The 72089-nt window shown below is 36.8% G+C and overlaps 1 protein-coding gene across 2 annotated transcripts; it reads right to left on the reverse strand.

Moving 5' to 3' along the window:
* Positions 1–3471: 3471 nt before the first annotated feature.
* On the reverse strand, positions 3472–59325 carry SP3 (Sp3 transcription factor). Of its 2 annotated transcripts, XM_023622016.2 has the most exons (8): positions 59177–59319; positions 58400–58548; positions 57803–57925; positions 48249–49608; positions 18245–18328; positions 13737–13926; positions 8178–8374; positions 3472–5201 (listed from the first exon to the last, which is right to left on the reverse strand). In XM_023622016.2, exons 1-8 carry the CDS (start codon positions 59181–59183, stop codon positions 4885–4887), a joined length of 2427 nt encoding a protein of 808 aa, XP_023477784.1. In that variant the 5' UTR covers positions 59184–59319; the 3' UTR covers positions 3472–4884. The 2 variants fall into 2 exon arrangements, with proteins under 2 accessions (XP_023477784.1, XP_023477785.1); XM_023622017.2 differs by lacking the exon at positions 18245–18328 and having other exon boundaries at positions 59177–59325.
* Positions 59326–72089: the final 12764 nt, after the last annotated feature.

Here is a 72089-nt window from a genome sequence, read left to right on the forward strand (position 1 = left end):
AAACACTGGTCCCTTCACTACAGAAAAATGCAATCTCCAGAGTTAATAACAAGTGTGTGGTGGGGGTGGGGTGGGGGGGATTGAGTCTCTACTATAAGCTAGGTACTATGCTAAATGCTTACATTTTAATCCTCACAACAATCCTATGAGGGTCACTACTGTTGGTTATCTCCTTGATATGGATGATGAAAATCACACTTCTAGTATGTAGCTTAATGTGGATTTCTAACAGAAGCAAGGGATTTCAAAGTGGGGAGTGGGGAAAGGTTGAAGGAAATAGAGACCCCTTATTCAACACATTGACACCAAAAACTGTATCTTAAATACACAATAAAAAATGGTAAGAATCACGTTACATGACAGTATATCATGCAGTTTTTAAACTTCAACTCCAATTTTGTTACGCATTTTCAAAGGAAACAATGGTTATCTCTGGGTAGCTTAGAGGTCATTTAAATTCTTTTATACTCTTATTTTCTTAGTATTTATCAAAGTGACATACTTTTATAATCAGAGAAACTTTTCCAACAATTTCCTCATGATGACTCAGTCGCGCATCTGCCCATCTTTCCTCTCTTCACCAAACTTAATCGTCTACGCTTGCTGTCTCCACGGCCTCTTCTCCTGTGCTCTGGACCTATCTTTTACCCAAATAATCTCATTAACTGCTTACAAAGATCAGTAGAGACATCTTTATTGCCAAAATCAATAGCTTTTTCTTTTCATCCAACTTAACCGTTCTACTGCATTTGACGTTCGTCACCATCTTGACACTTTCTATGGTTTCTATGGCCGCTTCCTTGATGGCTCCTCTTCCTCCACCAGTTCCTGAGTGTGGCTGTTTTCCAAGGCTCAGGCCTTAGCTCAAAGAGATCCTCAGGAAGTGTTTGAACACTCCGGACTTGAATGAATTTAACGTGCATTTTTCTAAGACGACCTATGATCCCAAAAAGGTTAGGAATCACTGACAAAGATTAAATTCTGAACTTTCTGCAATTTAACAAACCCTCCTCCAAAAACTTTCCACTCCATCTCTCACATAATCCCCTATCATCCATAAGAAATCACACTGTACTTGTTAACACTGTTCACTCGGCCTGACTTTCCCCAACTTCTCCACGCAGAATTCTCTCTTTTCTAAGTTACTAGAACACTGTATCTACCACTAGCATATATTTATCACAATCTACTTGATTATATACAAATCTATCTGAACAAGGCATGGGGCCAAATCAATGTATCTTTGTGTCTCCATCCCTAAATAAAGGAGGTGATTTCACTAAAATATCAAATCTTGTTCCCAAGATATCAACCAATTTGTTTTGTTCTCATTATCAGACAACAAAAGACTTACTACTCATTCAGGGCAGAAAGTTTTAAACATACTATTTAGTGAAACAAACAGTTTTTACATTGAAAACAATTCTTACCAACTTAATTAAAACAGAAAAACAAATTGTCTAACAGGTAACATGACCAACATGTTAATTTATATATTTCAAAATCAAATGTTATTAGCCCCAAATTTCAAACAATATTGAATACAATAAAATTTTTAATAAAATAAAATTGTGGGATCATGAGCAGTCAGTATTAGGATCTGAATTACAATTAAGATACTCAGGGGATGGCTCTATTCAAGGAGTGTTTATCAAAGCCATTTGAGATGTTACAAAATACATATATACTCTCCACCTCCAGAAATATAGATTTAGTAGGCAAGGATGAAGCCAGGCCTGTGGACATTTTAAAATACTCCCAGCATTTTCTGATGAGTAACACTGACTAAGAACTATTTTCTACAAAATACGTTTGACATGCCTTCAACTTATATGTACATATATTTTTATTACTAAAGCATTTTCATGATTTTGAAATATCTTAAGCATTTTTACTATTTAGCCCAAAGTTACTTACAGAGCATCGTTTTGCAATAGGCGTACTTTTAAAGCTTTATGTGCTTTTTGATTAATTGAATTACTTCTCAAAGTCATTACGTCTCAATTACAGAAAACAAAATTTTCTTAAGTGATATTTCCTTTAAATTGAGGTATACAGAGTATAGACATCTAGTCCACTGGATGAGAATGTTCTGATAAATAAGAATTATTTGTACGTAAATATACTAAATATGCACTAAGTCTAGCCTTCGAAAAAGTAAAGCAATTGATGAAAACACCTATTAAAGAGTATACTTACACTAAGAAATGTTATATTCATACACAATACTAATAGATTTTATAATTAGAAAAAAATGGCTGCAGGGTAATTCTTCAAATATGAAGTTTCCAGGGTCTCTTCAACATTTTTTAATGCAAAAATAGGAAGATTCAAGTTAACAAGGCTGACGTTGAACTAACTTTGATTTCTTTCTTTGGCTGAAGATCCAAAGATCACTGGTATATTCCTGGTGGGCACTCAAAAAATCTAACAACTTACTTAAGTAATCTTCAAGACTACTTACTTTCTTCATTGCATTCATGCTCTAAGAACTGATAAAATATGCTTAGAAGCTCATGGACCAAAAACCCTCTATAAACTTACTATGAAATTTCAATATTATCTAAAAACATCTCTACTATCACACTCTAAAAAGTTGTTTAAACCTCTGATTTAATGGATATTTTGTCAAATGGGCAACCTCTTCACACATCCTAAATAATAAAAACAATTCTAAAAATTATCTAAAGGAGTTTGAAGATTCAAATTCTAATCCTTGTAACTTCAAAATTGTATATTCCATTGATTAGCTTCTATAATTCCAAGTAACACTTCCTGTACCACATCACAAGCTTAAGTCTCACATTTAGAAAAACTGTGTTTCTATGTGTATCTACAGTTGTCCTATGCATTCAAAGATATTATTGACAGTGTCAGACTGGGTCTGGAAAACAGACAATGGAAATCTTTACTCCCACTGTACACATGTGGAAAGTAATTGGATTTCTAATTTAAAAAGTCATATCAATATTCTGTTAATTTTCCCTTTCCTCCTATCCAGCCTTTATCATAATTAGAGATATATAAATTCAAAACATAACCTTTTCAAATAACTCTTGACACGGCTGCCACAGCTTGTCTTATGTTATTATTTCCAAGAATCTTCATGTAAATTCAAGTTTTTGATAAATCAAAATATTCTGCAGTGTCTTAACAAGGGGACAAAAAAGAAAAAAGAGGTTTGCAAAATAAGATTCTGCATTGACAAAATTGATAAGAATCAATGTGGGCTAAGAGTTAAAAGAATTTTTTCAAAACCTGTATATAAGCAGCTCATTCTTAGGTGAAAAATTCATAATCTGTTAGTGCCTCTACTCTTCCTTTTTTAAGTAAATATACCTGTTTACAGTAATTTCAGTGTCTGAAATCAAGAATCTGCAAACCGAAGGTAAGTTGAAGAAAAACGAACCACACGGATTTTCTTACCCGATTACCACTGCAATATTTTAAATGCATAGGAATACAACAAACTCAAAAGAAAAAAAAATAGTGTTTTATTAACTACCACACTGTTATAATACACTTTAAACGTACAATAAGGTAGCCTTTAAATTTGAGGTGGTCTTAAGAACAACAAATGAACAGGATTCCAAATTTCTGAAGTAGGTGAACTGCTGCGTACGGGCACACACCGTACAGCTCTCACAAGACCAGCGATGAAACTTTACTTTGTACATTTTTTAATAATTGAAAATATAAACAATAATTAAAAAATAAAAAGAAAATACAGCGTAATAAAAAACATACATTTCTCAATTAAATGTACTGGATACATATAAATTTTAAGGGAAGAAGCAAAAAAGGAAAATGGTTGATATTTAAGTGCAGACTGACTACCTAGACAAAAAAAAAAAGACTTAAAAAAATATCATAAAACTTCTAGTTTTCTATGACTAATATCCATATGGTTGGAGTATCGTCACTATGGAAGTGATTTTGTTATGTTTGCATATGTTATACTTTACTGGTAATTTACATGATGGCTTTTAAGGCCCTGGCAGACATATGGTTTTTGGAAACGAGATTGGATAAAAAAAAAAAAATCACTGCTAAGACGCAATACACCTTATTTTTTGGTCCTCCAATATTCAAGAAAAGGGATAATTCACTATAACATTTTCTTACCACCCAAATGCCTCAACCTATACATTTTAAACTTTTTTAAACATTGGTTATATTGCCCAACTTCATTATTGAAAGAATTATTAACAAGACATTATTTTGGCAAATTAAATCTTAAACATGGCTTTTCAACAGGATTTAAAAGGTGACTATCCCTAGAGTTCCATGTTAAAATGTAGTTTTCAAAATCTTACAAGAGTAATGCTTAAAATATTGTACATAGTTAACCTAATTAAAATAATTAGCTTCAAAATGACAAATTGATAAGCTAAGTAAAGCCTACACTATGTAACATTTGCCTGGAAACTTGATTTGTCAGTTATGCATAATAAAAATTCCAGTCATCAAGAAAATTACAAAAATTTTTTTTATCATAACATGATTTCTTTCACCCACCAACTTTTTTATCTTACAATAGATAAATACCAACATGTTCTCATTTTTACACTAAACCACACAGGATTGATGCATTTGGTTAGACTACCATTCGCATTGTTAAATTCAATTTTCTCTTTATATAACTTGGTAAAATTTCATTTCTTCTAGATTCCAAAAGTACCTACAAAACCCATGCAATTTTACCATTTTTAATATACTATGGAATATCATACAAAGTAAGGCATTTCAGTGTCATGTATAACCAAGTTACTGTCAATCCAAAAATTTTTGCACATCAATAAAAAGATATCTAAGAACTTAGGAACAATATTCTTCTCACTACTGTATAAAAATAACCACAATGAATAAGTATTTGTGTAATATTTACTCCATTGTCTCGTTTCCGGAAACTGTGACAAGCTGTAAAGGTATTTCAGTGTTGGTAAGGATATCTTGATTGCTGGTGGTGGTAGTATTAACAGTTCCTATCCCTGAAACAGAACCTTGTTGAATATTTGCAAGGATAAGTGTTGTTCCTCCTGCAGTAATCAAAGTATCATCTCGTGCAGCTTCCACAGATGCCAGCACTGTACTGCTAGAGTGAATACCTTTTTTATTCTGATGTGTTTTAATATGTTTGGCAAGGTGGTCACTTCTCATAAAGCGTTTTGAACATTCTGGACAAACAAATTTCTTCTCACCTGTTAAGAAAAAAATTAAATTACTTACTTTTTAAAATTCAACCTTAATAGACTGATCATTCCCTGAGAAAGAAAATAACCCAACACTGACAGTACAGGGAGCAGAGTTCAATAAAAATTGTATTAGTTTCATGAGCTGCTTCCCCCTGCAAGATCTCTCTCACAGACTATTTTTCCTCAAAATACATGTCATCTTTACTTTTTGATGAGAAACAACCAACTTATTAAATTACAGACTGATATTCAGATAAGACTGTAATGCCTCAACTATGCTAATAATTTGTTTTGAAACATGTTACAAGATACTAGCTAAAAAATAACCATCGGTAACACATTCTTTAAAGTACACTGTTTTAAGTTATATTTAAGATATTAACATGTCATATACACGATACTAAAGCTTCAACTCTTAAATCTCAATTCAAATAACCAGAGTACTTTTAAAGCAAAGATGCAAGCTTGAGGTTCAATAAGATTGAGTAACCCCAAGAATAATGGAGATGGCTAGCTGAATTGATTTCAGCTAGAATAATCAAGAGCAAGTCTAATATATCATGACAAAAAAGTTAATAAAACCCTGAGGTGAGGTCTAAGTTTATTTTCCAGCATGAATAAAATACTTTTTTAAAATACAAAGGACAGATGGAACTTCTATTATGAAGACCAACTGTGTAAGAGGATTATTGGAAGAAAAGGCAAAAGGTCAACCGAAAAGGAATCCAGAGAGAAATCAAACAATAAACAAATCTAATATTTTCTTCAAAATATCTTACCTATCTCTTGTGCCAGCACCTCTACTCTAAGTAGGTCCTCATCAGACCTCATACCTGAACATACTGCAATGACATTCTAGTCTTTCCTTCTCTAATCCAACAAATCAATGCTGGACAAATCTTCCTTAGATTCCAAATTTTACTGCGGTACAAAACTTCACCATCGTACTAAGTGGTAGGGGAATGCAAGAGTAATTTGCAGATAACTAAACAGTTTAGATTCTCTACTGCCTAACTTACAGGGACCTCTATAATGTGGCTCAACCCTACTTAACAGAAATGTGTTATATAAAATCTCATCCTCACTCAAGTCAAATGGTCTCCCACCTCTTCTATTCACAGTATTGTTTTTTTCTGAGAAAGTATTTCCCAAAGATACTCTTGGAACACTAGTCCTGAGAGATACTCCATGGCAAAAGGCACAGTGATCAAAAGAGGTTGGGAAATACTACACACACCACACACTCCCCTCCCCTGCCCCAACTTAGAGATGCACGATGCTCATTAACATTCAACTAAAGGTCCTAAGAGGTGCTGCCTTGAAGGTACCTGTAGTAACCCTCTTTTAACCCAGTGTTTCCCACATTTATTTAATCAGACCTTTTTTATCCTTTTACATTACTCCTTTTTATATACTGATCAAATTCCACTAAAGAAAATTCTGTTACAGGGCCATCTTAAGGTCTACTATCCCAGCCCACTGCCCAACAATGCCTTACTATCCCAAGTAATAATAATCTCTGCTTCTGAGCATACTTCATCTACTTTCTTATATTGTTTGTTGCAAACAAGTTAATCTCACGTGTCTACCTATCTGATAAGTGAGACAGAAACTAAAACAAGTAGATGGAAATCCTACCATTTGCAACAACATGGATGGACCCTGAAGGCATTAGGCTAAACGAAATAAGTCAGACAGAGAAAGACAAATATGGTATGATCTCTCATATGTGGAATCTTTAAAAAATAAAAAACTCAGAAACAGAGATCAGATTTGTGGTTACCAGAGGCAAAGGGTGGGGGGAGTGAGAAGTGGAGGAAGGTGATCAACAACACAAATTTCCAGTTATAAGATAAATAAGCAGTGGGGATGTAATGAACAACATGACGACTATAGCTAACACTGCCATGGGGTATACAGTTGTCAAGAGAGTTAAGAGCTTTTATCACAGGAGAAAATTTTTTTCCTTTTTTTCTTTTTATTGTGAGAAGAAGGATGTTGGCTGAACCTACTGTGTAATCATTTCACAATAGATGTAAATCAAACCATCATGCTGTATGCCTTAAACTTATAATGTATGTCAATTATTTCTCAATAAAACTGGGAAAAAACCAAACCAGTAGAGCATCTAATATGCATACTACTACATACTTCAGAGGCTATTTTATATATTTAAAGCTAATGTAGGAGGTGTGAAAGAAGAGTCGGAGACAGCTTATCTGCTTAATCTAACAGAGAACTTGGACTTGAGTCCAGAGCTAGGGGACTTCAAAATCCATATTGTTCTCCATTTCACTATACTTCTTTCTTCCTTCTAGGCTCTCTAGGGACTGTGTGTATTTTTCACTTCTTCAGTGCTGGGAAGAGACTGACAAACACCTTGATTATTTCATGGTAGCAGGAGAAAACTACCTCTAAGTTATACTAAGTTAGGATTCAGTTTGGGTTATTCCTAGGTCCGTTTCATGTAACAACCACACAATGCTTTGTAAAAACAATTAAATGAGTCTTGACATCAATGGAGCCTTGGTTACTCCTCAATGAAAAGTCTTTTGCTTACCTCACAGATATTAAAACAAGAGAAAAGGTGAAATACCTGAATTTATCAGACGAAAAGGAATTATACTTTATTGTAGTGTTAAGGAGGAGGAAGAAAGAATAAGACAGGTCAAGAGGAAAAGCAGACAACTAATTTAAAACCTTAACATAACAAACAATAATAGCATAAAGGGGCTTAAGACATTCAACAACATCAAAACAAAACAAAAAGGTTAACCAAAGTCTATATGAAAATATTATTTTACAAAATACTGGCTTGTTGGAATGAGTGTTTTTAAACTGGTGTTACTGAAGATAAAAAATTTGACATAATTGGTCATATTTTAAAGATTCAGTTCAGTAAGTTATACTACAAAAGAAAATTTCAAGGTAGTATGTAGCCCTGTAATTCATTTTTGTCTGTTAAAAGTAAATATTAGTAACCTGTATGTGTTCTTCTGTGCCTCTGTAATTCATCACTTCGAGTAAATCTTTTACCACAGAGCAACCAGTTACAAACAAAAGGACGCTCCCCAGAATGCCAACGCAGATGAGCTCTCAGATGTGAGGTCTTCCCATAGACTTTACCACATCCTGGTATATGACAAATGTGTTGCTTCTTTTTCCCAAGATTGGTACCTCTAAAAAACATACACAGAATAATATATACTTACATGAAAATATTCACATGGACATTACCACTTATATCATACACCCCCTCCTTGAATTTCAAACAGAAGAAATTATCACCATGAGGTCAATCATAAACCAAGACCATTTAAACACAAATTAAATAAAAATTTATATATCTCAAACATGTATTTTATACATTAATTTTACTCCAGAATTAATGTGATTACTGTCCAAATGTAAATATGCTCAAGAATTATAAAATTTAAAAGGACACTTCATACATAAAGAATGTATAATAAAGCTATTTATTATTCTGTCAGAACCATTAACAAATTCTATGCATAGGCCCAATCCAATTAAGTTAGCTGTATAGAAAACCATTTAAATGGTCTATTCAAAGTCATGATGTCAGCTAATTTAAAAAGTAAATAAACCAAGAATGAATGCATAACTAATCACAGGTACAATTAAAAGGTAGATAGGCACCTTAAGCAGACTTTAAATTAACATCATTTAAACAGATTTATTCATATATTTGCATGGCCACACTCTGACTTAGAGAAAATCAAGGAAAAAAACTAGACAAAGCTATTGTCTTAGCTCCCTTAAGCACTGTATGAAATAAATACAAATGAAAATTATCTTTACCCTTAAAATCCCCTCCATATTAACCATGCAAAGATACTCAAAATTATACATCACAGATAAAATACAGTTTCTCCACATCGCAAAATTTGACATTTGTTACATTTCAGTATTTGATACCAAGAACAGGGCTTGGGAGATACGTGCTTATTTGGTGAACATAGGTATCTTAGCATAAGCAAGAAGAAACCTTTTTTGATTCCAGAACTGACAGTCAAATAGTACTAAACACTACAGAAAATGTTATTACTCAAGCTTTAAAAAAAAACTAGGCTAGTAACTGAAGAAAAATAAATGAATTTATAAAAAAACATGACATTCTGGACTCATTGACTGTCAAAATTATATCATACAAACTTTGCAATATTTCTCTGAAATTTAAAAAAGGTACATTTAAGATCCCCCCAACTTCCCCTCCTCCCCCAATCTCACGGTCTAGGTACATACAACCTGTAAACCTTCCATAAACCTGCAAATCCTCCTGTATATAACACACCTATCGTTTTTCAAATTTTACTGGAAAAATGCATATTTCCCCACATTTATATTTTAATGTACTCACACTCAGTAGCATGTGAAATTGCCATAGGACAAACAGTGCTAAACGGTGCAGTGCTGGCTGTTAGATGCCATAGGTGTTCTGAACAGGGAGACATCAATGTGGGCTCCAGTAGTTAGAGAAGACTTCATGGAGGAGGTGGGTAGGATTTAGATAGAAAGGAGGGAAGGCATTCCAGGCAGAGGAATAGCATAAGTAAAGACAAGGAGGAGTCATGCTGTTGTCTCAAGGGCAAGGATGTCATAATCTAAAACAATTCTAGTTTCTGCTCCAGTCCACCCCCAATTTCTACAACTCTCTTCAAAGAGCTGAGTTGAGTGAAACAGGTTTTTCTGGCTCACCTGCAATGCCAAAGTCTTAACCAAAGGCAGTATTGTTTCCATTTAATTTAGCTTTTTAAATTTTATTCTTAAATAGCCCTAAGAAAAAGAGCAATGTTCGTGGCTATTGGTGTACAAACCAATTTTACATATTGTGTTCACCATAGCAATTTCACAGAGACCCCAATTCAGTTCACTCTTGTACTCTTGATTTCTTGCCTCTCTTCTAAGCTATCACTCAGGTGAATCAACGTGCTTTTTATAAACTCAAAAGTGCCCTTTTACTAATTTAGCAAAATCTAGCTCGAGAGCACTAACAAAGCACAAGATTACAACAAATTACAGCAACTCATCTGCATTCTCAAAGAACCAAGAAGTCAGGGGAAGATATTTTCAACTGAATTGTAAGGAAATGAGAAATATTCATTGTTTGAAAATGGGATAGAGGCACCTAAGAAAGAAAAAAAATTGAGACAGGGGCACACACAAATATGTTTTAATTTAAGGGAAAAGCCCAATACCCAGGTCCAAGTTTCTATTTAAAAAGGAAATTTTATTCAAGATAAGATCTAGCTATGCTAGATAGGAATTTATGGCATGTGATCTGAAAGAGGACTGAAATGAATTTCTCAAGAAAATTGAGATGATAAAAGATTTAGCCATAAGTTTTCTTCTTGATTTACAAAATTACACCACTAATAACTATCATATAACCCAGAAAAACTAACAATTTTAAGTTTCTATTCTTAATTGCTTAAAGTGTTCTCAACAATAATGCCAAAATACAGTGACACAGAATAAATAAAGCTAAATTCTGGGTAGACGGATTAAGAAAAGTAAGTCGAGTTTTTCTTTTGCTTAGGATGGGAGAAACAGGACACAAACTGAAATGCTGACAGAAGAGAAAACAGATTTTGCAAAATAATTTTTAAAATATGGAATGATATTTAATCCACACAAAACCTACATAACAATAATCCCTTTAGAATTTATCTTACTTTATTAAAATTACTGTTCTTCTACTAGAGTAAAAAGTTTCTGAAGGTTGGTTCTGCTTAATAAATATTGGTTAAATGCCCAAATGAATATAATTATTTTTATATTTAATTTTACACCTTGCTCAAAAAGGTAAACGAAGAAAATTTAGTTCTCTGAAGATGCCACTTTCACATATTTTTTTAAAGAGAATATGGCTGAGAAAAAAATGCCAATATTCTAAAATTTTTAAACTATCACCTATCTCACCTTTGCAGAACACTGTGGAATATTCTGGCTTTACTACTATATGTTATGCTCCTATTAATTAGATGCAGCAATTGTCAATGATACAATTATGCCTATCATATACACTAGTTGAACTGTGTTCAAATGAGCTCTAAGAAATACTACAGTTTTTTTCTGAAGAGCTTCAATTTTTATTGCTTAGAGTAAGTAAGGTATTAAAAAGTGAGCTCACAAAAATTCTAGAAAAAATAAAAGTATTTTTATAATCCTCAGGATAGGGGGAACTTAATAGTATGATAACAAAGCATCTCATAAAGACTAACCAACTAAAACTTCCGTGCTTAAAAAAAGTTTGCAAACTTTAAGTGATGGAACTCTTTACTTGTGTAACGAGGCATTTTGCAAACCACTGACAAAGTTGAAAGGAAATATAAAACTGGGGAAAAAATATCTGCATGTATGACAGAGTTAAACATATAAATTAACAGATTCACAAAAGAGAAAAGAAATTTTAAAATGGTAAAACATACAAAAAATGTTCAATCTCAAGAAGTAACAAAAAATATACTACGTAAAACAATATTGAGGTATTATTTTTCTTTCATCTGTGAGACTTTCAAAGGATTTAAAAAATAATAAAATCCACTGTTGGCAAGGGTGTGGGAAAACAGATACTCTCATACACCACTAGTGGGGCTACAAAACTGATAAACTGAAACAGCCTTTCCAGCAGATAATTCCTTTGATCTAACAATTCCACTACTGCCAACTCACACTGATGAAATAACCAGACAAATGTACAAAGATGTATGTGTAAGGATCAGAATGACAATAAATTCTTCCCCAAAATGTTAAATCCTTATACATCCATCCAACAGAATACTATACAGCGATAAAAAAATTGATGTAGACTATACAGACTTGGAAATACGATCACAAAAATTTTCAAATTAAGAAGAGTAAACATGTAAAACAGTGAGAATAAGATGATTCTACTTTAAAATACATGTGAAGCCTGGAAGGATATATTACAGTGGTTATCTTAAAGTGGGCTGGATTTTGGTATTCTTTTAATACTCTTCTATATTTATGAATTTTTATGAGCATGTATTAGTTTAATAACATAAATTTAAAAGATTTTCATTTTAAAGAAAAGAATAAATAAAACAGAGGGTAGACCTTAACCCTCAAATTAGATTTGATTTTCACCAACGATTTATCTTTAAAGTTCCTCTAAAAATGAGAGTAAATTTCAAAGTTATTGCCTAACCAGAATTTCACACTTAACCAAAACATTTCAAAGAATAAATAAAATTTCAAACAACTAATTACCAGTAAATACAAATATCTAAGGATCAGATGGAGAAGCAAATCCACTTGGGAGGCAGGACAGTATAGTGGTTAAGGTTCTGGAGTAAGAAACGGGGTCCAAATCCCAGCTGTGTGTGTTTGTAAGAGTCACTCAAGCTCTCTGTGCCTCACTTACAAAACTGTCTAGAACACAGTAAGCTCTCAATGTTAGTAGTTATTAGTCAATACTATTATTGCGAACGGCCAATGTGCAAATCAACTAATAAGAACAACACAAAGGCAAGGCTCTATTAGATCAAGCCCATTAACTATATTAACAGTATTTTTTGTCTATTTAAACCTTGCGTTTCTGAGAGAAGTACGTTAAGGCCTTTCACTATGACTGGGGACTTATTTGGCTAGTATGTCTTCAGAGTTCTATCAGTTTTTACTTTATATATTTCAAAGTTGTGGGGAAAAGGTACCTTGACTATTAACTCTTCTTGGTGAAAACTTTATATTACTAAGAAACATATCCCTACCTATCCATTTGATGATTTTCACTTTAATCCCACTTCATCTGAGATTAACATTGCTATCCAAGTTTTCTTTTTATTAACATTCACCTAATAAATCTTTTTCCACCCCTTTATCTTCAACATTCTTGTGCCAATTTATTTAAGATGTTCCTTATAATCAACATAAGGCTGCATTCTGTATCTTAAAAATATGATCTGAGTCTCAATTTCTTAATTATTAAGCTTAACCCATTAATATTTAATGTAACTACTGATCTGATTTGAGTTTATTGCTGTCATGTTATTCTGTCTTAATGTCATTTTTAAAAACAGTGAATTGAAATACTATAGTTCTGATTTTTTTAATTCTATCATTAAAGGCTTATTATTCATTTCTGTTGAAAATGGAAAATACTTATGCTTATCAACTATTTCTGAACTTCTTATTTTTATATAACTGCCATTCTAAGAATCAACTTTTTATGTTGAATCTCATTGCTGGTTTGCAAATAGGCTAATTTCTGATATGGGCCTGCAAAATGGCACCTGTTACAGTTTTTGTCTTTTTTTTTTAAGCAAACTAAGTAACTTTAGTTTTAAAAAATGCATTTAGATCCGAAAATTCAATTTCATGTATTTTGTTCTATTTTTCTGCCACACTCATACAGACACACACACACACACACACACAAAATGATCATGTAATAAATAATTTCCCATAATTAAGTGACATGACATGCAGTATTTCAAAAATTAGAGTGATGATATTAGCAGTCTTGAAAAAAAAATAAGAGTATGTTTCATGTATGCATACCTCCCACCACCTTCTTTACAGTTGGGACAGGTGCAAGCTACCCTCCGAAATCTTTTTCGTTCTTGTTGTTGGTCCCCTTCTTCATCTACCACCTGTACTCTTAAGTGTGTTAGATCATTGGTATTCAATGTAGAATCACCACTGAGCTGCCACTCTTCAGGATCAGGTTCTTCTTCCTTGATCCTAATATCTAAAGAAAAAAAACAAATACAGATGAGAAGCAGCCCACTGGCCCAAAAAATAGCATGAGATCTGAGCCTCTCTAAGGTAAAATGAATACTATGTAAAAGTCAAAAATTGTCTATTTGTGGAGCATAATCACCGCTCCTTGTTGTGACTTTCTTTCAAAGCAATGTATTTTACTCTAAATATCAGAGATTAAGCCAAAAAGGGAATAAAGCCATCAAGAGAGCTTGCTTTTTAAAAGACTCATTAAGAAAATCAAGTAATTTTTTTGAGCAAACTGAGTCATAAATAATCTGAAACTTCAATTATAATTTTTCAGTTAGTCAGTAAATCCAGTGGTCGATTCAGATTGGAACAGATTCTAATGCCTTTAACCTCTTTCACAACCTGTATCATTTACGACTATCCATAGGCACTATATGTGAATACAAAAGAAGGTGTCATTCACTTGAAACTGTTACTCACAAACTTAAGCTTTAAAGCCAATCATTACTAAAATATCTATGATGGCCACAACATCACTGTGGACAGAGGTACACAGGTATGAGAGACAGTTTCTATTTCCAAGAAGTTTTAAAAATAAATCAGACTGGGAAACAAAATGAGCATGCAATGGTGAAGAAGAGTGGATATGACAAGAAGTTATGTTGTTTTCTCAGCAGAACCAAACATCTTTATTTATATCGACAATGATACAACTTTATTTTCTGTGTGAAACTAAGAGGTTTTTTCATCTCAGAAATGGCTTTTTTTTTTTTTTTAAGGAAGACTGGCCCTGAGCTAACATTTGTTGCCAATCTTCCTCTGTCTTTGTTTCCTCCCCAAAACCCCAGAGCACATAGTTATATATCCTAGTTGCGAGTCATTCTAGCTCTTCTACATGGGATGCCACCACAGCATGGCTTAATGAGTGGTGCCCACAATCTGAACCAGCAAACCCTGGGGCACCGAAGAGGAGCACATGAACTTAACCACTTGACCACAGTGCCAGGCCCACAGCTTCTTTTTTAAAAAAATAATGTATGATTTAGAACAAACATTGAACATAACCATCTTTGGTAAAACATAAATTCCCATAAATTTTTATTTGATTTATGTGAACTAAAAATCTTAATGGAAATTTATTATTTTAGATCTGTATCAGTCAGTAATAATTGGGGCAAAAGTAGCCTAAACAATCAAATGTGCCTAATATCTCCTGAATTTATACCATACTAATGTACTGCACTAATAACCATCAGTCAGGAAAAATACCTCAAAGAGTGTAAAACTAGTTTATCAGAATAACCACAATCAAGAATCAGGGGGAAAAAATGAGGAAAGAGGGGACTCTAGCCTGGCCAACAGGGTAGATAGTGGTGCCATTCACTGAGACAGGAAATACCGGAGAAGGTCCAGAAAAAGAGGTTTGCGCTAGAGATTACAGAAGTTATCAGAAGATATACAGTGAGTCCATCCAAAGAAGGAGGTTAGATCACTCAAGGACTATGAGTAGAATGAGAAGAGAAAGTGGCCTATGATGAATGCAAACAGTTAAGGAACAGGCAGAAGAGGAGGAACCTGCAAAGGAAAGGAGTAGCCAGGAAAATGTGCTACATTAAAGAAAAGAAAGAATATGTTTCAAGTTCAACATCAAATACTGCAGATAAATCAAGAAAGAAACTAAGGAAGTGGGCAAGAAGCGAGAAAGTGTTTAATAACAAGTATAGATAAGCTTTTCAGGAAGTCTGGCTTGAGAGAGAGACGGCAACATGGCAGTAAAGTGGACCAAAGAAGAAAGTCAGGGAGAGGGAGTATTTTGTTTTGAAAGATAGCAAAGAGTTGAATATGTTTAAAATGCTTATGAGAAAGATCCATTACAGAGAGAGAGGTTGAAAACACAGGAGTGAAGTCCCTAAGAAGTCAGGAGGGGATGATAATCCACAGCACTTAGAGATTTAGCTGATGAAGCACAGCCATCTCTTCCTCTTCCTCTATTACATGAGGGAAGAAAAGATAACAGGCATTCATTCATCCAATAAATAGTTAGCTACTATATGCCCCGAACTGTGCTAGACCTCAGATACAGAGAGAATTTAATGGCTGGAAATTAAGGGGAAATTGGTTTCTGTTTCCTCAGAGAAAAGATCAAGTAAGAACTACATATGTATGAAATTCCTCCAGATACACATGAGAACCGACCTCTGTTCCTTTATAATCAGGTATCCACCCATATCATTATGACAAAACATTTAAGTTCCTGCACAAATATTGCACAGTACCAGCATTTACAAGTTAAATAAAAGACACAGCATAAGGATATATGTCCAGAGTTGGATAAATTTTTAAGCCCATACAATGAGAGATCTTATCAGATGTTTTTAAAGCTGCTCATATTACATTATTTGTGACAAGACAGCAGGAAAAAAGGAGGACAAAATAGTAATATCAAGAATGGATAAACAAGTCTAGAGAGACCAGAGAAAAATTTAAGACAACATACAGAACAAAAAAAGCAAATGATGAGAGAGGGCAACAACAAAATGCAACCTGACTGTGAGGATGAAGATATTATAGGACATTCCTGCTCCTACTGGACATTCCTGTTCCTATTCTCTCACTGGAACATACAACATATGTTTAAAGTGCATCATAGACAAGGAAACTTATAATTTAACTTTTTTTCTTATTGAATACAACATAGGTACATAGAACTTGACATGTCCAAATTGAACACAACTTGTTCACCCACCAAATCTTCTCCTTGCATCCTTCTTAAGTTAGTAGCATTACAAGTTACGTAACTGCTCAAACTATCAACTTAAGGTGAGTCTTGTTAGTCCACTCCCAGCCTGTCATCTCTCTCTTTTGCCAATCCATCATCTACATATCTTCCAGAACATTTTTCCAAATAAAAATCTAATGGCATCATTTTCCTGATTCAATACATGCACTAATTCTCTATTTCCTGCAGTATAAAGTCCCAACTTATTAACTTGGTATTCAAGAACACTCTCAATCTGGCCCAAACTCGCGTTTCCAACTTCAGCAATAAAACACCGAAATTCTCATCATTTTCAGAACACATGTCCCTCTCAATGTCACACCCTAGTACGTGTCTCTTGCCTGGACTGCTTTCTAGGTCTTTCATCTTCCATATAACTTAACTCTCTCCTTATCCTTCAAGACTAGTTCAAATGTCATCTCCTTTATACACGCTTATTGTAAAATTAATTTATTGGCTCATACATCCTTTTAGATATGAATGCTTCTCTCAAAAGTGCTCAAAAAACACAATCTGACTAAATGAACAAACCATTCCTAAGGAGGAACTTCCAATATAGGTAATGATCTACCTGAAAAGACTTTACCCTCTACTTTTCTATGCTCCTTCTATCTGTAAATAATACATAAGGAGAAGATTTTTAAAAGATTAGGGGTCAGTTCATATGGACAGGACCACAAAGTGCTCACTAAAGACAATAAATTAATTGCCCAACAAGTGTTACACCCAATTTTTAATCATTTTAAACACACCTGGGATATTTAGAATCTTAATCATAAAATTAATCTAATAAATCCTAAATAATTCCCCTTGCCAAAGCACAGCAATTTATTTCAGACCCCTTAAAAATAAGTCTTCAGCATTAGGCAGTCAAGTTTACATCTTCCTCAATATCCTAGAGTAGATGACGGGAAAATATTTTTTACTGTGCTGTATTAGTGTCCTACACGATACCTAGTTATTCTTAGAAATCTACTGTTTATAAAGCTCAGGGGACGGGGAAGTAATAATTCATCAAAATGACCCATAAAAGTATGAAAAGGTACTCAATATTATTAGATATAGGGAAAATTAAAATCACGTGATATCCTACACACTCACGAAGATGGCAAAAATTTTTTAAATAGATTAGGAGAATTGTTGGCAAAGTAGTAGAGCAACTGAAACTCTCCCACACTGCTGGTGGGTGTGTAAATCAGCGTAACAACTTTGGAAAACCTTTTGATCTTCTAAAGCTGAATCTGTGTAAACTCTAACTCAAGAAATTTCACTGCAACAGAAATGCATACACATGAGATCAAAGTACAAAAATTCACCATAAACTGGAAACAACTCAAATGTCCACTAGTATTGCAACAGAAAATCAATCGCGATATATTCATTCATACAATGGATATGTTAAAATAATGAATATTAACAACTTCTATGCAACAACAGGAATGGATGTCACAAACATAACTTTAAATAAAAGCCACACACACACAGTCTCTCTCTCTCTCTATTCCATTTACATAAAGCTCAAAACAACAGGCAAAACTATTCTACGGTGACTGCCTACCTTTAAGAGGGGTAATGACTGGGTACAGGAGATTTCTGAGGTTGCTGGTAATATCCCATTTCTTGATCTGGGTGGTAATTTTTCCTGTGCATTCATTTTGTAAAAATTCATCAAGTTACACACATATGATCTGTACATTTTTCTGAATGTATATTATACTTCAATATAAAGATTATTATAAATAATTTTTGTTAAGGAATCTATAGGAGATTACTTAAGGAAGAAAGACAGGCGATCATCTTTTATTGTGGTTGCATCTCTAGTTCCTATATAATCAACTAGCCCCTTCCCCCACCACAGGAATTAAAAAAACAAAAACAAAATCTTTAGATGAATGTGCTCCAAAAATTAAGTCCACAATTTTAAATTTAGAATATAATGTTATTCATTCAACAAATATGTGAGTGACTACAATGTGCCGGTCACAGTTCTAGGTTCTAAGGATAAAACAGTTAACAAAAGTTAAGTTCATGCCTTTATCAAGTATACTTTTTACTTGGGAGAAAACAAAACAAATAAGTAAACAGTATTTTAGGTGGTAGTTAAGTGTTATGGGGAAAAAGCAGGGTAAAGAGGGACGAGGCTGGAAAGGAGGGAAGTGTTGCTGTTTTATTTGTTGTTGTTTTGTTTTTAACTTTTATCGAGATTATGATAGTTTACAATCTTGTGAAATTTCAGTTGTGCATTACTGTTTATCAGTTATGTCGTACCTGCAGCACTTCACCCTTTGTGCCCCCCCACCCCCCCCTTCCCCTGGTAGCCACTATTCTGTTCTCTTTGTCTACACGTTTAACTTCCACATGAGAGTGGAGTGTTGCTCTTTTAAATAGTGCAGTCAGAGAAAGCTTTGCTGACATGGTGACATTTGACCCTGAAGGAGGCAAAGGCGCAATCAAGGTGGGGGAAAGTATTCCAGGCAGAAGGAAAAGCAAGTTGGGTGTATGCTTGGTGTGTTCATGGAAAAGCAAGGAGGCCTGTGTGGTTAGAATGGAATGAATGTGTAGGAAGAATACTAAGTGATAAGATCACAGAGGTAAAAATGAGAAGGGGAGGATAAGGTCATATATGATGTTATACATTGTGTGTTACTTTGTAGGCCATTATAAAACTTTACATTTTACTCAGAGCAGGGGAAGTCACTGAGGGATTAAGAGGAGAGGGGTGATATAATTTAAATTACATTTTATCAAAATAAATCCAGGATCACTCTGGATGCTGTATTAAAGAGACTGTTGGGAGGCAAGGGCAGAAGTAGAGAGATTAATTAAATTAAAAGGCTGCTATAATTATCAAAGCAAAAGATGATAGCGGCCTAAAACTAGGGTGTTGAAGAGGAAGTGGCAAGGATTGGTGAGAGTCAGGAAATATTTCATAGATAGAATCAATGACATCTGATAACAGATCTGATAGCAGTTTTATGTGAGGTGTCAGAACAAGAAAGGAGTTAAAGACATTCCAAGGTTTTGTCCTAAGCAACTGGAGAGATGGAGCTGCCATTAATTAATCGAGATAGGGTAGACTGGAGGTAGAAGACTGTGGGAGAGGGCTATGAATCAGAGGCCCGTTTTCAAATACGAAAGTTTTGACGTGCCTACAAAATACCCAAATGATGATGCTGATCAGGTAGCTGAGAGATCCGGAGTTGAGGTAAAAGTATGGCCTGCAGATATAAACTTGGGCATCATAAGCATATATACTTGGTTACTGAGTCACTCAGAATGGACTACAGAGAGAGGAGGAAACCTTGGGGCACTTCAAAGTTAACAAATAAAGGAGATTAAAAAGAACCAACCAGTGAGAAAGAAGGAAATTGGTATTCACAAACCAAGTGAAAAAGTCATTTCAAGAAGAACATAATCATAGGTGTCAAATGTCTGGTAAGTTAAGTAAAACGAGGGCTGAGAAATGACTTTTGGATGTAACAATGTGGTAATCACTGGTGATCTTGACAAGAGCTGTTTCAGTAGAGAACCCAGGAAACAACCCTACCTAGAGTAGATTCAAGAGTATGGAAGGAAATAAATTGGAAACAAAGTATATAGTACTCTTTCCAAGTTTTGCTGGGAAAGCAAGCATTATTATAAAAACGAAGTTCCTAAACTAGCCCACAAAGGTAGATTTAACACACAAGACTACCCGAAATAGTGTAAACTAACCTTTACAATTGGAAGCAATATCGGTATAACATACACTAGCAATATAAAAAATGAATATGCTAATTTAAACGTGACTTTTGGTACTCAAGGAAAAACCAGTTTAAACGCAAAAAATGTAAGCAATAGAAATAAAAGTTCTTAAGATTTGCATAAACATTTAAGAATTTCATAAACTAACAGCACAGATTTTTAATTATGTCTACTGTCTACCTCAAAATATTTAAATTTCCTTTTCATCTGGCCTGGTATATGACTAACAGTATCTTTGTCCCATAATTATGGTTGTTTTCAAGGCATACCCCAATAAAACAAGTTTGCAAAAGGGAGATATAAATGAAAAAAATTTCCTGCACACCTGGGCAAGAGTTGAAGGAAAAGAGAGAGAAATGGAGTTTAAATGATTTAATAGATATATACACACGATATGATTAAGACTAATTTTCTTGCATAACCAATGGACAAACACAAAATTGTACAAAAAAAATAGCTTAACACATTATCAGTACACTTTAGAGAAATACCAAAAAAGGAGAGAGAATATGATGGAAGCACAATCTGCTGGAGTACAGGAGTATGGTGGTGAGGGTTTAGACGAAATCAATTTACCATAGCCACCACTAAACAGTACTGTTGACTTCCAAGAGTTTGGTTGCTTCTGTGGATTAGGAAGAGGATGAAGCCAGTGGTCTCCAAATTTTCCAGACTGCTCAACACTATTAGTAAAGTTTTGAACATGCACCCCATAAATGTGTTTATTAATTAAGCATATACAGAACACCATTGTAATGATTATGAAATCTTATAAAACACAGATAAATAAGATAAACAATTTTAAGTGTATTGTTAATTGTGATAGCTCAATATTAGATAATATGTCACAACAAAATATTTAGGATGAGTTTCGATATTATCAACAGCAGAGTGTCTGCCATTTTCTTGTTGTTCAGTGATACTTGCATTTTTTTCTATTTAGTCCATGGTTTCTTCATATGAATATTAAAGCCACTTGTCCATTCTGAAGGTTTATTCAGTTAAAACCAGAAAATATAAATCCATTTAATCCAAGCACATATAAATAGTAATATGCAGCAGCACGCTAAAAGCACACAAAAAAGTGAGGGAGTAGGCCGGCATGTCCAAGCAACACAAACACAGCTGACATGGAATAAGTGAAGAGATCAATGGCAATCTGTATAATTAATATTAGTTAAAAATTAATAACTCAGGGCATGCCCAGATTTCTATTAAAAATATTACCAGAAGAAAATGTTAAATGCTTCCTCCTAAAACTAATTGCTAATTATTTATCAACAGAGCTAATAGAATATTTAAGATAAATTCTTAACTGGTTTATCAAGTCTGGAATATGCATATTTAATTTAAATAACTGACACTAAGTAAATATGAATTACAGTACTCGTGATAAAATGAGATATTCTCTTTTATCAATAGCATATCATTAGGATTTTGTTATTCTTATCAAAGGCTTTCATATTCTCTGCCTTCAATGTTTTTAAGCACTGATGAAATTACTTCACTTGATGCTAAAAGTTTATTTTGTTTACATTTTCCCTTTAATCAGTTTCACCTGGCATAAAAATCACCTAAACAGAATTACAAGATAATCATACAAGGTCGAAAATATTATTTTAATTAGATTTTTACATTGATAACTACTCAGATTCCAATGGACATTTCAAAGCCACCAAAAGTCTTTCTCCCCCCCAGTTTTTCTTTCTAGGGGATAGTTCTAAAGTATACACATGGATTCCTAAAAATATAACTTCACTAGTCTAATCAAAATAAGTTACACCTTAAGGGAAGGTTTTAAAACCAAATTTTATTCCTTTACCAAATATAATTGTGTGTGTGTGTGTATTTAGATATATATGGATTATATAGATATATATTCCCTGCTTTAACACTAAGCAATCTCTTTCCCACAAATCCTATCTCCTTAGATTTGGATCATTATTCTTCTATGACTGCTCCCCTCCCCCCCAATTAAAATTAATCTTTAATTTCACCTCTTCTAATCTTTTTCAAACCTCCCTTCTATTTTTTTATAGCAGTTTTCCAAATTATCTTCAAAGCTTTTCTACCCAACTGGAGATTATACATTAATAGGATTATTCTTCCTATTAAATCTACACAATACAAGCTTTTATAGGATACACACACAGAGATATAATGTGGAGATTATTTTAGGCTGATTATTTCTAAGAAACGAAAGACTCAAAGTTTTTCTTGTTATCTCCCCCTTAACTTTCTAAAGAATTCAGATTAAAAAAAAAAATCTATTTCAGGAAGCTAGCACCTTAGCATAACATGAACTAGGTAGTAGATGCAAGGGGGGAGGGGTAACCTAGAAAAGCCTATTTTTTGGGCTCCCTTCTATGTTCTTCTGTTTCTGTGTGGCCAAACACTTGTTTTCCAAACATGTGCTCCTTTTCACCTACCTGTGAGAACTGCCTTCCCCTTCCCTCTGAAGTCCCTGACTATCCCTACCCCCTACATCTTCTTCTGTTTTAGGTGTGGATGGCATTTAAGATGAGGGCTTTGGCCGTTTTGGCAAATTACTCAGTTTTCCTAGGTCTCTCCCATGTATACATATTATTAAACTTTTGTTTGTTTTTCTCCTGTTAATCTGTCTCATGTCAATTTAATTCTTAGACCAGCCAGAAGAACCTAGAAGGGTAGAGGAAAATTTCTTCCTCCCCTGCAGTACTTACACAAACCTTCATGGTATAGCCTGCTACACACCTAGGCATGTGGTACTCATCTCACAGGACCACTGTTGCATACACGGTCCGTCGTTGACCAAAACGTCACTATGCAGCACCTGACGGTATGTGATTTTAACTGTAGTTTGAGCAAATCAAATTAATGTGACTTTAAAAATCTGGGGAGAATAAAGAAAATGTTGTGTGTGTGTATGTGTACATACACAATGGAATACTGTGCAGCCTTACTAAAGAAGGGAATCATGCCACATGCTACAACATGGATGAACCTTGAGCACATTATGCTGAGTGAAATAAACCAGTCACAAAAGAACAAATGCTGTATGATGCTACTAATATGAAATTATCTACAGCTGTCAAAATCACAGAAACTGAAAGCAGAAAGGCAGTTATTAAGGGGCAGGGAAAGGAAAGAGGATGAATGGGTAGAGAGTTTCAGTTTGGCAAGATGAAAAGTTCTAGAGATCTGTTGCACAACAGGGTGAATATACATAATACTACTGAACTGTAGACTTAAAAACAAGATGGTAAACTTAATGTTATGTGTTTTTTACCATAATAAAAAAAAATCTTGGGAAAATCTCCCTTGTTGCTTCCCATTCTCACATAAGACTTATTTTTGGAACCTCACAGATCAAATCTGCAATGTCACAGGTAAGAAGTTTAGAATAACTATGAAGGATACACACTAATATAAGATATTATTGCAGACAGTATTCTTTCCTAAGGCTCCTCCCTTTCCTATAAGCTTGAGAGACTACCTTTCCGTCTCCTTCAGATAAAAAAAAAAAAAAAACTACTTTAAAGCTACTATAAAGTTTTTTTAAAAAGAAAAAGTTGTTTTCCTCCACCAGTGCCCCAGGTTAAAATAATACCAAAAAGGATGACAGTTCCCAATAATCCCTGACTGCTATCTAAGAAACAGCAACAAAGTGATTTGTTACAAGCAGCTCTCACAACTCTCGCTATTCAAATCGTCACAGCACCTAACGTTCACCTTAAGAGACTAAATTTTTAGAGACAACTAAAGATGATTTGAAGTCACATATTATGAATAATGTTAAGTATTTAAACTGGGAGATACAATACTGCTGTTGATTCAAAACAAACTATGACCATAATATAAATTGGATCCTACAGTAGTTTACATCCCTGTCACCTAATCTTCTAAACATTCTATCACTGGAATAAGCAAACACTTTCTTAGTCTAAGTACTTGAGGAGAAAACACATTTTTAAAAAATAAGTCGTCTTAGTCTAATAAGACCAAGGGGGGAAATACACAAAAACAGCAATAAGTTGTATATGATTTTTTAATTTCACTTCTCACAATCCTATTCTCAGTTTTCATACCATCCACGCAGTAGATAAACCTATCTTTTTCCAGGTTCATATATACGTGTTTATGTTACCCACCAAGAATGCAAAAAATACCTCTACATTAATTCTATTTCTAATTCATTCTAATTCCATGTTGCAGGAAAAGTCTCTTCCAAATTGGATGGTTTACAGTCATCTCTTAAAATACTCTTTAAAAAAAATAACCATAATAGAATGGATTTCAGTTACGCTCTTTAGATAGTATATATTATCATAATTTGGTCAAATAAAATGAGAATGGTATATGACATAATATAAACTCATTTTCTCAAATTTAAATAACCTGGGGTACTTTTTATTAAGTTTTAATTATAAAAAATGTTTTAAAAATTAAACACTGGGGGCTGGCCCCGTGGCCGAGTGGTTAAGTTCGCGCGCTCCGCTGCAGGCGGCCCAGTGTTTCGTTGGTTCGAATCCTGGGCGTGGACATGGCACTGCTCATCAGACCACGCTGAGGCAGCGTCCCACATGCCACAACTAGAAGAACCCACAACAAAGAATACACAACTATGTACCGGGGGGCGTTGGGGAGAAAAAGGAAAAAATAAAATCTTTAAAAAAAAAAAAAAAAATTAAACACTGAAAAAGAGGATTATCCACTACTTCAATGTTTAATTATTTGTATATCACTTTAAACATACATCTAAAACTTCAAGGGGCTGGTCCTGTGGCCTAGTGGTTAACTTCAGCATGCCGTCCTTGGGCAGCCTGGGTCCAGTTCCCAAGAGCGGACCTACATCACTCATTGGCAGCCACTGTGGCAGCAACCCACATTCAAAATAGAGGAAGACTGGCAACAGATGTTAGTTCAGGGTGACTCTTCCTCAGCAAAAAAAGCAAAAACCAAAAACTTCAGGGCACAAGTTGTTTAGGAAGGTAGTTTACCAGCTAACTATAGGTTACCATATTTTGAATGGAAATCTCTCCAGAATAATTACACATTTACCTATTTTCTTTGGCAGGAAGCTCAGAACATTATTTTTAACCTTTGTCTAGTGACTACAATTCATTATTAAAAATAATTTATGGTATTAGACAAGCCCTGAACACTGCAGTAAAAATGTCTAGAATTCTAGTTTTTGATTACTTGCCTTCTTCCCAACTCTGGTGATATCAACTCTCTCCATTCCCCAACTCTCAGGCCACCAGACCTATCATCCCTTCTAATGTATATCTTCCAAGCCAGTCTTAAACTTGAAAATCAGGCAGGATTGTTAAAACATTGGACAAATTAGGCATAAACAAAGAATCTGAGCCTTCTCCTAAGAAACCAAACCTAAAAGAACGAAGACGGCTACAGTGGCTATACCTGCTCCTGCATAAAAACTCTCAAACTGTTTCCTTAAAGGACACTATGAGTGTCAGCAGAGAAGATAAATATATGGGGTCCCAGGTCCTCATATAAATCAGAGCAGCCCCATACGACCAGTTTTATACATTGGGGTTCTACCTAAGACTTCATTTGAGAAAGAAGTTCTACTCTAGCACTGGACTAAAACTGATGTTGCTGCCACTGCTGCTACAGCTGGAAAAAATAATGGTTTGGAGTTTTCCCCCTACCCTCTCATTAAAAAAAAAAATATTCCTTTTAAGCAAAAGGAGTAAGATTCTCCTTCCTCAATCTTGTGTTAGAAATGCATATTATTTTTTCTAAGGATTATTCACAACACTTTCTGTGGATTCTCAACAATCTTATAGAGTTGCTATCATCAGAAATAGGATCAATGTTTTAAATGATCCAGTAAACCACACCCATGCATAGCTCTGAAGTTATTTCTAGGTATAATGTTACAAGTTTCAGTGTTTTCTTTTTTTTCCTGTGTCTTCTACCTACATAATCTCTTTGCCATACTACATATATATGTATTATATATAATGTATATACGTAGCCAATGTGTGGGTTGGCTATTAAAAGGAATATAAGCCCAAAAGCTGTACCTTGGTAGTCTAAAATTTGCACATTTTCTTTTGCTCTCAAATTTCAATGTATTCAATTCAAACATTTATTGAGCACCTACTGTGACTAAAATTATAACCTAACACATTAATCAGGACAGTGAGGTTGTGTTATAGTAACATACAATCCCAAAAATTCAATAGCTTGAGACAACAAAAGTTTATTTCTCACTAATTTTACGTATCCAATTCAGGTTGGCAGGGGAGATCTGCTTATCACAGTCCATCAGGGACTTAGGCTTCACTTGACACATGCTTCCAAGACTACCTTGCCAAGGAAGGTAAAAAGGAGAGTGTAAATCACATCCTGCTCTTAAACTTCCATTCACATACTAGTGGCCACAGTAAGTCACATAGCCATGCCAGACTTCAAAAATGAGAGGAAAGGACAATTCTATCATGTGTTTCGAAGAAGAGAAGGGGACTATTTATTAAGTCATGTCTCCCAAGCCCCCCTACTGGTGAAATACTCAGTTTACTCTTCTTTCCACATGGGGAATACCCCTGTCCCTGCCCCTGCAGAAGATAACCCAACAATCCCATCTAGTTAGAGCATTAGCTCAAAGGCCAGGATCTGTGGATGATGTGGAAATAACCTCCATCAGGTCCAGATGTAGCCCCTCTTCACAGAGACCTATTAACTAAAACAAGTTAATCTACCTCCCTTCACAGACAATACACAATGACAGAACAAGGTAAGTATAACCATGAAAAAACACTCCTGTTCAAAACAGGAGGAACAAGAGACACCACAGTCAATGGTTCACAGTAATTCATAAACCCAGCTGAACAGATAGTGCAAGGGTTCTCTGCTCTGGTAACAGGGGATGCTCTGATTGACCACTGGGAGGAGTTTCTAAGTCCAGTGCTCTCTGTGCCTCTTGGGAGACTTCCTTGTCTGTTACCTTCCTCCACCACAAGTGAAGCAGAACCAGAGAGTGTGCCTCCTCAGCAAGGCACAATTCCCAGCCTGCTGGTAGAATGTTAGGGGGTGGAGACCAAGAACATTAAATCTCAAGCACTTACACTTTTTTTCACACTTTTTTCAATTCTTGTGGTTCCTTTGCCTGTACAGCTCCTTAAAAAACTTAGAAGGCTTCTTATCCGTTTGATTTTAGCCAGTTCCAAGTGCCAATATCCAGAACCACGGCTTTTTTTCTAGATATGTCTCTTAGATTTACTACATTTCTTTGCTTTCTTGCCCCACAGACTGTGTGTCTATTTCTCTCTACTTAATTGTGGGTACCTTGGGCTTACCTGGCTTTAGTAGGAAATCCATACCTTTAGTCTCTTTTCCCTAATACAACTGAAAGACACCACTCCCTCAGTAGACCTTTACTGAGTCACTTTAATCTATTCAGAGGTTTTAACAATGAGAGTAACATATGTGCAAGACAAACAAACACGTGGATAAGGAGAACAGACTGGTGGTTACCAGAGGGGAAGGGAACAGGGGGAGGGCAAAAGCGGCACATATGTTATGGTGGATAAAAACTAGACTATTGCTGGTGAACATGAGGCAATCTAGACAGAAACTGAAATATAATAATGTACACCTGAAATTTACACAATGTTATAAGCCAATATGACCTCAATAAATAATTTTAAAACAACAATATGAGTGATGGTCATAACCTTGATTAATTGGATCCTTGCTATAAGAATGAATTTTAATTATCTGCTCGAAAGGGTTCTCAGTTTCATCTCTTTCTGATCAAGGTAAGAAGCAGTCGCTTCTTCCAATCCTATGCATCTCCAAATTTCTGGACTTTCTGTTTCTCACTCCTACTTGCAGACCGGCCAATCATTTTCCAGCTCATCTCTTTCTTATATCTTGTCAAATGGAGCCAACAACAGCTAAAATACAATTTGTTTTCCAACCTCGTCCTCTAAAGCTACAAGTGCATTAGGTACACTACTTGCCTTCCAAGTTACTGCAGCAAGATTTACCAAATGCTTCTCTGCACTGCATCTTCCCAGCCTCTAATATTAGTTTTCTTGCTGCCTGATCCTTGAGCCAATGCCACATTTGAGGGTTTTTGTTATAGTAGCCTACTCTTCCCATCAGTTTTGATTTTAGTCAAGATAGGGTACATAAGTGCTGCCCAATAGAAATACAATCCAAGTCACATGTAACTTTAAATTTTCTAGTAGCTACATCAAAAAGGTAAAAAGAAACTGAAATTAATTTTAATAACATTTCATTTAACCCAATATACCTAAAATAAATTAATTTCAACCTGCAATCAACATAGAAATTAAGATATTTTACATTCTTTCTTTTCATACTAAATCTTAAGATGTAGTTTGTAGTTTACACTTAATCACATCTCCATTCAGTCTAGCCACATTTCAAGTGCTTAATAGCATTACGGATCCAGTGGCTACCATATTAGACCACACAGGGCAAAATTAAGTTGCAGTAGTAAGCAACCCGTGAAATCTCAGTGACTTAAACCAAAGGCTTATTTTTTATTCATGTCCACCATAGCTGAGGGTGTACTGCATGCTTTCCTTACTTAGGGATCAAGACTGGTAGAGTAGTCACTATGGCATATTGCATTGCCCAAGGCAAGCTACATAGCTACCTTCAACTTTGGTTTGCCCAGAGAGAAAACCAGAAATACTAGGTAGATAGCACTAATGACTACCATATTCCTTTTTTAAATCACAATATAAAATTTTCAAATTATATCTTCAAGGAATTGTATCTTTTAAACTTCGCTTTTCCCCCCAACATATACCTACTTCAAAAAGCAAAATGATGAAGTGTTAAATTACTACTGCTACTAGTTACTTGAAATAGTAACTCTAAGACATGTAGTTTCTTTACTATGGAACACAATTTTTTCTTTAACAAAGTTTCTGAAGGTTTGGTAAAAAACAACTGAAAAGATGTGACTAGAGCTCAAATACTATTCCTTCTACTTTATTTTGGCAAACAAGTACTTCAAATCTTCTTTAAACTTCTTGCCGGGCCTTTCCAAGTGCTGCTGCTGAAAGAAGTACAGGCTGAAGGGAAATTAAATGGGAGAGCCACATTTATTCCTCAAAAGTGTGGTGAAACAGGGGAAAATGAAGAGGAAAATAATGTTAATGAAAACTATTTTTCAAAAAGATTTCCTTATCACCTTTATAAGTTAACTTTCGGCCATTTAATACTGTAACATAAAAATCAACTGCCTATTTATCCAAAATATAGGCATTACTTCAAAGCTTAAAGCTTTACTTTCACAGGTCTAAGGCTGAAACCCCTTTCTTCTAAAAATAAATGCTTACATTCCATTCCACCTTCATTTAAGCATCCAAAGAAAGAATTTCAGCATGCGAGAGGACCCAAGATAATGACCAGATTACGTGAGGTATTGAGAATTAAAGAGTGAGGTTTAAGTGGTGGCAATAAAAAAGCCCACAAGGAGGAGCTTATGTAAATAAAACAGCAAATTTTGCTTAGGGAATAAATATACCAGTATATACGTGGATTGGTTTCATCCAGCAGTTAATTCCTTCCTACAAAACCTTTGTTTTGAAGTTGGGCATTCTAACTTATTACTTACCAGTCTAGGATAAAATAACCTCTTTTAAATAAAGCAGAAGTGATAATATCTAGAACTGATAAGCAATCCACATCATGCTTTTCTGAGAGAAAATAATAAATAAGACAAAGCCAAATCCCAACCAACAAAACAACCAAAACCAAAAATATCTACTGCATCCAAACTAAACCTTCTGATGCCAGATGTGAGAAGACAAAGAAATACCTGTTCTCCTGCTACCCAAAGAAATATATTACCCACTAAAATTTAACAATCCTAAAAGATCTCAGAAATGGTACATAATATACAAGTTTTTCTGCATGTTTTACTGGTAGTAACAGAGTAGCTAAATAATTTATAGTCCCCATCCCTCAAAATCTCCCAAAACATTTTCCCTTTCATAACTCTCTCCTTCAGTTTATCTACCCTCATCACTTTAATGCCTTTCACCTCTATTCCACAGAATTCCAGTCCTTTGTCCTGAGATCAGTTCCCTGGCTCTACTACCAAGTCATTCCAACCTAGCACCACAAATGCAATCCATTAAAACTGGTATCCCTTTGCCTCCTCAGCTTAGTTTCCCTTCCCAACTCTGCCAATGATAGGACCTTTTTCAAAACAAAGGATTCCTTTTTTATTCCCGATAGCTAATCCCAAATCCTGCAGATTCATCTTTTGAAATGTCTAGCATTCTTACTTCTTTACTTTATCCCTGTATAACTGAAATAGCTCCTACCTTCTTTAGTGCCAGTTTCTTTCCATTTCAATCTATTCCTGAAGTACATCTCCAAGCACAGATTTATTCACGTCATTCATCTGTTCGAAAACCTTCAAGAGCTTGTTAAGTTAAAAACATTAAAATCTTCACCAATAGTATTCAGTGCTCTCCACTCTCTTACCCAAATGTGTCCTGTCAGTCACTAGTCCCCAAACATCCCAGCCTTCTATTCATGCCATTATAGCATTTCCCAAAGAGTTTCTCTCAATTAACCCAATGAAATACTAACCTCTAGAGATGTATAATCTAAAAAAAGAAAAAGGATGCTGCTTCCTTTCCTTAAACAGTCACGGGTTTCTCAGAAACTTTAATATACTGATGAGAATTTTCATAACTTATTTAATAGCTATTAATATCTTACAAACCATTTTTTGGGAAATGATGGCTATTAAACTGTCTCTTGGATAGGCTGCCTCTATTCTCATTTATATTGCTTTTTGCCTTGTTAGTAAACATCTTCCCCTCATCTCTCTATCTACAAATATCTAGATTGCTCCATTGAAGTTCTCCCTTCTCTATAGTCTTTCCTAACACCTGGAGCCCTCTTTGATCTTCCTCTCTTCTGAACTTCTACACGATTATCTGTATCATGCAATTAGTAACATTTCATTGATTTACACTGTCAATTACACATTGGTTCATGTTGATGATTATCGCTCCATGTGTCTGTTTTAGATATGCCCTACAAATCTGTAAGCCTCTTGGGAATATGAACATGTACTTCTCTTACAGACCACACAATATCAAAAAAGTGCTATTTGACTTATTTAACTAAATACAGTTCTACTCTAAGAAACTTGTTCAACTCCTCTCTTCTCTCAATTCCTTGAGCTTTTACAATCTCTTGGCCCAAACTAGGCTGCAAAAATTTAAGCACCAAGAGCATTTATAAGAAAATGTATCTAGCTTTCCACTTTATGTCCAAAATACCCCAAGAATATTTCACTGTAGTTTGGTGTGACTGGCTATTCTCTGAAATTTATCAACTACCTTCTTTATATTACAGGCGATAAAGCAGGGAAATAGTCTAAACAGCCAAAATCCATCTTCAAGGTTTTCACAGAATCATAAAATCTTCTGGACACTTGTGAAACAACTAAGTATCCACACCCTGTCCAAGTTGTTACTATGAACAACGCTCACTAACTCAAACATCATAGGGGATTTTTGACATCAAAATTAAAGTCCAATCTTACATGTATATTAAATTTCTTTTAAAAAAGTTTAACAATCCAAAATGCCCAGTAATCAAAAACAGGAGAGGATAAAACTTATATTTTTGAAAGCTTTTTATCACAGAAAAACCTCAAATACACACAAAAGTAGAACAATATAACAAATTCCAATGTACCCATCACCCACTTTCAACAATCAACTCTAGGATAATTCTGTTTCACCTATACTCCACACTGGCTCCATATTATTTGGAAACAAATCCCAGACATAACATTTCATCTAGAAATACTTCAGAATGTAGTGCTCAAAGATGAAGAACTTACATTTTTAAAATCTTTCATCATGTTATTCTTAGAATAAATACATGAAACCTATAGTGTTAAAAAAAGACTGGGTGAAGTCACTTAACTTTTCCAAATTCCCTCATATGCAGGCAAGACTAAATCTGAAATTCCTTTTGCTACTCTTGGTTTTTTTTCCCCCATAGGTTTATAGGCTGGTTTCTAAAATTTAATTCTAAATGTCAAGAGTCTTTAAAAAGCTTAAAATTTAACACAATTACACAATTGGTAATGGTATAATATCAACAGATATCATGCATTTCACACATGTGAACAAAGCTAATCATTTCAGAGGCAAATGGGTAAAATTTACATTGTACATTACCACAGAAATCCATGTTTATTCTGTACCTATTACTGATATTTCTTCATTTATTAATTCTCAAAAAAAAAGCAGAGCGATAGAAAGATGAATAGGAAATGATCACTGAATTAAAAGGAGACAAACATGTTAACCATAATATCAAACAAAGAAAATGTGCTATTAAACAAGCAGTAAGTTAAAGGAGGCAGGAGTTAGGAAAGAATATGGGATGAGGTAGTATCTGAGCTAAACCTTACAAGATTTCAACCCAAAGGTTACTCCTCTACTCTTCTGTGTTCCTAAAGTACTGTGGTTCAATGTCAATATCCCATTTACCACATGGTATTAGAATCTTCTACAGATCTGTTAATCCAATGGTTCTCAAAATAAAGAAGGGCTATTTTTGCCCTTCAGGGGACATTTGGCAATGTCTGAAGCCATTTTTTATTGTCACAACTGGAGGTAAGGAGTGTTACCGGCATCTAGTGGGTAGAAGTGAGGGAGGTTGCTAAACATCCTATGCACAGCACCCACAACAAAGAATCATCAGGCCCAAAATATCCATAGTGTGGAGATTGAGAAACCCTGGTCCAACCCGCTAGATTACAAAAAAATTTAGTGCAAGAAGTATCCTATTCATCTTTGTATCCCCAGCATCTGGTACAGCAGGAACTCTATACATATTTGTAGACTCAACAGACCTCAATTTAAAGGCAACAGAATACAATTATAACTTCAATTATACCTCGATAAAGCTGAAACAAAAATAAACGCAATGGAAGAGCCACTGAAGATTTTATTTTTCAAAAGGCAACAACATGACCTGTGTTTAAGGAAGATTAACTAATGTAAAGCATATATCAGAACAACTTCCAGTATCTTCCAAAACTAAAAATGTATATAATCTCTAATTATATACATTCCTATATCTAGGAATTTTGCTTCTAGATATATATCCTTTGGATATATATACTTTCTCTAAGGGAAAAAAACAAAACAAAACGTGTACAAGGATATTCACTGCAGTATTACTTGAAGTAAGATTGCAGATAAATTCTCATCAATAAGAATCATTAAATAAATGACAAGGTATTTGTTCAAGAGAAAACTGCTATTGCCATTACAAAGAATGAGATAGCCTGTGCTTGTAATATTAATAGATTCAACACAAAAATTTTAAATGCATAAGAATGGGTAAAGTATGGTACTATTTCAGGGAATGGCAGAGAATATATAGGTATGGTTATGTTCGTAAATGCATCCATCCACCAGAAATATTCCACACTTCCCAAAAAAGCTAACAATTGCTACCTCTAGGGAGGGAATCTAGGGGGTTAAGCAGGGAAAGACACTTTTTTTTTTTTTAAGATTTTATTTTTTTCCTTTTTCTCCCCAAAGCCACCCCCCCCCCCCCGTACATGGTTGTATATTCTTCGTTGTCGGTCCTTCTAGTTGTGGCATGTGGGACGCTGCCTCAGCGTGGTTTGATGAGCAGTGCCATGTCCGCGCCCAGGATTCGAACCAAGGAAACACTGGGCCGCCTGCAGCGGAGCACGCGAACTTAACCACTTGGCCACCGGGCCAGCCCCGGGAATGAGACTTTTTAATGATTATCCTTTTATACTTTCTGAATTTGTGCCTTGTGTAGGAATAAATTTTTTAAGAAGAATTTTAAATGCACTGCAAAGAGGAAAGATTTGAGGCATAGCAAACAGATTAAATGTTATAATAGCCAAGGAGAACAGTAAAAGCCAGACCAACAAAATGAGAATGGAGAGGACAAACAGATCACAAAACAATGCCAGAGATAAAACTAAAAGAACTAACTAAAAGAACTTGGAAACTTTCTACCAGGAAACAGAGAAGAGTTAACCCTGCACCTGCATCCAAATAGCTAAAGGTAACTGGAGAAAAAACACAATTGTGCTAATTAATTACTCAAGTGAGCATCCAGTAACCCCTGTAATTCTTACATTTTACCAGTAATTTCACCTTCCAATTCTCTCAAATGACTATTTCTTATCTTCCTCCTTCTTAAATTTCTAACACCTGCCCTCCTCACCCATCTCAGCTTATTACAGAAGGAAATTAGGAGCTGTATGACAAGAATTACCTTATCTTCCTACCAACACATACCTGCATCTGTAAAGCTCTATTCTATGCCCTTCCCATTATAACATATCATTACCCCCACTCTTATCTGTGGCCAATCCCTATAACCCGTATCCTGTATTTCATCTTGCTTGCCTTCTTTAAAACTTTTCTCTATTAATCTTCTTCATGCATCATCAATTTCTCACTCTTTATTGAGGCATTCCCAGAAAAACTCTCCCTTGACCTCAAGTCCACCTTCAGCTACCAGCTCCTATTTCAATGATCCTCTCCTTAACAGAAAAAAAAACCCTCAAAATATTTGCCTGTAATTACTGTAGCTACTTCCTCTTCCCTTAACCTCCTTTTAAGTCATTCTATTCAGGCTTTCTTCTCTAGCACTTCACTGAAACCACTTGTCACCCACAACCAGCATCCCATTCTCTATCACCTTAAATACCCGCCACAATATCTGAAAAGTTATGAACTCTCTCTTCCATTCTTAAGCAGTTTACTCACTTGGCTTCCAGGATATCACTCTCTCCTGGGAACTCCTTCTGTTTCTTTTGCTGGCTCCTCCACTTCTCATCCTCTAAATGTTGAAAATGTCCCAGGATTCAACCCTAATGATTTTCCTCAATTTTGGTTATCTTAAATTTCAGTTCCTGAATTTCCATTTGGTTCCTTTACAAATCTGCTATGTCATTTGTTACAGTCTCCCACTCTCTGTTAAAAACTTTTCAAGCTTGGCATTTATCTACTAGACCATAGAAAACAGCTGTTTTAGTCTATGTTTGATAATTCTAGTATCTAGAGTTCCAATAAGTCTTATCTCTGTGGTCTGCTGTTTCTGTCCTCACTCATAGTGTCTCATCTCCTCATATGTCTGGTTACTTTTGATTCTGTGCTAGATACTGCATTTTTTAAAAATCTAGAAAAATCATCTGAGGCTCAGAATGATACTATTTTCTAATCTCTTCTCTATATTCTTTCCCCACTAAGTTACCAATTTTCAAATCAGCTGCACTTCAAAATCATTTGGGGACTTTATTTAAAATACATCTTTCCTAGGCCTCATGCACAGTAATTAAATTAGAACTGGGAGGAGGATAAATATCAATTGTTGGCATTTTTTAGAAGTTCCCTGAGATTCTACCATGCAGCCAAATGTTGAAAAGCTACGACACAAATGATTTCATGTGATCACCTCTATCTACATTAAAGACTCCGAAAATTTTCTCTCTAGCCCAATCTGAGCTCCAGATTCTGATACCCAACTTTCTACTTAAACCATCACTTGGATATCTAATAGGCAAAATGGAAGTCGTAATTCTCTCTTTACTCCACCCTTTCCCAGACTTTCCTTATTACCAGCCTATAATATTCTCTTCTGCCCGTATTACTTGCATTAGCCTTGTGCTTACTCTTGCCATTCCAACCCCCACCCTCTCAAACCCTGTCTGCCACAGGATCTGCCAGAGGGATCTTTTTAAAACAAATAAAATTATGTCATTCCCCTACTCAAAATCCTCCAAGGTTTTCCTATTTAAAAAATTAAAATCTAAATGCCTTACCATGGGTTATATTATCTGCCCTCTACCTACTTCCAATCTCATCTTCTAACAGCTCTCATTTACTAAGCTCCAGCCACCTTCGTTCATTTTCTCTTCCTGGAATACTCTTTCCTCCAGATCTCAATATGGCAGATTCCTTTCCCAATGTTCAGGTCGGTACTTCAATTTCATCTCCTTTTAAGGAGGTATTTCCCAACCATCCTACCTAAAACAACCACCATCCTCTATGGTTTTTTCATATTCCCTATTTCATAACCCTACTTTATTTTCTTCATAACACTCACCTAAAATTACTGTGTTTGCTTGTTTTCATCCACTAAAACAAAAAATTCATGAGGATGGGACTTTGTCTCTTTCACTGTTACAAAGAACCTAAAAAACATTACCTGGAATATTGTAGTATACCCTCAAATACCTCTTGACTGAATGAATAATAATTGACTGACTTCTCTAATCTAGGTTGCTGGGAGAATGATGGTACTATTCATCAGAGGAGAATTTATGAAAAATGTCACATATCAAGTACTCTCACGAAATAAAGTCGGATACAAAAACTGTCCCCATGAACCACTAAAATAACCAAGTAGTTTAGAGACTAGCTTTAACAAAGTTATTCTTAGATTAAAAGTAATATGGCACCATAGAGTAATATATCAAAGGAAGCATTCTAACGCAAATCACACATCAGGTGGTTTCCATTCTGTTGTGTCCATCTAGAATTCTAATTTGCATTATTATTACTGGGTACATTATGGGGTAAATCTGGTTAATCATAATTTGAATATACAACTTCAGAAAATAAAGAGAAAAGAATTTAAAAACAGACACTGAGCAGCCATTTGTTGAAGATGCAATTAATCAGTCTAATTAGTTGACCTAAGATTCCATGGTCTAAATCACATAGCTACGTCAGAATAATACTGTTAAATTAAATAGATATTTGAGATTCCTGTATCATCCTCAAAGAATTACTCAGGGATCTGTGAGCACTATTTTTCCATAGAATACTAAAAAAATAACAAGTGTGACCAAAAACATACATTTAAAATGATTTTATTTTAAAAGGCATATAATGTATTCTAGATATTTTTCTAGTCATAGGAATTATAATTTGAAATTCCCAATTTCTTCCATAAACTGCTGAATTGCATCTGATGACTCATAAATCAATACAAACTAAACTCAAAAACTATGCTTCAAAGTTTCCAAATTATTTTGCTTAAAAAAAGAGTCTAGTACTAACTTACATGTACTAAAACTCACCATGACTGAACTTAAAGGCAAACAAGTGGAGAAAATACTTGTTGTGTGTTACAAAAGAGTAATGTCTTTAACATATAAAGATGTCTTTTAAAAAAAAAGGGTCTTACAAATTAGTAGCAGTCGGGGGGAAGCAAAAAACATGAAAGGCTATTGACCAAGGAAACACAAATAGCCAATAAACACATAAAATAGAAATGTTCAAGTTCCCTAATAATAAATGAATACATTAGATTCCATTTATATCCTCCAAAAGTTTGCCCATTTGATAAAATGATATCCTAGTTATGGATGAAATATGCAAAACCCCATGCTCTCATACAAAGCTGGTGAAAGAACATTTTTGCAATATATATAAAAGCCTTCAATAGTAACATTGTTTAACCCAATAATTCTACTTTAGTACTTCTGCATAAGAAAAGAATTAGAATTGTGGGCAAAGATTTCCATGTAACAGGAAAAAATGAGAAATAACCTAAACATCTAACAACAGAGGATTAGTTAAATCAGGGAACATCCATACAAAAATACTTAGTAATGAAACCAAATAATCAAATTGTAGAAAACTGATGTGGGAAAATGCACACAATATAGTGTTTGGGAAAAAAGTTATAAAGTTGTTGTGTATGTGACCCCAATTTATTTATATATACAGTATATTATATGCACAGAAAAAAGACTGGAAGATTATATAGCAGAATACTGGAAGATAATTTACCAACTTTACTCGTGGGATTACTAGTATTTTTTTTTCCTGTTTCCTTTTCAGGGCTGTCCTGAATTTCTATATCTATTATTACTGTTTTTCTTTGCTACATTTTTTCTTCTTTCCTATTTTCTGTTTGATTGATAATTTTCTACCTCCTGCCCCAGTTTAGAAGTTAAAAATTGCATTTTTATTCTCTTGATAGTTACTTATATCCAAATTATAAACTTCTGTAAAAAGGTTAAAACTGTTCTCTATAAACATTATCTTCCTAAAAATGACAAAAACCTTAACCCACAAACCCATACTCCTACCAGTCCTGTGCCTCTGTTTCTTTGTTTTCATGGTTTGCATTGTTTCTTTTTTAACAATATAAAGATTAATTACCAAGAATAATGACTGCCATGAATTAAAGCACAACAGATTAAAAAAAAAGAGTTCATAATGATACACCAAAAAACACAAAGAAAATATCTGATGGCAGCTAAGATACCAACTCATTTTGAAAATAGATAAATAAAAGGAATGAACTAAATAGTCTATCCTGCCTTTCTTGTATAAACTGTACTTTTGAGTAAGCCAACAGCTAATGAGGGAAGGTTCTTTCTGGAAGAATCACAGCTATAAACACAAAAAGATTGAAAAAATTAGAAAAATCACCATTCTCCAAACCTTAATGCTCCAAACAACAATGAAAAGTTGCTAAAACCATTAGTTGAAAAGCTGAGACTTGGAGGCACATCAACAAAAAATACAGTCTTTGAATTCTAATTTGAACAAATCAATTCTAAAAAGACTTTTTTAATCAATTGGGGAAAATGGGACAGTGCAAGGATATTAGCTAAGGACAGTGCAAGGATATTAGCTAACATTAAGGGATTACTATACATTTAGGATATTGCAAATAATGGTACTACGCTTATGTTTTAAAAAATCCTTCTTCTTTAGACTGGCAGTTCTCAAGTTTTTTGGTAACAGGATCACTTTAACTCTCAAAAATTACTAAGGGGGCCCAGCCTGTGGCTGAGTGGTTAAAGTTCCATGCACTCCGTTACTGCAGCCCAAGTTCACAGGTTCAGATCCTGGGCACAGACCTACTCCACTCACCAGCCACGCTGTGGAGGTGTCTCAGATACAAAATAGAGGAAGACTGGCACAGATACTAGCTCAGGGCTAATCTTCCTCAACCAAAAACACCAAAAGAAAAAGAGGAAGATTGGCAAGGGAGCTTTTGTTTACATCTATTAACCAGAGGACAGGGGTGAGAGAGAATGGCTGACTATGAAGTGACACAGAGGACTGGGGAGGAGTGATGAAATGATACTGTATCTTGATTACAACAGTGGTTACACAACCGTGTGCATTTGTCACAATGTAGAATTGTGCACTAAACAGGGGTGAATTTGACTGCATGGTATGTCTTTATAAAAAAATGGAAAAAATTTGTTTAAAAATTTGAGGACCTTGGGGCCGGCTTGGTGGCATAGTAGTTAAGTTCACATGTTCCACTTTGGTGGCCTGGGCTTCACAGGTTTGGATCCCAGGCATGGACCTACACACCGCTCATCAAGCCATGCTGTGGTGGCGTCCCATATACAAAGCAGAAGACGACTGGCATGGATGCTAGCTCAGGGACCATCTTCCTCAAGCCAAAAAAAACAAAGAGGAAGACTGGCAACAGATGTTAGCTCAGGACCAATCTTCCTCACAAAAAAAAAGTTTGAGGACTTCAAAGGGCCTTTTATTTACGTAAGCATATCTATCAATATTTACCATATTAGAAATCAAAACAGAAAATTTTAAAGGTGTATTTATTAATTTTAAAATAAACTCAACAAATGTTAATAAGTAACATCTTATGAAAATATATTGTCAAAAAGTGAGAATAGTTTGACATTTCTGCAAATTTAGTATCTGGCTTATCTGTGTTCAGTCTATTGTGTTATCTATCACACACGAGGCAGACTCTGGAAAACACTGAATACTACTTGTGAGGTGAGACTGAAATAGGCAAACAACATTTTAGTATTATTATAAAAATAGCTTTGACCTCATGAACCCCCATGAAAAGGGTCTTGGCACTCCCAGATAACACACTGAGAATCAGTATTTTGGGGTAAAATTATACAACATCAGGGATCTGCTTTAAAATATTCCAGCAAAAATAAAATTTTAAATGGTGGGAATAGAGGAAATAAGGATAGTAGAATGTTTCTAAGTGTTGAAGCTGGGAGGTGGTTACCTTAAGGTTCATTATACATTTCTCTGCTTTTGTATATATTTGAAATTTTTCAGAACTTTTAAACTTAGTAGTATTTTAGTGTCAGTTGAATTATTAATTTTTTACCCATTACTGCGATCGCTATTATTTTCTCACTTCCCACTCATTTCCAGGATCCATTTTTCTACTTAATCTTTCAGTAGTTAGTTTAGTAAGAGTCTCTGAATAATAAACTCTCAGTCCTTGAGTATTTTAAGTGTCTTCATTATATCTTAACTCTTGAGTAGGGGTTTACTTGCATATAGAATTCTCAGCTGCTGGTTATTTTTTTTCAGCACCACGAAGATATTACTACATGATCTTCCGGCATATGGGTGGCTGATGAAAAATCTGCAGGTCTCTAATTTCTTTGTTAGTAATCTGTCTTTTCTGTCCCTTAAAATTTAAGATTCTTTCTTTCTCTGTAATTTTAGTATAAGTCAGGGGTAAAGTTATTTTCATTTTCCTTACTTAATATTTGAAGTAAAATTTTCATCTGTAGACTATATTCCTTCAACACAAGAAAATTCTCAGCCATTGTCTCAAGTTTTGCTTCTCTTGCCATTCACCTTATTCTCTTTTTCTGAAATTCCTTTGTTGGTGGCTCTTTTTTTTTTTTTTTTGAGGAAGATTAGCCCTGAGCTAACTGTTGCCAATCTTCTTTTTGCTGAGGAAGACTGGCCCTGAGCTAACATCCGTGCCCATCTTCCTCCACTTTATATGTGGGACGCCTGCCACAGCATGGCATGCCAAGCAGTGCATGTCCGCACCCAGAATCCGAACCTGAGAACCCCGGAAAGCCAAAGCAGAACATGCAAACTCAACCGCTGCACCACAGGGCTGGCCCTGTTGGTGGTTCTCAATCTATCTTTCAAGCCTCTTGACTGTTCACTCATTATCTCTGTGCTGTATCCTGGGTAAATTCCTCAGTATATTACTATTCATTCATTATTCTTCTATGTCCAATCTAAAGGTTGTCCTCATTTTTTCCCCAAAACCTTTTTGATTTAATCTAATCTAAGACAATGCTGACAAGACACACCACTACCAGTAGAAAAGAAAAAGCACTGTCAAGTACACATTGACATGCCACAGACTGTAAGGTGTACTCTGATTTCAGAAATGTTAAAATGTTAAACAATGTCTCAGAAACAATTAAAGATGTTTCCCATTTCTAGGAGCTCTGATTGTTTCTCTACCTTTTTTTTGTTTCACAACTTCTGTTCTAAAGATGCTAGTTTCCTTTATCTCACTGACGATTATAAACATACTGATTTTAAAGTCTCCAAGAGATTGTTCTCTTGCTTTAATCTGACATGAATTAATCTCCTAATTGTTGATTTTACAGGCTATCTTTCAAAGATTTTGCCTTCATCACGTATTTTGGAATTTTGGTTTTCAGGCTTATCTTAAGTACAATTTTTCTCTCTATTACACCTCCATGTCTGGCATTTTTGCAAGTGCCTCTACCATGCCGCTCTGGCCCTAGTGCTGACTCAGGTCTTACACTGGCTTTAGAGTTTAGAGGTAAAACAGGAGATACCACAAATCTAGACACTGAGGAAACAGTTCAATGGTTCAGACTGGTTCAAATGCTGGTCATAAGACTGTTCTGATGTCCTCCTATTTCCCTGTGTCCTCCTCTCCGTAAGTGTACAGCCTCAGTTAAGCCATACCCTGGGGTAAAAGCAATAACTTTTTTTTTTGCTCCCCTTTAACAAAAAGGAGCCCTAGTCCAGCCGCTGGTTTTACAGTCAGTCTGACGCTTGGCTCCTCTTCGTGTGGGGTACTTTTAACTATATTAACAGATAATTAAACAGAATATAATTCCCAGCATAAATACTTAGTAGGTATTTTCATCCTACTGAAAAAAAGTAACTAAAATTAAGCAGGATAAAAAATAACCGTATGGGCTGTATAAGTATCACAAAACTTAAAAATCTGTACGACACCAAGTTTTATTCCTGAGAGATGAGATTAGAGGGACTTTCACCTTCTACATTAAAATTTCCACAATGTTTTTATTTTCCATACCAAAGATATACCACTTTTGTAAGTAGATAAAGTACAGTAAATACATAATTATGACATGACTGAAAATGAATAAACCAAAACTATTTTTGGAGAAATCAGAATATAAATGATTTTTCCAAACTTTAAAATAAAAATGTTAACAATTCCAAAATATAGTGAAAGACCATGGCATGCATATATATGGATTCCCAAATGAAGAATCCAGAATTAGAAACAAAGTTGAGTACACTGCACCATACCTAACTAAAATGTCCTCAGGTTATGTTTAATAATAAAAACTTTAAGGTCTACATAAAAAGTTGGTCCTCTATTTGTGTAAGATGGCTTTTAAAAGACTTACCAAATACTTTAAATCAGCATACATCATAGTTATTCACATTTTTTCCCATTCTTTCTTTAGCTCTAAAAAGACTGCATTTCCTCCATACACTCTGCTTTTCAAGCAATAGGTTTGGCCTTTAGTAGTATTTGTATATTTCTATAACCAGCCAGTTCTGACATGTGATTCCTTAGGTAAAACCAATAAACTTTTATTTTGTTAGTATCGCCAATAAAACCGTTTCAGAAGACATTTTCTCCACTTACCACGAGAAAAATACATAAGGCTAATACCTCTCCCCAGAAAATGAAAAAAATCTGAAGCAAAAGTAAAAATTTTAGAAAGTAAAAAAAATACATTGATGTAAATAGCAGAACACCAAGTCAGTGTAACACAGTATAAAGAAAAATAAAGGCTAGTTGTGAAGCCGTGGGCCATTTTCCTTCCCTAACCCAAACGTCAGAATAGTTATCAGAATTATTGCAAAAGAATTTATGAGATAATACATCTAAAAACATCAAAGCAGGAGGCTGGCCCCGCGGCCGAGTGGTTAAGTCCGCACGCTCCTCTGCAGGCGGCCCAGTGTTTCGTTGGTTCGAATCCTGGGCAAGGACATGGCACTGCTCATCAAACCACGCTGAGGCAGCGTCCCACATGCCACAACCAGAAGGACCCACAACGAAGAATATACAACTATGTACCGGGGGCGCTTTGGGGACAAAAAGGAGAAAAAAATAAAACCTTAAAAAATATATATATATATAAAAATAAATAAAAACACCTAAGCAGTATCTGACACAGTAGGAGTACATAAGAGATCACTCCCTTTTGCCCTTCAATACTTAAGTATAAAGTTTAAGAAATTCAACTTTTTGTAGTGCTTCCATTCTCTCACTACTAATTTTAAAAAGCACAGTTACCAACTAGTCCGCAACTATTCAGTTTTCCATGGGTAAAGGAAATTCTAAACATTAGGGATTTTTTGCTTTAAAGAAGTGACTTCTATAAACCCTTCTTCCTACCTCAAACACCCGACTGCATTTTAAATATGCCCTGTCTTGAAGTTTTGATAAATTTGTATTTAGATAAAACAAAATCTGGTAGAGGACTAAAACCTGAGAGACTGAAAGAGTCCTGGCTTGAATTTGGGGGAAACTTTCTGACTAGAAAAAACATTCAAAAGATACATAAATTCACATTTTGTCTCCTCCCATCCAGTTTCAAATACACAGCAATGGGTAGACAAAGTAAAAATAAAACTTCGAAAACGGAAGTTCTCTAAAGTAGCATGCATTTCTCAGTGGGCAAGAAATGAACAGAAATATAAGCAGTGAGTGGGGTTGCAGATTGGGGCCTGAGCTCTGCGTTCCAAGGAAGATGGGGGTTTGGTCTAAGGGATAGGAGGCATTCAACATACTCCTCACGAGGAGGGGCCCTGAGTCAGATTCACTGCTTAAAAAAGGCTGGAGTGGAGGTCATTTTTCTTAAAGAGAAACTTTAAAATAAATAAAAAGTTAAAAGGAATTCCAGAGCCCTGGTAACAAAAAAAAGTGCATTCTTATGCATTTTGGGAAAATGTTACATTAATTCCATACTTACCAAATATAAAAATGCAAACCAATGAGGTCAAAGTTTTAAGCATTTCATCTGGACATACTATACCCTAATAGATAAAAATTTTTACTCTGAACTTCAGTTGAGAAAACATCCTAAAATAATTTATCTTCCTTCTTGCCAATTAAAAAGACAGTACACCTGACGAGACAGTTTTCCTATTACCAAATATCCTCAAAATTAAAATTTCCTGGGTTTTATTACTAAATAGGCTGTATACTGTGTAGCATTTTTATTCTCATTCACTTTAACTTTTATTTTCTCAAATTCTTTCCCCATTCCTTTAAAATTTTAAATTCAAATTTAATGGCCTTCTGGAGTACTTCCTTATTTCACCCTTTCTTGCCACCATTCAATAAACTAAATTTCCACTTGAAATAAATTATTGTACTGCAGCACTTAATGCTTTATGCCAATCTAATTTCAGGACCAACATAAATCCATAAAAATAACAAAGAACTTCTCTAGGGATGTTTTCCTAACATGTATAGAACTCCATAACCTTAACTTTGCACAAGCTTTAAAAACTAGCTTCTAAAAACTTCTGCTATGTCTTCAGAAGTCTGTCATTCTACCAGTAGCTCTCAAACTTTTTGGTCTCAGGACTCCACCTACACTCTTAAATATTACTGAGGTCCCCAAAAACCTCTTGTTCACCTAGGTTATATATTTTGATATTTACTATATTAGAAATTTTAAGAGAAACAAATTTTTTTAGTTCATTTAAAAATAAATCCATTATATTAACACTAACATTTTATAAAAAACAACTATTTTCCAAAAATATAAATAAAAGTTTAAAGAGAAGAGAGGCCATGTTTTACATTTTTGCACATCTCTTAAACATCTAGGTTAAAAGAAGACAACTGGAGTCTCATAATTGCTTCTGCATTCCATCTGTTGCAATACGTGGTTCGGGCTGAAGCATATGAAGAACATCTAGTTTCACACAAAGATATATGGTTGGAAAAGGAAGGAGTAATTTGATAGTCTTTCAGCCAATTGTGGATATTCTTCTTTGATACTATACCAAACTTGACAAGTGGCAATTTCTTAAAGGTCAGTTGCAATGTAGAATCTGGACTCACATTGGTAAACTTTCCGTTGTGATTCTTACTGGCCTATCTTAAACTTTGAATGGATCTTTTACCCATGCATGATTTTGTAACATGAGTTGGTCATTTGAAAACTATTGGTACACTGAGTTATCACACAGATCTTCCAAATGTTGGCACATTTTATTATAACACAAAATCAAAAAAATCCTATTAATATAATTATCCATCTCATCAGAAAAGTAATTATTAACAAGCTACCAAATTCTTGGTAGATTCAAGTTTTCCAAAATTCTAATTTTCACTGAAAAGCCCAAATTTTATTCTTGGTAGCAAATACTGTCAGGTTTTTTTCCTTTAAGTGACTGGCTCACTTAATTCTTTTTTTTTTTTTTAAGAAAACATCAATTAAATACACGAGTCTCTCAATAGCCATAGTTTGCCACTCTTTCAAGTAAAAACAGTGTTTCATGAAAATAGCATCCAGCTCAGCTTGCAATTCACACAACTGCACAATTGAAAGACAATCATCTTATTTTGGTACTCAGCATAAGGGCTTTATTAAAGCATACTTCCCATTTTGTCATAAAGAATATTACAAAGATATGCAATGGGAACTGCAAATCAAAAACACGACGAGATACCACTTCATACCCATTAGGATGGCTATAATCAAAAAGAAGGACAATGATAAATGTTGGTGGGGATGTAGAGAAATTGGAACCCTCATACATTGGTGGTGAGAATGTAAAATGGCAGTCACTTTGGAAAAAGTCTGGCAGTTCCTCAAAATGTTAAACATAAGAGTTACCAAACAATTCTACAATTCCAATCCTAAGTATATACCCAAAAGAAATGAAAACATATCCACACAACAAACTGTACAAAAATGTTCGTTCGTGGAAGCATTATTCATAATAGCCAAAAAGCGGTAACTTTGTCCATCAACAGGCAAATGAATAAAATGTGGTATATCCATAACAACGGACTATTATTCAACCACAAAAAGGAATGAAGTACTGATATAGCCTACAATATGAATGAACTTTGAAAATACTATGCTTAATGAAAGAAGCCAGAAACAAAAAACCATGTATTGTCTGATTCCATCGATATGAAAGAACAGGCAAATCCAAAGGGAGAGAAAATACATTAGTGATTGCCAAGGGCCAAAGGGAGGTGGGGGAGTGGGGTGAGGTGTGACTACTAATGGGTATAGGGTTTTTGGGAGTTGATGAAAATGCTCTAAAATTAGATAGTGGCGATGGTTACACAAGTCTGTGACTATATTAAAAACTAATGAACTGCATACTTTAAAGGGGGAATTTTATGGTACGTGAAATTATATTTCAATACAGCTACTATATTAAAAGAGACATGCAGCACTGAAGGGTCAAGATTTAGTAAAAATAACTATTTTGACTGGTTTATCAAGGTTTATCAATTTCTTCAGTGAAACTGGCTTTTTTCCTTAACTGCAAGTGCATGGTGTCTTTACAACAACCAGTAGTACAATTTGGTGCCACTGCCTTGATTTGTGCTAAGACACAAGCAGTTTTAGCCACTATCAGTGAAAATGTCAACACAATGGAAATAATTTTAGAATTATTATGAAAAGTAGTTGACATCGAGGACCTATGAGAGAGTCTCAGGAATCCACTGATCACACTTTGAGAAGTGCTGCTCTAAACCATAGCTTCAGAAGGCTCAAATGCAATTAAGGGTTTTCCAAGTACAGATCTGAGGCTTCAAGGCAATTCCAATTTTCTAAGCATATATCACATATTTTTCAAAAACAAAAAAGGCAATCTTTACAGTGATGGGAATTATTTCAATGAATTAAATTCAAGTGTCCCAATTTAAGAGTCTGGAATCATTGACTCAGTGCAAGGTTATAATAGCACAATCTCCACAAAAACCAAATACAAAGCACAACAGTGAAAGTAAAGATTTAGTGAACGAGAAAACATTCACTACAATGTTATCTAAATAAATAGTATTAATAAGATGATGACACTCTCTTTAAACTTTATTATTTAATTCTTGCACAACATTCAAAGAGTAGGCTTCTGAGATTTCTACTCATACTATCAATAACAATATATCTTGCACAGCTAAGTTTAATGCCCACTACACACTTAGAAGAATAAACGATCACAGAATCAAAGAATTTCAGATTGGAAGGTACCCTAGATACAGTTACCTAGCCCAACAACTCGATTTTACATGATCAGGCGACTGAGTGTGTAAGAGAAATAGTAACTTGGCCAAAATCACATAGCTACTTAGTGGCTGAAACAGCATAAATGGTCTTTCTTCCAATACCATGTTTCCACTATGCCAACCCAACTCCCCCACCAAATATAATACATAAAACATTTAACTTACAGCACGCCAAGGACAACCAAGACACCTCACCTGCCAAATAAAAATTCTGTAATGCTTGACAACATCAATCAGATGTGAAAACAAATATAAAACTAAGGAAAAACTACAAATGTAACTGGCATAACGGAGAAATGAATCCTTCAAAAACTACAAATTTTCAATAAAGAACAATTTTGAAAACACTCTGATGTCTCCCTTTCATACAAACATAGGAAAGTGTATCATCACCTTCAAAGATAGCCAGATGCTGATAAACACCTAAAGCAAAAAATTTCCCTCCTTATTAACAAATCAGTGAACTTATGTATGGCATGACACGACTTAAGACTCACCTGCAGGACTGTCAGCATTCTCTCCTGGATGTAGCTGTATACCAGTAGAATCTATAGAGTTTACTGTAACTGTCTGGAGATTTGGCAACTGACCAGTGCTCAGACTAACTGGAGTTGAAGTCAAGGCTCCACCTGCTGCAACTTGACCAAGTGTGAGTGTCTGAACAGGCGTCAAAGTTATTTGTTGGGCAGCAGTATTCTGTATTTGCAAATTCTGCAAGTTCTGGACCCCTTGTACTTGAAACGTTTGCCAAGTTATCTGTCCAGAAGGGGTCACTGTCTGTGCCTGAATTAAAAAGGTTCCAGGATTCAGCTGCAACTGAAGATTTTGCAAAGCCTGTTGTGATATATTTTGACCACTGGCTTGCACACCATGGATTGTCTGTGGTGTAATACCTTGCACAATTTGGGCTTGACTGGTTGGCTGCTGAGACTCTTGAAGTTGTAGATGTTGTACAACAGGCTGTGCTGTAGAAACCTGAATATTCTGAGCCTGTGTCTCTTCAGAAACAGGCGACTGGATATAATTTCCCTGAAGATCTGAAGAATGGACTTGCCCACTAGAAGTGGTCAAGCTATTTGTGTTTTGTTGTAATATACCTGTACTATCTATAGTAACAGGCAACTGTGATGAAGAGGACGTTGGCACAAATAAATCTGTATCAGTATTAGTTTCATTAATATCAGGAGAAACCCGCTCACCAGTCCTTTCTGAATTGTCTGAACTATCCATAGCTTGTCCTGTGTTTATCAAATGTCCATCGGCATTAATGCCTGCAGTCATTGTCTGAGAACTGCCCGAGAGTCCCAAAGAATCTAGATCAACACTATTGATTGGTACAAAGGTAATATTTCCTGGCAGACCAAGAGGCACATTAGCAACTACTTGGGTTTGGCCAGGAAAAGATGAACCACCAATTGCAACTCCCTGAACCTGGACTTGACCAGTCTGTGGTATGAGATTCTGGATATTAGCAGGAGGTGTTCCAGAGGCAAGCAAGGTTTGATTAGAGCCAGGAATGATCTGAATTTGACCACTTTCTTGATTTATACCTCCATTATCTGAAGAGCCTGTGAAACCAATCTGAACCTGCTGACCATCTGTTGACTGAATCTGTGGTATTACTTGATATTGAACATTGGGCACTGTACCATTTGATGACTCTGATCCTGGTGCAACTGAAAATATTTGTTGATTCTGCAAATTCTGAAGGGGAAGAACATACTGTCCACTCGAAGTAGCAGCACTTGGAATCTGTACTAGATTACCAGCTTCATCTTTTATAGTTGTAGGTGTTGCTGACAAAACCTCCCATCGGTTTGGTGCTCCTCCCAACTGTGTAGAAGCCAAATCACCTGTCTGGATGAAGAAAACAAAAAATGTTACATGCTATTATATATTTGCTGTATATTTAAACCAATCCTCAAAAAACTCTTCAAACTGATATAAATCCTACTATCTGAAAATAAAAGTTCTCTTAACAACACAACAGAGTTCAAATACAGAAGCAGTATTACATAAACTACGATAACCATCATTTCCAATTTTGTTAGTTATTAGAAGATAATCCATGCTATTTCAGCAGGAAAAAAATTTCAATCAAAATACTCTTTGCTTTATGACCACAAACTGATCTTCTAATCCCTCGTCTACGATCTCTAATGTTTAAAGTAAATAAACGAAAGAAGTGGCTTGAAAAGATTATGGACAGCTCAAACCAAACATACTTCAAACACTGAAGAGAGTTCAAAAGGTATACAATTCACTAAAAATATATCACTAAATCAAGTGCATTATACTTGTGTACAAAAAAGAAACATTATTAGTGCGGTGTTATCAAGTAATCTGTGTTAGGAAAGTTAATATTTGTATATTATTGCTATAAATCTTAAATCAAACAATTAAAGCTACTCTTTTATGGCATGTATTAATGTACTGCAGAGTAAACTCATGGCTAGGGCTATTCCATTAGGAAGCCATCAAATTCTTTACTTTTCCCATGAACTACTGAAAAAATGAAAATAAAAAAATTTAATGAGGGGACCAGCCCCGTGGCCCAGTGGTTAAGCTCGTGCAATCCGCTTCAGCGGCCCAGGGTTTCGCCTGTTTGGATACTGGGCGCAGACATGGCAGCGCTCATCAAGCCATGCTGAGGTGGCGTCCCACATGCCACAACTAAAAATACACAACTATGTACTAAGGGGCTTTGGGGAGAAAAAGGAAAAATAAAATCTTTAAAAAGAAAATTTGTTTTTTAATTTAATGAGGAAAGGTTATTGCCTTGTAACCACATGGCAAAGCTGCCCATTCTGGAAAGTTTTTCTAGAATTTAAAAGCTGAAAGATAGTGGCTTTACCTACTTTCTATTTAAGTTTGCAGTAGAATGCCAGGCATACACATTTTACATTCTGTGGTCTGCCAGAATCTCAGTTATCATCCTCATATTTTATGGATTAGGCAAGACTGGAGAAATACCAACGTAGGAAAGTAGAAAGCAATAAAATCCTACAGGTCAGTGTCAAAGGGTATACTTTTTTAAGGAAATAATAGTAATGTCTAACATTTGAGCTGTTCTTTTATATGCCAAGTACTATGATAGGCGTTTATAAGACTGTATTATCTCCTTAGAATAATACTATGAGGTAAGTGTTGTTAGCATTTCACGGATGAGAAAATTAAGAGACAAAAAACACATAACTATCAAATGGCCAAGACAGGATTTTAAACTAGACCAAGTTTAACTCCAGAACCCAGGCCCTTAAATACTATATGATACTTGTTTCCCACTAAGACCAAGGGTAAAGACATGCGGAATGAGACACTACATGAATTATTCAGCATCAAAATTAAAGCCATTCTTATTTTATCTCCTTCTAGATCCACATGCGATTTTCTGTAACTCCACATATCACTAAACAATGAGAACATAAGCGTATCTAGCCCAGCATTCTCAACCTAGGATCCATGCCTGGGCTTCAACGGATCTTTGAATCCTCTAAAACAGCATATCAGCTTTATGAGAAAGTCCAGTTGGCAGGGGAAGGGATAACCTAGGGTTGCATCATATTCGCAAAGGAGGTCTGTGACAATAAAAAAAAAAGTAAAGACAAATAACTGTTCTCTCACTGCAAACCATTCCATAAAGTTTAATACAAATGTTGTAGAACCAGAACATCTTAAAAGTTTGTTTAAAAAACTCACTACCTAATTTTCATGTTGATGCATAGTTGAAAAGTATATATTTCAATAGATGAACCACAGTTTAATGACAATTCAAGACATTTGAGCATATCTGCCAAGATGCAATAGGCATAAACAAGCCCATGAGATATACAATCTCTCTTCAAATGGTTCACAATCTGTCCAAGCAGATATACATATATACTACTACTATGTGAATAGTGGTGTACACTAGTCATATGATCAAAATGCTATTTGGGAACATAAAAGATTGGAAAAAAAGATTTCACAAGAGAGATATTTAAAGTAATCTTAGAATAAAATTTAAGGGGCTGGCCCCGTGGCCGGGTGGTTAAGTTCGCGCACTCCACTGCAGGCGGCCCAGTGTTTCATTGGTTCGAATCCTGGGCGCGGACATGGCGCTGCTCATCAAACCACGCTGAGGCAGCGTCCCACATGCCACAACTAGAAGGACCCACAACAAAGAATATACAACTTGTACCGGGGGGCTTTGGGGAGAAAAAGGAAAAAATGAAATCTTTAAAAAAAAAAAAAAGAATAAAATTTAAGATTTCACCATGGACAGTTAGGAAATAGAGATAAAGGCATTACTAAAATTATAGAAACAATAAAGTCACAGACAAGAAACTCTAAAGAATCACGTATAGTTTGGAGTTCAAGGGAGGACTGAGAAAAGGCTCACATTCATAGAGAAAAGTAATAGGGAACAGGACTAGACATTTTTATCAGGATCTGTAGTAAATGGCTTTGTAGATCTTGCTAAGGATTTTGGACTTTATCCTGCAGATAGTCAATGAAAGCTATAAAAGGTTTTTAAGCCAAGTGAGTGGTGCAATCAGATCTGTGTTTTATAAAGATAAACTTAAGGCCCAATGAAGGAGACTGAAAGAAAGGCAGAAGAGTCTAAAGGCAGACAAACCGTGAGACCCAGTTACATATGTCTAGGCCAGAACTAAAGTAATCTATCTTTTAAATACAAACATTTAAATTTATCAAACTTAAATTATTAAAACGAAGCACCAGACATTAAAGTCACATGTCATTCTTCAACTTCTATCTGGTATAGAAATTATAAGCTTAAGTTATCTTTCCCAATATTACATTAACAATTCATATTTCATTTCAGCCTCTTGGCATTTTGAATAAACTAAAGATATTTAAATCTATACTTTATACTGAAATCTCCACTAAAGTACAATATCTAAAATCTACTCTTTATCTTCTTAAGATTACTGTTCACCTTTGGAGAATCAACTGAATTTTTTCCGACCAGCAATGAATTTACAATTATTCAACTTACATCAAAGAATATAGTATCTCAGATACAAATTAATTTTACACTACTGGCACTTTGTCCCTTTTTCATCCTTAAAAAAGTCAAATTTACAGCATCTAAAGTATTTTTCTAACAAAGTGATAATAAGGGCAGATATTCAACCATAAGCGAACAGCTTTCTAGTCAAGAAATTCCTTGAAAATAAATAAAGCTACTCAAATGACAAGTCTGAGTAAATACTTCCCAAGCACCCTCTCTCCAGAAGCTAAATAAAAATAAACTGTAGTTACCACTTTTCCCAACAATGCAGGCCATTAAATGAAGGGAAATCCCTAAACCTAGGACAAAATGATGTATTTGAACTCTTTTGAATAAACCTAAGGTGAAAAGCATATATAGAAAACATTTATGAAGCATAAGAGGAAGGTCACTCGCAACAGATAATTTAAGGAAAAAAATCCAACAGGAAACAAAAAGGATTTTTTTTTAATGAAATAAATTTACAGTTTTGAAAAATTTACTAAGTACTAATTTTTTTTTTAATTGAACGGGGAAAAACACTGAATCAGAAAACTACTAGACTTTTATCTAAGACTATGTCTGGGGAGAGGAGTACATTACTCAGCCCTCAGAACTGAGTTCTAGTCCTACCTAGAACTGTGGAATTGTTCTAAACTGTATGATTTAGAGATGGACTCAATTTCCTTATGTTAAAAATGGGAAACATATTACCTTGCAAGGTCGTAAGAACCAGAAGAAAGTGCTAAGCTTTATAAACTATAAACCACTACACAATCCTAAGGTATCATTATGATTACTAAGACTATGAGGACAGATTTGAAAACATCCATTAGATGCCTAGCACAATTCCTGGCACAAGGACCAGTAAATATTTATTAAATGAACAGTTAATGGTATTTTACTTTAAAATCATTGCAAAGAAAATGACAGAATGAATCAATAAAACTGACCTCAAGATATTAAGTCTTCTATGAAAAATACACCAACTTTAAACCTACTTATTCCCATAATTCCACAATGAATAAGCCCCAAATATTTCAAAACTGCAAGGCCTACTAAGCCCATTCGTTTTTTTGTTTTTTTTTTTAAAGATTTTATTTTTTTCCTTTTTCTCCCCAAAGCCCCCTGGTACATAGTTGTATATTCTTCGTTGTCGGTCCTTCTAGTTGTGGTATGTGGGACGCTGCCTCAGCGTGGTTTGGTGAGCAGTGCCATGTCCGCGCCCAGGATTCGAACCAACGAAACACTGGGCCGCCTGCAGCGGAGCGCGCGAACTTAACCACCCGGCCACGGGGCCAGCCCCTAAGCCCATTCGTTTTTAAGAGAAATTTCATCAGCAGCATATCACTAAAAGAGATAGAGTACACTAAATACCAAATGGGAAAGGGATAAATTAGAAAATCACTGAGACCAAATAAAGGTTGTAAAAATGTTTGATGTTAGGCTATTGGAAACACTAAAGAAACAAGACAGACACAAAAACACATAACCCAGGCAAGAAGTAGTATTTGGTTTAGGTTCAAGATAACCCTCTGCATAAGCTTACACACCAGAAGAAAAATCCGCCAGTGTTTCTCTAACTCTAATATTCTTATTGAACAACTAACAAACAAAACACCATCTAACATGGAAGTTGGCATTATTGTAAAAAGTTCTAATTGAAGGTACTCTAAGTCTGCCTCTGTATATAAACACATAATCACAGGGTGAGAAGGACCACGACCAAGAGTAGCCCTGGGACGTTGCTATAGCAATTCATTACAAGGGCATTCTCTGGTGCAACCAGGCATAGAAATGGGGGGGGGGGGAGGGGCGGGCAGAGGGTAGGGAAGTGGGAGGAGATTGAGAGTGGGGGAAAAAACCCAGGATATCGTCTCAGATAATACCTGAGGAAAGGGAAAAAGAAAATATTCATACCATTTATTGCACAGCATTTGGAGAGGATTATTAGCTTCTCAGTTCCCACAAATGGTTTTATGAGAGTCAGAAACAAGCAAGGAAAGAGTCTAACTAGAAACAAGAATAAGCCTAAAGCTAAGGTGGAAATAAACTAAGAACCATTCTTACACAAGCACTAAAGGTGGAAACAAACTAACATTCTTACACAAGTACTAAAGTTTCTTAAAATCTTCAAAGAATACTAAAGTCAAATAGACTTCAAATAAAAACAATTACCCAGTGAATTCACTACAGTGACAGCGTAGGTCTTATTTCAAGAAGCTGCAAAAATAACATTCTTTTGAACTAAGCTATTCATTTTTTAGCTCACCAACACTTACATACTAAACTAACGAACACTAAATTTAAAATCTAAACCGAAGATCAGGCAACAACTTTCATATTTACTTATACAGTTTATTATATTAAGGTACAGATGAAACAAGCAAATAAATAATCCACAAGTTCACACAAATGCAAAGTGGACAAGCTAATATTGCATAAAGGTCTACTTTTTTCTTTTTCCTGATTTATTACTAAAGTTAATTACACAACTTTTAATACTAAGTACAAAAGAGCCTTGCCATCAAATCAATTTTGAGATCCTATTCAGCACTGTCCTGAGGGTAACCAAACATTCATGGCCAGGATCCAGGATGAACCTATAACATATTCTAATAACTTCTAAATTCAAAATATTTAAAGCAAATCTCCAGTGCAGCTAATTGGTTTTTCAATGCCCTTCAAATCTTAAAATAATAAACTAAAAAGGCATAAAATTGAATTGTATATGTATATTTCCACTAGATTTTAAACACAACAATACTATATGCAATGTGGTATCTTGGACTGGATCCTGGAAAAGAAAATGGGCATTTAGTGGAAAAACCAGTGATATCAAAATAAAGTCTGTAACACAGTTAATACTGTATCACTGTTAAATTTCTAGTTTTGACAAATGTACCATGATTATACTAACATTAGGGGAAGCTGGATGAGGGGTATAAGGTAACACTCAGTTCTGTCTTTGCAACATTCCTATAAATGTAAATTATTCCAAAATAAAATTTTTTGAAAATCACAACTACAAAAAAAGCTCTGTATAGACCTCTCATGACTTCCAGTAATTTGAGTAATTAAAGCAAGATTATCTAAGCACATTTTTAAGTGGAAAAAAATGCCCATGAAATCACTTAAATTCTCTTTCATTTTCTAAGATGTACACATCAGGAAAATAGTTTTTGAACTGGAAAAATAATTTTCCCATTTCCAAAGGCAAACATATTCAAGCCAGTCCTACCAATCTTAGTGAAAAATTTTATCCACAGTTATCAAACATACAAAGGAAAAAATGCTCCAACTGATTCTAGTTCATGTTCATCTGGCGGGAAATGTGAGTTCAGTAGAGATTTGGTAGTTCAGAGGAGCAGTTTAAAAGGCATGGAAACAACTTCCCTAGAAGTATACCGCCACAGTAGGCTAAGTCTGGAGACAATATTCTATTCCCTGGACGGAGACACATATACATGTACATATGCATATTTTTCACCCATAACTTCCTCCTTCACTTCTCCCCTCCCCCATCAGTAAACTGGTATCTAAACTTGGGAAATTGCTATTACAAGAATCTTTTTGTTCTAATTGAAAATATAAGAAAAGTAGAACCAAAAAAGAAGATCCAAGCAATGTGCTTCGCAATTTTACTCATGCAGTGGTTTCAATTAGTTTTGGCACTGTGGCGCTAGAGGGATACAGTTCACAAAAAAGGTTAACCGATCCATAAGTTTGTTTAAAAGCAACAACGTCTCTCACAAACATAATTTTATGCTTTTACATTTTAATCTGCTTACAAAAGCACAAAACCTAAAATCCTAAAGACATTAAAACTATTCACATCCCTCTACAGTATGACTTGAAATGCTAAAATTATGAATACGATATTTAACAATAATATAGCTTAATTTAGCTTCACTTTTAATGCCTAGACATACTAAGAATTTCCTGCAAACTATACCAAACACCAAACTTTCTTGTCTATAGTGACTACTCAAAATATCACTAATCATTTCCTGAAATCCACCTCAAAAAAAAAAACCACGAATGATCGGGAGAGATTTCAATAATTTTAATAAGTGAACACATCTACATGTGAAACTAATGCAACAACGATTCAAACAAATATAAAATTTATAATTAGCCTTAAAAACTGTTTCTAGCTCATTTGTATTAAGCTCTCGTATAATAAGGGTCAGCTCCTCCCCCAACGCCAGACACACTAAAAACACTACAGAAAGGATCCCACCACACCTCATCAGACTAGCAATAATAATAAAATGAAAATGTAACTTTGCCAACCAAACTCGACTGTAAATATGGCGTGCAATGGCATGCACGTAAATACAACTCCTAACATGCACTTTTTGTTACACTGGTATTCATATTCAATTTCAAAAAACCCAAAGTGCTAAGTAACTTCGCCGATTTCAACGGCGGCCAGTAAAATATTCCACTTACTCCACTTCTGAAAAATTATTGCAAATTTAAACACAAGTCTGCAAAACCTCAAATTCAGAAACTAACACTGGCCGCTGAAAAAGCACTCAAAAAGTGTTCACTCCTGCATACAGAAGGGTAATTCAAAGAGTAAACCTTCATTCCCTTTTTTTTAAAACGATTTACGACTTAAATCAGTAAGATCTAGTAACTTCCAGCAGAAAAAGCTCCGGGTTCAAAAACACTGAAAACTAAGGACACTGCCTCTGTAGTTGATACTATCTATGGCCGACAGGCTGTGCTTGAAAATTCTGTAGCGTTCAGCGAAGGAGTTTTCAGCACTGATATGAATTGCTCCAACATCCATTTTGGAGTCCTCTTCCCCCGCCCTCTCCGACTTCATTTTGGAGTGAATTCGGCTCGAGGTGCCGCAGTGACAATTTAGAGAAAGCCTGGGCTGGCTCCTGATCCAAACGGGCATGCCAGAGAGCAGGAAAGGGCGCCCTGGCCGCGCGATCCGCCCGTCCGGGAAGGCGCGGGCGCCGCAGGCCGCGCGGGCGGGCGCCGCAGGCCGGGATGGCGGGCGCAGGGCCTCGGCGGGGGCGGGCGGCGCGCGAGACTTACCGCTCCGGCGGCGGCGGGGGCCCCGGCTGCGGCGGCCGCCTCCTCCTCGTCGTCGCCCGGCGATGGCGGCCCTATCTTGCTGCAGGTAGCGGCCAGCAGAGCGAGCGGTGACGGCTGAGTGTCCTACCCCCGATGGGCGGGTTCAGAGAGGGAGACAGGGGAGGGGGTGGCGGTTAGGGCCGGGCCGCCGCTCGCACAGGAAGTGCGACTCGGTCCTCGCCGGCTGCGCGGGGCGAGCGCCAGCCCGCGCTCTCCTCCTCCTCCTCGGCTCCGGCCCGCGTCCGCCTGCTCGCACGCACACCAGCTCCCCGGGCCGCGGGCGGGCGGGCGGCGGGCCGGCCTCCACCTTCCGCCCGGATCCCACCCCCGGGAGGGCGCGCACACTCGCTCTCGCGCGCGCACACACACACACACACTCACACACACAAAAAAAGGCGGCGGGCGGGGGAGCGCGGGCGGGGTCGGAGCGTTGGCGCCTCGGGCGGGCAGCTCCCGGGGCGGGGGGAGGGGAGGAGAGAGGCGCGGAGGGAGGGGAGAGGCGAGGGGAGGAGAAAGCGGCGCGAGGGGGGAGCCGGCCGGGGCTCCGCCGCTCCTCACCTGGGCCGCCGCCGCCGCCACCGCGCCGTTTCCGTGCTGCTGGGGCTGCTGCTGCTGCAGATACTCGCCGTGGCCGCCGCCGCTGCCGCCGCCGCCGCTGTCCACGTCCAAGGCAGCCATTTCCTCTTGTTTCACGGGCTTTTCGGGAGCTGCAGGCACAGCGCGGGGGGTGGGGGTGGGGAGGAAGGCGGGTGGAGGAAGGGAGGGGGCCCGCGGGCCGCGGCGAAATTACTCCGAAAGCCCGAGCCGAGGCCCCTTCCCCTCCCCCACCCGCCCCCCGGCGGCGGCGGCGGCGGCGGCGGCGGCTCCCTCCTCCCCTCCTGCTGCTGCCCCCGCCCGCCGCTGCCTGTAACCCTCCTCCTCCTCCTCTTTCCCTCCTCCTCCTCCTCCCCGCGCTGCCCCTGCCCCCTCTCCTCTCCTCTCCTCCCCTTTCCCTTCGCGCCGCTCGCTCTCACTCGCGCTCGCTCCTCTCGCACCGTCAGTCACTCACACACGCCCGCCCGCCGCCCGCGCCCGCACACAGGGGGATGCGCTCCCGGCGGACCGGGCCGCCCGCCCCAGGGCCCAGCGGGGACACGGCGCTGCTGGGGCTTGCGGGGTGGACGGCGGCTGGCGGGGAGGGGAGGGAGGCGGAGGGGAGTGCGGCTTTCTGCCTCTCACAGACACTCGGTCGCACACACGGGGCCGGGGGCCGGCGGCGGCGGCCCCGGGCTGGCTGTGGTCGGCGGCGGCGGCAGCGGCGACAGCAGCAAGGGTTGCTCTCTCGGCTTTACGTACCGGTCATAGTGTGTTTAGGGCACCTCAGGCGGGGCTCCCCGCCGCCTTACACATGGTGAGGAGCGAAGGCGGCGGCGGCGGCGGGAGAGGATGCGGGAAGCGGCGGCGGACACGGCCGGAGCGGTCCGGGGATTTTTTTTTCCTATTTTGATTGACTGTGCGGGAAACACAAAAGGTGGAGCCTCCAGCCCAAAAGGGGGGAAGAGGGTGACAGCCCGCCCGGAAGTCCCGCCTCTCTTCTCCGCGCTCATTCGCCACCACGCTCTCTGGCGGCGGCGCTCATTGGCCCGGACGGCCGTCCGTCGCTCGGCCAGGCGGCGCGCTTCCTGTTTGCCCCCCGGGTGGAAGGGGAGAGACAATGAGCGGCCTTGGCGGCGTAGGTTCCCGAGAGCGGCTACGGCTCGCTTGTTACCCCGCTGTGCCCGCCTCGTTCGCCGGCTGCCGCTGCCAGGCCCGAGGCGTAGGCCTCTTCCACCTCGCAGGCGCTCGGAGCAGGCCCCGCCAAGCTGTAGGGCAGCCGAGCTGGGGAGGAAATCCGACCCCGGCGGGTCTGGCTCCACTCGACGCTTCCTCCATCCCGGCAGCTGCCTCGGCCGGAGCTCCCCAGGGCCTCGCGCTGTCGGAGCCGCCGCTTCCCTGCGCTGCCAGGAGGCCGCCGCCGCTCAGCCCCGGGGCTGCTGCTGCGGCCGCTGCTGCTACTGAGCAAACCAGACCCGCCCCGCGAGCCCGGGGGGAGGGAGCTGGTATTGGGGGAGACACCCCCTCCGAGGCTGGAGGAGGATTTTCTCTCACACACATTCAGCTCTTAGATCCACAGTCAGAGCCATCTCGTTCCCATCCCCCTTCGCCCCAGGTTGCCAACCCGTCTCCCACTTTTACGTACCCCGGAGGCAGGCATTTAAAACAAAAAAGGAAATCTCGGTTCACCTCCTGTAGAGGAGGAGAGCCTTCATTCTGGCCAGTGGCACCAAAACGGGCACCTAAAGTATATTTCATTTAATACGTGGCGTATACATATATTCAAAGGAGCAGAATCCTTTTTTAAAAAAGAAATCCAGTCACGTAATCATTTTGCTGCACGAACATATATTTCCTGCTTCTTAATCGTCTTGGTAACAAGTCAAACATCTGAAAAAGCTCATCAACGATTGCCAACATTTTTAAAATAGTGATCCTCAGCAGAGTATTTTTTTTTCTTGGAACATTTTATTCATACCTTAAAATCTCGTTTCACTTACTGGATTAGGTTAACACTCCTTTGCCCTTTGGCATCCTTGATCTCTTGCTGTCGTGGGGGCGGGGAATGCTTAGGTTTTATGTGTGTATGTTTTGCTAACCAAGAGATATCTCTGCCTATTTACCTTTAAATCTAATTGCCAGGAAATTCAAGAGGTGGACACGCTGTCCACTATACCCTTTTTATTAGATATTTGACTCAAACATGAATCAGTATCCCAATTATTGTGATTATTATATTTTATGCGATAAAGTTGTGCTGGAGGATGGGACTGTAAAGTCTAGGCACTTTAACTAGATTTTGTGTGCGCTAACCAAAAAGAATTCTTAATCCATTTTTGAGAGACTGAGTTTGCGCCTCCGTTCTAAAGCACCTATACTTGCAACCTACGCTCATAGGATCAAAAACGTTGTATGGTTACTTGGCACTTAATTGTACAAAAGATAGAACTTCCCGGGAAATGATCTAAAAACCTCAAATATGCAAAAACAAGACTTGAAATTCTGAATCCAAGAATGAGGTTTATCTCTTCCCATAGTAAGGTCTTTTGGTCTCGTATTTAAGTAGAAGAATCACTTTAAAAGGTAAATAGTATAAACTCTACTATTTTACACTTAAATTTGGTAGGTAAATTAAAGGGTCATAGAATAAACTGATTAGGGGTGGTGGGGGTGGGGAATAGATAAAGAGGGATGGGAGGCTTAAAGAGGAGGACAAAAGTGAAAAAAAGTGGAGTGGGAAAAAGGGAGGGATGGGAAGATTACTTCTTTCCAAAGATGATTTGAGGAAGCGCTGTGCTGGCCACTGTTTATGTCACAGCAAGAGATCTGGATGTCACTTTATTTTCCCTTATCCTCAATTTCCTCACTTATTTTTGTGTGTGTGTTTTGGTAAGTTTTCTTAAATCCTTTGGAAACTGCGATGAATGTCAAAGGGCCTAAAAGACTTCTATATAGACCCATTGGCATGAACTCTTTCAACTCCTTTTTTTCCTACAGAGAGAAGAGGCCACTAAATAATGTTTGATTCATATCTTCAAGAGCCAAGCCATTCTATATTAAAAAGAGCGATAGTCCTGGTTAACTGCACCACACCTGAAGGACTCTGCCCTGTCCTTCAGAGTCCCTACTGCTTTTCTTCCCTCCTCAGCATCTATTTAGTGGACTATGAAACTGCCAATATTCAACCATTTTTTAATCTAAAAAGGTGGGAATTTTGTATAGTTCCACCTAAATCAATGTCTCTTTAACTTACGTAACCTTTGTTGCTATGATTGTGACCCCCTTTTACCTGCCCCTGGATCTCATAAACCTATTCACACTGGATTTCAAGAATCTTCAAGTTTGTTCGACTTACATAATCACCATCATATATCAGAAGCGCTTTAGTTGACATTGACTAGGTATACTTAACTCCCTTCATGTTTCATATCTTCCCTTCTTTCTCAAAAAATATACCTCAAAAGCCATATCTCTTGTCTTATTTTTTCTTTTCTTTTTTTGAGGAAGATTAGCCCTGAGCTAACTGCTGCCAATCCTCTTTTTGCTGAGGAAGACTGGCCCTGAGCTAACATCCATGCCCATCTTCCTCTACTTTATATGTGGGATGCCTACCCCAGCATGGTGTGCCAAGTGGTGCCGTGTCCGCACCAGGGATCCAAACCGGTGAACCCCGGGCCACTGAAGCAGAACGTGCGCACTTAACTGCTGCACCACCTGGCCAGCCCCTTATTTTTTCTTAATCTATCAAAAGAGAGGTAACATTTTTGACCTTTTGCTATGTGCTAACTCCTTCACATCTTTAATCCTCACAGCCCTAGGACATAAGTATTATAGGTTTATCATTTTATAGATGAGGAAACTGAGGCTCAGCAAAATTATGGGACTTGCTCAGTGTCATTTTCAAATAAGAGGCAGAGTCAGGATTCAAACCCACATGTGTCAGCCCCACCAATCAACATATCAAGTCTTCTTAAATGATCAGTTTAAGAGATTCACCTACCCGTGATGTAGAAAAGAAAAAAGAAAAGGAAAGATAAAGAAAACAAAGGAGATAAAATAGGAAAAATAGATACATATTTATAAGGAAGATCATTTTTCAAGCAAGTTTTCTTAGAACGTGAGCTCCCTTTGTTCGGGGTCATATATTTCGAATGCTCTAACCAATACTGAACACGTTGTGGATATTTAATTAATATTAAGCAGAAAGATTGTCAAGACAATTATCGTGTGGGAAAGTGAATGATGAGTAAAAAATTGCAATTAACCAATAAATACTGTATGATAAAATTTCTTTGACCTTATAATAGTTCACCTCTTTCAAGATCACCTTTCCCAAATGAGTTAGACCCTCATTTTCATTCAAGCCCCACACTAATGATATCACCATCGTACAAAAGGACTGATGTTTTTATAATTCAAGGAATCCCATTCTCTTTATCTAGGCTATTGACATCCCTGGGTATTCTAAATTTTCTAATTATCCATAACACTTCTGAAGTCATCTTCATGTCAGTCCAGGAAGCTTAGTCCATGGACAGATTTCTGAGTCGTTGCAGTTTTATGAGAAAAGATGGTTTATGTCTATCCATGTTGTTAATAATCTGTCTTAGAAAAATATGGAAAACTAGAAAGTATCTTGTTAATTATCTTTCTTAGAATAACATAGAGTGTTAGAAATCCTCTTGGTTGTAAGTTAGCAAACTGATGAGGTAGCTTTAGTTAACAAATTAAACTAATAAATAACTTGATGCCACTAAAGTGTAATGTCCTTAAATGATGAGCAACAACCTTCAGCATGAAGTGTATTCATATTTTATTTCATGATTTAATCTCTATCTTATAAGGAAACAGCCAACCATACCCAAGGCCTAGTTAGAGAAGGTAAGAGGAAAGGGAAAAAGTGAAGGATGAGGTGGCAGGGAGAAAGTCAGATAGAACTGTAGAAAATATTGAAAATGGTTTTTACCTGCCTTGAAGGAATAGGATTTTTCCAGTTACCTCTAAAATGGTTGTAATGCTGCACCATGTCATCACTCCATTTTAACCCAAGAGGTGGAGTAAAAAAATAAATGCAATTATACATACATATATATGTATATATACATATGTCTGTATATACACACTATAGTATAATCCAGAATAATTAATAAATTATGGTATAGTCATTAAATATTTAAAATAAATGAAAAAAGAAGTGATTCATCATGGATAAATCTCAAAAATAACACTGAATGAGAAAAACTAATTATAGCAGGATAAACAGTATAATACCATTTATATAAAGTTTAAGAACATACCAACTTATATTCTATACTATATGTGGATACATACATGTGGAGTAAAACTATAAAATTTTGCTTGGGAATAATAAATGCTAAATTTTAAATGGTGATTACCCTTGGTATGGAGAGGAGAATGAGATTTAAATGGGTTTCCCAGGCAGCTTTGTTTTGGCAAGTTTTACTTAAGCTAGGCTGAGTATATTATTTTTACGAAACTGTTCTCTATTACAACTCTGTTGACTGAAATACTTCATAAGCATTATTTTTAAATAAACAAACAAAAAGAATAAATTAATAAATGAGGCCATAGCAGAGGCAAGGAAAATAAGCATGCCCAGACAACTGGTTGACTGAAGGAGTGGAGGGGAGGGAGAGAATGATTCTCATGTGACTAAGTTTTCCAGCTTTAGTAACTGGAAAGATGAGCTGGAATAAGGAATATAAAAAATGAGAATGGAGATGGGATGGACAACCATGAGTTTGGTTTCAGATGTGCTGAGTTGGAAGTGCTAGCAGGATATCCATGAAACAACCAACAGACTATTAACTTTGGACCCAGAGCTAAAAAGAAAACCAAGTGCACGGCATGGATTTGGGAGCCTTTGAAATAATAGGAAATATATATATTGCTCTGTCCCCAGTTCCTGGCACAGAGCTCCTAAAACTCTTGTGATTTCCTAAGTGATAAGAGCACTAGGTGCACCTTTTGTTCAAATATTTGGTCTTTGACCCTGGATCTTGACACAGAGCTCCCAAACCCCTTGGAATTTCCTGGATGATAAGGAGCATCTTTTGTTCTAATGAGGTGGCTGGGTGGGCTCCTGGATGAGGGCTGGTCACTAGAAAGACCAAGCCATGATTAGAAGCTTGAAACTTTCAGCCCCACCTGCCATCCTCCTTAGGGGGGCTAGAAAATGAGTTAATAATCAGTCATGTCTATGTGATGAAGCCTCCATAAAAACCCCTAAAGTACTGGGCAGCCCCATGGCCGAGTGGTTAAGTTGGTGCACTCCACCACCTGGGGTTTCACTGGTTTGGATCCTGGGTGTGGACCTAGCACAGCTCATCAAGCCATGCTGAGGTGGTGTCCCACATAGCACAAACAGGATATACAACTATGTACTGGGGGGCTTTGGGGAGAAGAAGGAAAAAAAGGGAGACTGGAAACAGCTGTTACCTCAGGTGCCAATCTTTAAAAAAAAATAAAAAATCCCTAAAGTACAGAGTTCGGAGTTTGGAGTGCTCCGGGGTTGCTGAACACCTGAAGGTGCTAGGAAGGTGGGAGGCCCGCATCTCTGCATCCCTTCCCCATACCTCGCTCGCCCTGTGTATCTCTTCATCTGGCTGTTCATCTATATCCTTTATGGTAAACTGATGAGCGTAAGTAAGTGTTCTCCTGAGTTCTGTGAGACATTCCAGCAAATTATTGAACCCAAAGAGGGGGTTGTGGTAACCCCAATTTATAGCCAGTCAGTCAGAAGTACTAGGGACAACCTAGGACTTGTGATTGGTGTCTGAAGTGGGGACAGTCTTGTGGGACTGAGCCCTTAACCTATGAGATCTGACACTAATTCCAGGTAGATAGTGTCAGAACTGAATTGAATTGTAGGACACCCAGCTGGTGTTGGAGAATTGGTTGCTATGGGAATAAACACACACATTTGGTGACCGGAAGTGAAGTGTTCCGAGTATTGTAAGTGTGAGAGTAAAGAGAGAAATGGAGCTTTTCCTAGACAGAGCCCTTACCATCTTCACAGGCCTCGGTCTTCAAAAATGAACAAGTCTCCCCATCTTTAAAAACCCTCCATGTGACTACAGACTTCTCTAACTATTGTTTTTTTTCTTTCTTTCCTTTCCTTTCCCAAAGTCTCAGTAACTTGCTTTCTACCTACTGCCTTCCTAATTTAATGCTACACCCAGTTTTTGTCTCTACCGTGTCACTTGATGCTGTTGTCAAGGTCTCCAATGACTTCCTTATTGCCAAATCCACTGATTCCCCCCACCTCGATTTTAATTCTTTTTCAGCTTTTCTCAGTATTTGGCACTGTAAACATTTCCTCCTTAAAACTCCGTCCTCCCTTGAAAGGTCATCTGCTCTCTTGTTTTCTGTCAAATGAGTATTTCTCTGTATCTTTGCAATGCTGTCCAATAAAATTATCTGCGATGATGGAAACATTCTGTTTGCACTGTCCATTACAGTAGCCACTAACTACATGTGGCTGTCAGGCACTTGAAATGTGGCTGATGTAACCAAGGAACTGAATTTTTAATTGTATTTAATTTTAATTAAATTTAAATGGCCACATGTGACTAGTGACTACCATATCGGACAGTGCAGCTTTAGGGTTTCTCTTCCTTCTTGCAGCCCCTAAATATGAACATTATTCCAGACTCAGTTTTTGATTCCCTGAGCTTTTCTTTACAAGCTTTACAAGCTCATCCCCTGGAAACTCAACCATTCCTGCAACTTCAGCCCAAATTCAATCCCAAGTTTTATCTCTAGTTGTTTCCTGTCACCTGAGTTCCAGTTCCATACCCTCAAGCACTGTACATTCCTCTTGAATGTCTCACTTTCACCTCAAACTCAGAATGTTTAAAGCAGAACCTGTAACTTTCTCTGCAGAACCAGCTCCCCCTTCTCTTAAGACATTCCTGTATCTGACAGCAATGTCCTCATCATTTTCTCAGATACCCATACATGAAATTACCTTTGACATAGCTCTCTCTTTCTTCTCCCATTGGCAGCCAGTTGCCAGGTGCTAACAAGTTTTCCTGCAGAATCTCTCTCAACTACCTGTTCATTGAAACCACAAAATTTATTGAACCCCACTCTGCAAGATACTGCATGGCTCCTACCCTCAAGAAGCAGATAATCCAGTTAGGAGACAAAATATAAACATACAGAAATTCAGATAATATAGAAGAGAAATAAAATCTAAAGTACACTAAATGTATTGCCAAAGGAGTGCCCTCCGAATTCAGAAATTGCCGAGGCTCAGCCATCTCCCTCGGATCTCTTTCATCTCTGCCCTCTGCAGCTATAGATGGTACTCCATACTTTCCTGCTCCTTTCTGTTCTGCATCTGCCACCAAATTAATCTTCTTTTACCTTGCTCAAAAAGTGCTAGTGATCCCCATAATACAATGCACTCGAGGGTCTCTCTTGCAACTCCTCACTGCCCTATATTCAATCACTCTTCTCCTGGGCGTTAGCTCACTCCGCTACCAGGATTGTCCTTCCCTCTCCTCTGTGCTCATGCAAATTCTAACAAGGCTTTAAGCTTCAGTTCAACTCTTAGCCTCTTTCCACAAAACCATTGCTTCCAGCAATTGATCATTCCCTTGCCTTTAACTTTCCGTTACACTTAGAGTATGTACCCTTAACATTACACTTAATTCATGACAGTGTTGTCACCATGGTTGAAACCATAAGAATGATGTCTCACCCTTCTGTGGCTTGTAAACAGTGATGGTCAAGGAAGGAGAGAGGTATGGTTTGAAAACAAAACAACTCTTAATTTGTCCCACTGGGACTTTTTTTAAAGCTATGACATTAACTTATTTGAATTTCAAATATTAAAGGAAAACATTAGATTTTTATGCTTTATCAAGAGACGTTGTTTAATAAGAGAGTTCAAGAAACAGTTATACAATGTTGAGCAAAGAGAAGATAATCAACAAATATCTATTGAATGATTCATTAGTTTCAATAAGCCACGAATTTAGATTCTGTTAGGATTAAAATTTCAGACTTTTTATTTGAATGGAGAAATTGCTAGTAATATGACCTGCTTATTGTAAAGGGGCCACAACACTAGTATTCACCAGTTGAACAAATCATCAAAAACTTATAAGGAAGTCTTTAAATGTTTTTATTATATACCATTTAACATATACAAAATATGTGCAATGTACATGTAAATTATGAAGCATAATAAATTAGGCGGCCCTATCACCTAGTTTAAGATATTTCTGGGACTGATAGACTACCCATAATTTAAGGATTCTATCATCCCTGACAGCAAGTGTCATTATTTTTGCTTTAATTATATGTATTCCAGTGAGTTATTTTCTTAGTCTGTATATTAAAAATATACTTAATATTTTAATTTAAATATTAATATTTAAGTTCTAGAGTGAATATTCCTGTCTGCCTCAAACTGTTGCATTTGAATTATTTTAATTTATTTCCAGCATGCTTATTTACTCATCTCATGAGTTTTTACTTTTTTACTCTGTTTTGAACATTCGGATTTCACATTACTGTGAGATAATCTTTCTACTTCATATTTCCTCCACAAGGAATTGAATAAGCCACTTATCTGCTTATGTTCGTAGTCTACTCGAGTCGTTTCATTCCTTCTTTGTATTGACTGCCCCTCCCTCTGGTTTTGTATAACAAGCTTACTGCATGTTCCTTCTTCTAAGTCGTTGACATATAAAATGAATAAAATTGGTCCTAATATTGATCCCTGGAGCTTTGTAATCCATCTATTCCAAACTATTCTATACTTTGATATCAAAGTCGATGTTTAATCTACTTTAGTTCATCCCTATACCATACTTCTCTAACTTCTAGATTAGTTGTTTGTATAGTATTCTTTTCATGGTACTTTATCCTAAGTAATTGGTCCATGGCTTCCCTCCGCTGATATTTGCCATTAGACCCAGAGTTTATTTCACGTCACTGAAGCAGAGAAGATGTGAATCCATACTGACTCTTTAAATTAAATCATGACTTTCTGATATTTCCAATCATTGATTTCCTATAAAATTTACCAATGTCTTGTTGTCCATGGAAGTTAAACTTAATACTTCTGAATCTTGTACTCAGGAGAAAAAGGATATTTAGGACTGAACAATAATTTATGTTAGTTTTTTTGGTTTTTTTAAGGAATGAACAATAATTTAATGAGGGTTTTACTTATTATAACTGATATAGACATAGTCAAAGATAAAGTATTTCAAGTTACCTTTATCTTTACTGATAAATTCAAATATCTACTAAGAATCATGAAGAAAATATTTGAATTACAAAAGTCAAAATCTAGCAGAATAGTCAAAAATTCATAAAATTTCATCTAAAAAGGGTGAGTTTTACTATATGTAAATTATAACAATTTTTAAATGGGAGAAAAAAGTAAATAGAATCTTCATTTAAAAAAAATCTAATAGAGTACTGAAAGTGAAAGACTGAGAATAGCATGGGGAGCTGGGGTTAGCATGCACAGTGGGGTTTAACTTGGTTAATCATGGAAACTTTTTTGAGGAAGAAATGAGAGTATATCAACAAAGGCTTAGAAATGAATATTTTGAAAGTAGGTAAAGTCCAAGAGTAAAGCAATGGAATGGAGAAAAGTAGAAACTTTTTAAAGCTTATCTAGTGTATGCTAAAAATGAATGCACAAAAAGTCAAAGGAATAAACCCACAGAATTCCCCACAAACACATATCTCTGAAAACATAACAGCAAGATAGTAGAAAGAAGAGTATATTTAACATACACAAATATATACATATATTTGGGTGTATCTGCTTTGTCCACTTGAAAGCAGGGACCAGCAGAAAACATAGTAGGACTTCAATAAATCTGTTAAATAGATGGATATTTATTTATTTTATTTTATCTTTTGAGGAAGATTAGCCCTGAGCCAACATCTGCCGCCAATCCTCCTCTTTTTGCTGAGGAAGACTGGCCCTCAGCTAACATCCGTGCCCATCTTCCTCTACTTTATATGTGGGACGCCTACCACAGCATGGCGTGCCAAGCGGTGCCATGTCCACGCCCAGGATCTGAACCTGCGAACCCTGGGCTGCGAAAGCAGAACGTGCGAACTTAACCACTGGGCCACCGGGCCAGCCCCTAGATGGATATTGAACTTCGTTAGCTCTATTATCCCATTATTAGTCAGCTGTCTCTAATTTGTTTTGTGTTTTGTTTTTATTTTCTTATTTTTTAATAAGCTTTGTATTTTGAAATGCTTTTAGAGTCACAAAAAAAGTTACAAAGACAATACAGAATTCCCATATACTTCTAACCCAGATTCCCCTAGTGTGGGTTGACCAGTCACCCCAGTTTTCCCAGGACCGTCCTGGTTTCAGCACCCAAAGTGCCACATCCCAAGAAATTACTCTCCCAGGCAAACTAGGATAGTTAGTCACCCTACAGTGTTAACATCTTACATGACCCATGGTACATTCGTCGAAACGAAGAACCAACATTGGTGCATTACTCCCAACTAAACTCCACACTTTATTTGGATTTTACCAGTTTTTCTGCTACTGTCCTTCTGTTCTGGGATCTAATCCAGGATACCACATTGTGTTTAGTCGTCATGTCTTAGTGTCTTCTGGCCTGTGACAGTTTCTCACTTTCCTTGGTTCTCATGCCCTTGACTCTTAAGAGAAGTTATTATAAAGTGTTTTGTGGAATGTCCCTCAGTTTGGGTTTTTGTGATGTTTTTCTCATATTTAGACTGGTGTTATGGGCTTTGGAGCCCCACTTTATTTTTAAACTCTGCAAACATCAGTGCTTATTTTCATGTTTACATTAGCCATCATCGACTTCAAATTCCTCAGAACATCATTTGAATTTTTAAAAGGGGATTCAATCACTTGTCCAAGAGTCAGAGTGAATTTTTGATTCTAGATACAATTCTCACATTATTATTCCACAAGGGGCAAAATCAAATTGCTTCAAATTCAAAAAACTATTATTTAAACTCTAAAAATGACAGAGTTCATTGCCCAAGTTACCTTTGAAGCCATGAGGCTTCTCCACTGGTGCCATCCTCAGAGGGTAATACCACCATTTGGCTAAATAAATAAAGCTGTGAAGGATTATTATTTTAGTTACAAAAAGAAAACATATTCTTTGTAGAAAATTTAGAAAATACAGACAGTGACAAAGAAGAAACTTAAATTACCTATAATTCCACCACCCTACAAAAACCACTGGTTATGACCGTTAACCTTTTTTTTATATCCTTTTAGTCTTTTTTCTGTCCACATTTTATTTTATTAAAAATTGGATTGTACTGTTACATGCTAATTTTAATTAACTTTTAAAATTTGATATATCCTGAATATCCTTTTATATAATTAAACACCTATGACATCATTTTTAATATCTGCATAATATTTCATAGAATAGACACATGCTTTAACATCCTCGTAGGTAAATATTTACACAGATCCATGAGTTTCCCAAGGTTAAATTCCTTTAAGTGGATCGCGGCATCAAAGGCTTGCCTCAATGTGCATCAGTGCACCTTTTGAAGGCTTCTGATATGCACTGCCAAATTGCCCTCCAGAGTGGTTTTACCAATGTGTACACTCACTAGCAATTTATGAGAGTACTCATTTCTCTGCATACTCATCCAGTTGGTTTTTTATTTTTATTTTCAACCTTTGCCAATTTGGTCACCAAAAATATGGCATTTTGTTTTGTTTTAAGTTGCATTCCTTTGATTACTAGTGAGGGTGTGCATTTTTATATGATTGGTGCCATTTCTATTTCTTATGCTGCGTGTGCATTACTTATTTGTACCCCTTATTCAATTTTCTATCAAGCATTCTTCGTTACCTTATTGATTTGAAAGTCCATATTTAGGGGCCGGCCCCCTGGCAGAGTGATTAAGTTCGCGCGCTCCACTGCAGCGGCCCAGGGTTCGGATCCTGGGCGCAGACATGGCACCGCTCGTCAGGCCACGTTGAGGCAGCCTCCCATACGCCACAACCAGAAGGACCTGCAGCTAAGATATACAACTATGTACCAGGGGGGATTCGGGGAGATAAAGCAGAAAAAAAAAAAAAAAAAAGATTGGCCACAGTTGTTAGCTCAGGTGCCAATCTTAAAAAAAAAAAAAAAGTTCGTATTTATGACATTAAACTTTTTCTCTCGTATACGTTTCAAATATTTTTCCTTAGTTTGTCATTTGCCTTTGACTGATATTTTGACATTCAGAGGTGTGAATCATTTTCATGTGTCTTCTGCCTTTGGTAGCTGTTTTTGGTTTTCTGTTTTGGTTGGTTTTAATATTGAGCTCAGTCCTGAACCCTGGTTGTTCCTGTTTGAGGCAGTTCATGTGAGTTGAGGAGTCCTGTAGCACAGCAATTTCAGCACAGGTTGACATGCTCCCTTTCCTAATGAGGCACTGCCCTGAGTCCTTACAGCCCTAAGCTTTAGGAGAGAAAAAGAAACAAAAGCAAATTCAAAAGCACGCTGCCTCGAAAGCTGCCAAAACCAGCTGACACTGACCTCCAAGGAAATAAATTCCAAAGAGAGTAATAACTTTCTGGGGAAAAAAAGCCCATCTTTTAAGACAATTCAGCTCCCAAACCTGTTTTAATAGCATCAGTACTGCCCAGAGTAGCGCTCCCCAGCCCACTATT

This window comes from Equus caballus, chromosome 18 (assembly GCF_041296265.1).
Source record: "Equus caballus isolate H_3958 breed thoroughbred chromosome 18, TB-T2T, whole genome shotgun sequence".
Lineage (NCBI taxonomy): Eukaryota > Metazoa > Chordata > Mammalia > Perissodactyla > Equidae > Equus > Equus caballus.

Excerpts from the sequence above, each read along its gene's own strand:
- SP3 (XM_023622016.2), bottom strand. Across the intron at positions 49,609-57,802 it reads CCCCCGCCGCCGCCGGAGCG|ACAGGTGATTTGGCTTCTAC; the intron begins GTAAGTCTCGCG and ends TTCTTCATCCAG. Across the intron at positions 18,329-48,248 it reads GAATGCTGACAGTCCTGCAG|GAAAAATTACCACCCAGATC; the intron begins GTGAGTCTTAAG and ends ATGAATGCACAG.